Genomic DNA, 72,089 nt, shown 5'->3' on the forward strand with positions numbered 1-72,089 from the left:
AGATGATGCTGTTGCCTGATTGAAAGGAGAAAAAAGAACCTATGATGACTTATGTAGAGGATGGGCATTTCTCACAAGCGTTAAGAATTACTGATCTAACTCAAAATGTCTTGTCTTTAGATTTAGGTTTCTTCACTTTTAAATAACTGTCACTGATGTTAGTTTTCCCTAGCTTTGGCTTTATTACCATGTTTGTAATTTCAAAGCAGAGTGATAAAAAATAAGGAAGGAAGGATTTTTTGTTTGTGAAGCCCCCTAACCAAGTGTTTGTATTGGCATGTAAAAACTAAAAATGTGTTCAGCATCTCTGAAACAGGGCAGTTGCATACCAAAGGTGTAAGCAACGATAATAAGCAGTATAGAAGGAAGATTTCTGGGAGGTAACATGTGCAGTGAAATCAACAGGCAAAATATTAGACTAACCCATGTTGGAACAGTTACACCTTTTCACACCAAATGTAGTTTCAACGCAAGTACATGTATAGTCCAGTTGTCTTTTATTTCTAAATTATCAGGCTTTCAATTACAGTTTATAAAAATGAATGTCTAGATTTCATGACAGGTTTCACTTCAGATGAACAGTAAATTTGAGGGATCTGCCTGTTCAGACTATTCATATTCCAGTAAACATTATGAAAGTGATTTCTGCTGCCACTTATAAATCTTATTCTAACTGACAGATGACAGCAGGAGGTGTTATTAGTTTAATTTTGGTGAATTGTGAAGTAGGCTTGAGGCTTTCTCAGTTGGTATTTCAAAGGTCTGGTGGGAGAAGAAATGTAAAGAAAATGTAGGAGGCGTTCAAAAAAAAAAAGCCAGCAATAGCTCTGAAAATAAATCCAAATTCTTTTTGTCCAGTAAGAGATAACATGTAACATGCTGTTACAAGACAGATAAAGAACATCTGCCTCTCCTTCGGAGGGGATTGGACTGAGGAAGGGGGTATACCCTCCCCTTACGGCTGTTTGCAGCTGCACTATGCAGTTAAGGGAGTGCATGGATGCATTTTGAGGATGACAGAGTTGATAAGTTTTAGTGCTGGCCACTAAGTCTGGCTGGTTTTGCTACTTAAAATGCAACTGGTCTCAGCACTAAGGGTAGTGTTGGCTTATTGCTGGCTATTTTCTGATACCGCTTTAGAGGAAGGAGCTAGGTAAGTTCCTACGTGGCCTCCTTCTTTAGGGTGAACTTCAGTGGTCTACATGTCTCAGTTTTTAATACTGTTTACAAGCTGGATGCTGCCTTAATTCCCAGCGAGCACAGGAAGCACCGTGTTCTTAAAACACACTTCTGTGGAGCCTATCACTTGTAATCTGCTACCCTTTCTTGTGCCCTTATATTCACAGAAAGATAAGGTGGCATCAGGGAATACAACACTATTGGGTTCTGACCACTTGGTATACGGTGTCTGGTCTATGAAGAGGAGGCCTGGGATGTACCGTACTCTGCAGAGTCGATAGCAACAAACCCTATCTCAAGGCAGAAAAGATGATTCAGCCTGTCTTGCTTTAAGCAACTGTCTGACTTCCTGGCACTCAACTCAAGGTTCACAGTGGTGTGCTCTTTTTCTGCTTGTCTTATGTCTTCATTGAAACTCAAACTTTGGTAATTCATTTTAAGATTTTGAATCTGAGATGATCTTAATCACCTTTACAATAAATGCATGCACCGGTGGAAGAAAAATCAAGTGCTCATTTTGCTGGAGTGTTACAGATGTGTCCTTCCATAGAAATCATACAACCTTTTTTTTTTTTTTGCATTTCTTATTTGACAAGTGACTGGCAGCATGTCCACATGGCTCTTTCGGGATTGCTTCTGTGTCTATGCAAATACAAGCATGTGTTGCTTGCAGTGTGTACTTTGGCTTCCTGAACTACTGCATTTCTAATGAAACCAAGATGTCTTGGATCTTGTGTGATAACAGATTTCTTAAAAATATATATATATTGCTGTATGATAGAATAAACTTCATGTGTAAATCAGAATATCTGGATTTAAAAAAAATCTAATACGACTGATAGCTCATATGAGGAAACGAGGAAGAAAAGCTATTAGCTGTGTTTGGGTTTCTTCCACCATAGGAGGAAATGGCAATAGTTTTATGCTCTTCATTGAAATAAGGAGCTTGGCCACTAGCAGTAAAGAAGTCTTCTAGCTACTGGAAACTTTCTTTAGGAATACTTGTAGAATATTATAAAAAGTTAGGAAGATGGCCACTGTCACTTTCTAAAAGCTTGAAAAACATTTGGTTTTGTATGGTAGGTGTTTCAGGAGATGGAAGTCTTAAGTCCTGATCAAAAGACTTGCTAGTCACTTCTGTTAATATAAGATGTTTGATTGCTTTTTTTTAATATTCTGAGGTTGTGGCACACTTTTATCATGGCCTTCTGAAGCTGCTCTGTTTTTCAGCACAATCCAAGGGACTGCAAGGATAGTGAGACAGCTTCATTTGTATTGGCCTATTTGGCTTGTCACTGTGAGTGGAAAGTTTCATGGGGTGGCTGAGGTGGCCTGGTAGCTACTTTCATTTCCAGCCTGTCCTGGGCTGCTCAGTAACTCCCTCCCTGCTCTTTTGTGCCCTCTCTGCTCCTTTACATCTACTTGCTGCACCAGTAGATTTGTGTTACACAATTCTTGTGCACAGCCTGGGCTCTCTAAGGCGAGAGGCAAGGCTCACACAAGGGAAGCAGCACGTCTTTGGATCAGTGGTGTGGGAATGTTCTTCCTTGTGCGGTCATCACGTGAAACCATTCCCGAGAGAGTATTAACCTTTTTGTGTATAAGAACTTGAAGTTATTGTTCTGACAGTAGATCAGAGAGCAGTTGGAGTGCCAGCCTTCAGCTAATGGCTTTCCAGAAAAGATTGTTTGGGTCTATCCATAAAGGCCTTTGCACTGAGTAAAATAGTAAAGAATATTACAACACATTAACTGTATGCCTAGGTGGTCTCTGATACTGCAGTGGACGAAATGGAGAAGTGCTTGTTGTATTGTGTGTCCAGACTTGCTTTCTGAGGCTTTCACATAGTTAAGACGGAGGAGATGGTAACAAGAAATGGGTAGAAAAGATGGCATGTATGGTTAGCCCTTAAATTATCTGAGAAAGCGTGGTGGGTTTGAACCTCTCCTGGCTATTTAGATACTGTACAGAATAAAGCAGGATCTTAATATGCATATTGAGCAGGAGTTTTTTCACTTCCATCTAGGTGCTACTGCTGTCACTGATACTGCACTTTAAATGCTTCACGTTGCTTGGGTTTTCCAATTTTTCTTCACTCTGGAATGAAGCTGGTGCAAAACTTAATGAAGCCTACGGAATACAATGCAAATCAATACTTAATTTAGAGCAGTGTCTAGCAGCCTCACTTCGGTGAGGTTTTATGAAACATGGAATGATTTAAACTGGCTGGCAGGATCTGTGCCAGGTGGCTTTCAAATATACATAGTTGAAACTGATGGCTGGGGAGGGTAGGGAAGGTACTCTGCCACTGCTAGGCACAACTGCCTTCTGCTTTATTAACAAATCATTTCAGCTTGTGTTCACCTACTTATGTCTTCATTGAAACTCAAACTGTGTTCACCTACTTCAGCACTGAAATCCATGTAGTTAGCAGTGACAGTGATTTTTCACATTCTGCAATGAGTTTTCTTTGCACGGTGAAACGTCTTAAAGTCTGATTTCAGGCATGTCTTTTGGTAATGGGTAGATCTGGCTGCAGATCTAGGGGTTTGTTTCTAAACTAAAGCTGTATTTCTAAAGCAAGTTAAAAGAGATTTGGTAATAAAGTTACAAATTATTTAGGATTTGAAAATAGCTTGCTCTCTTGCCTTTGGACTTTTTTTTTACGTGTTGGGCTTTGTTAGTGGAGGCGCTTATATTTGAGCTATCCTTCTGATGGAGGTAACCACTCACAGTGCGTGCTGGGTTACAGAAACCTGTTGAAAGAGCTTTAGTACAAACACGCACTTCCAAAAATGAAGTACCAGCATATAAAGCAGTGGTACATACGAAGGATATTGTCTGCTTGTGAGTGGACAATGCACATGGCTTTTGTTTTTCCTTGTTGATGCTGGCTTTGCTGGGCGCTGGACAGCAACACCTCAAACCGTATTACCAAAACTGTTCAGAAAAGACTCTTGGTTATGCGAAGTCTGACACCCCAAAGCTGTAGTGTGAACTTAAGCTACCTCAAAGCATAGGAAATCAGTTTACCATATGGAAAAATAAAAGGGGTGGATGCTTGAGGAGAGTACTTTATATTTTCTGGGAAGATACTGTAGTAACATTTTTGGTAAGTGGACTACTCCAAAATTGAAGTGCTGAATTTGCACAGGCTCGAGGCTTTATGTTCTCATTCTGTTGTCAAATCTAAAGCTAGAGAAGTGAATATGGAGAGTAAGCTATGTATATAACCATGAGCAAAATGCTTTGAACCGAACAAAGTAAATACATGTTACTTTGAGACAGTGATCATAAAACAGGCCTGTTTCTAGCTCCTGATGGGAGTTGCCAAAGACCCCTCCAGAGCATTCGTGAGCTGGCAAACTAAAAACACTACTGAAGGGCTTTCTTCTTTGCTGTGACAGTTGGGAGTAGCTGGAAATGGCAACGTGTGTCCAGTGCTGGATTGTGGTGGTAGGGCTGCTGGGTGGTCTAGATCTGTGGGGGTGAGGGTGAACAGGAAAGTTGGGGCTGCCTGATGCTTGTCCTCTGTGGTGGGGCTGGAGGAGGAGGTCTGTAGGAAAGGTCTCAGCCACCCTGCTGAGTCAGCAGCAGGGTTGTCCTGTGCTGGCGAGGACTAGCCCACACGGGGCTGCATTAGCAAAAGCATGGTCAGCAAGTTATTGCCCTCCATCATGCTTATGAGGCCGCATCCAGAATGGTGTCCTGTTTTGCGTCTTTCCTGACAGAGAGAGGCTGGCAGAGAGTCACTAAGCTGGTTAGGGGCTATCCTATGGTGTGTGGGGAGGGATTGAGTGAGGTGGCTTTGCTTGACCTGGAAGGGAGGTGGGACCCTGGTGACAGCGTTTAGTGGGGCCTCAGAGGGAAGGTGTAGCCAGGCTCTTTTCCCAGGATAAACATGGGTGTGAGAAGAGCTTCCATAATGGACTTGAGCTGGTGAGGCCTGTGCTGCGCTGGAAGGGGGCAGTCCCCATCACCCGTGTGGCCTTCGGGAGGAACCGTCGGCGTTGCCGCCATCTTCCTTGTCACCATTCCTCATGTAGGGCTGTCCCCTGACCTTGAGGTCAGGTGAGCGTTGGTGCTGGTGCAGGTGAGGATGCAGTATCATAGGCTCGGATATTCCTAAGCTAACTGTGAAACCACATCCTTCCTCTTGCATGTCCCTGCTCTGACATGGCAGTGCAGCTGCATGATATGTGAGTTCAGCCCAGCCAACTGTGCTTAACTTCAGCAGAGCAATCCTGGCCACTTACATAAGCATCTTAAAAAATTGAAACTAGTCACTCTGGGCCTCTTCTGTTGTTGAAGAGATGCAAGCGCATCTAAGATGAGATGCATGTGACTATTTTAAATTTAGCCATCTAGGACACGAGCTGATCTTTCAGCAGAGAAGTTATAATTTATCCATCGCCTATTTAAAAAAAAAAAAATAAATCCTGAAGTGCCTGCCTTTGATAGGTGTCACCATTTGGTCAGGTGAATCTCACATGTGATGGGAGGAATGTAAACTTCCAACCCATGGAATGTAAACAGGCTTCAGAACTTCAGCTTGGACCTCCAGGTGGTGAGAGGAGAAAGGGATGGGGAAGAGCACAACTTCAGCATTGGCTTCTAAAAAAGCCCTTGCATCTGCTGCATGCTGTCTATCGCTGATTATTGATGTACTACATCTTTGGGAGTGATTAATACTGAAATCAGTAATTGTTTAGCTATGTACTAAATGCAAGGTCTTCAGCTTTTCAGGTTAAAAACTGAGATAACAAACCTCTGTAGATCTTGAAAGGCAGCTGTAGTAATTTTAAAGTGTAAAACTTTGTGGAATTTGCTGTAGAAACTTACCCAAGAGGAAGAGTGCTCTGAACATGCTCATGTTTCAAGGGGCTTTTCAGTGCTTCCCCCCACACTACCTATTCCACATAAACAGATCACGTGTTTTAAGTTGCTGATTAGAAGCCTAATGTCAGTCTGTTAAATGTAAAGGGTATTATAAACATAATTATTTGGAAGCTTAATGAGGCTCCGGTTGCAGGATGAATTAGAGCTGTGGTATCTTAGTCAAGCAATAAATTGCTATGTGAATTTTTGGCATTCACCTTGTTTGTACCACCTGTTTACAACTTCATAGTCATAAATTCAGTCCTGTCTGTTGAAAAATGTCTTTCATGCAAGTATGAGTTCATGTTTGCTTGACTTAAGCACGTTCAATGTAGTTTTGAGCCATGTTTTGAGTTGGTACTGGTGTTGGATTATCTGTGTGGTGAGTCTGGTTAGATAACCAGTTTGCTCAAAAATCAGCATTTTTCCTTTCTGGATCAGCTTCTCATGTATCTGCAGAAAGTTCACTGTTGTCACAAGAGACAGCAATAACTTAGGGAAGGACAGGATGATCAGTGTGGTTGGAATGCATGCTAATACTTGGGCATCACCATGTTTGTGAGGCAGGGCTTTTCCTGCTGTGGTTGCCCTACATGAAGCAGATGGAGCAGCCTGGCCAGAGTCCTCAGAACGAACCAGGCACAGCACACAAATAGGGAATGCTGCTGGAGCCCTGAATTTCAACAGAAAAACTGAGGTGGTCTCGTCTCATCCCGTGCTAGGGGAGAAACTTTAGTTAGTTATACAATATTTAACCATAAGCTCTGTGAGATGGGAACCAGTTTGGCCCTCTTTGACTTATTCATTTAGCAAATCTACTATGTGAAAATGAAGGTGAGAAGCGAATGCCGCTTTCCTGTAGGAAGTGGGGAGCAGAAGCAACCATCTAACTTGCCAAAGGGTGGTGGTTCTATTTTTAAAACTTGAAACAAGTGAAGGCTAAATTCCATAGCTACAGGCGCATTCTTCTTTTTGGGTAGGTAGTAATCCAAATCTAATGATTCAAGCTGTCAAAGCTTTTTAAAGTTCATGTGAAGTTTAAGGTGATGGAAATTTATGTTTGGGAGGAAAAGAGTATTTTACTGTTCTTCTAGAGGAAATTTTGAGGCAAAGGAGCTCATCACATGTGTGACCTTTTAATGTACAAACTTTTAAATAGTGAAACTTGGAAATATCCACCCAATAAAATAATTTGATAAATGCTTAAGCTTGGCAAGACTTTTGTATTTGCTTAGTCTCTAACAAGTTGGGAAATACTGACTTTCTTTTTTTTTTTCTTTTTTTTTTTTAAATAAAGGAAAAAAATCTTGTCAAAGTTTTGCAGTCTAAACAAGCAAGGGGTGTCTGTGAAGTTTTTGCCAGGAAGGTATGTTGTCTCATGTTAGCCTAGGGCTTAGCGTTCACCTCTGTGAGATGGCAAAAAGCTATCAATCTGTCTGCTTAAAGCCTGTTCCTCTTTCAAACTGTTTCCACAGCCGCTGCTGTGTCAACACCGTTCAGTCGTAATTGCCAACTCCAAAGCAGGCTGATCAATGGAAATGCTAAATAAAGCAGCAGAGCTCTTGCCTCAGAGGATGTGTAAAACCAGATTTGCCAGTGGGTGCGTGCCTCTGCGAATGCCAGCAGAAAGGTTAGCTGTTTGCTACCTTTTAGTCCACTGCGCCGTATCTTCCTGGCTCCTTTGCTAGTGGGTCATCTTGAACTCTGAGTTTCTCAACTTGTCTTCCAGGTGAAGCTGCTTTTTTAAGAAATGAAAGAGTTTAGGTTTTCTGAAACTGAGAAACGGCAGAATCCATAGGAATAAAAACTGTTGACTAGACCTGCTGGGGCTCAGAAATGAAACACCAACTCTACTGGCCATTGACATACATGTCTGTGAAAGCCTGAGGAAGTTCTTGGCATGCTTTAAACTAACCGCATTAGGTTTGCAGGCACAGCTCTTTTAGTGCTTTCTTACAAGGTATCTTTTCCACAGCTGATAAGTAAAATGATGTCTGTACTCCCTCTGCTGGCTCTGCAAAAATAGCTTTCATGAGCTTAACTAGTCAAGTAGCCCCTTTTACAAATATGCCCGTGTGAAATTCTGAGTTATAAACAGTTTAATGAATGGAAGAGGGATTTTCCTGAAAAAATGGGTCAACAAAATAGTTACTGAAAGCTAATCAGGTGTCTCAGATGCTATCTCCTGCTATAATGGTAAACATCGGTGTTGTATATACCTTTGTAATTGTAGTCTGGTCTTTTTTTTTGTGTATCAATGATTGGATGGGGCTATCCAAATTAAGATAACAAATACTTGTACATCTAGTCATACATGTGAGCCCTATTTTTATAGGTATTGTGTGTTATATGCACATAAAGAGATATCTCCCCATGGGGGAAGAGAACTTATATCCTTCCATAAATTATGCTGCTCTGTACATTTATTTGCTTATTCTGAGACTACTGGTTTCTTCCTGTGTGAAGAGCTATCAGAGAGAAACATTCTCAGCCAGAGTGGAAGAAGTTCAGGCCTCGAACAAGGTCTTGATATAGATAGGTGTTATGTCCATAATAAAAACAATTGCTTTTGGAAGTCAACAGGTATCTTTACGTGCCAATGCAGTTTATTCTGTTTTCTTGTTTGCTGATAGTATTACTCTATTATACCACTATTCTAGTTATTTTTACTTTCTGGAATTTAGGGAGGGTTAACAGTTTTGGATAACTGAGAGAATAACCTACCGTGCTATACTGGTCAGTAACAGGTCTGAAGCTGGGTAAGTGGAATTAACAAGCCAAACTGTCTTTTTTAGCATTTGCTAGTTCAGGATATCTCTGAACAAGAGCCCCTGAGCCTTGTGATGCAGAGAGCCTGGCTTCTGGTTGCAAAATCTGAGGATGTTTTCTGGCTTGTCGTGCCTGCAAGGTGCATTTCCTGGAAAGTGCAGTCTTCTGTCCAGATGTTTGCTCGTTGTTGTGCTTTGTGACTTCAAATATTTTGGAACAGCAAGACTGCTGTGCAAGCCTGATTTAACGATTTGGTGCAGCCAAACATTCTGTGGTTCCTCCTGTTATATTTCTCTTTGGGTATACCTGTGGCTGTCTGCAGATGTCTTCAGGCATTTCTGTACTGAGAAGAAGCTGCTTGGTTTTTGGTTTGGTGTTTGGGTTTTTTTGTTTTTTTTTTTTGTTTTGTTTTTTTTTACAGCCAAACAAAAACAGGCTGTTGCCCAGGCATTCACACAAAGGTTAGAGCAAGTCTTCCTCTCGCAGTGAGTGTGTTTTCCCCCTACCAAATATCCTGTTCTTCCAGTTTTTTCTTTTGGGCATGCTATTCTGGATTAAAGTCTTAAAGGTTAGCCTTCTGATTAGTATATACTCCATTTATGATCAGAATTTAGTTTTACTGCCATGCTCAATAATTTTTCTTTTCATGTCCAAAGTTGTATTTTAATAATGCTCATGTTATTGACAAATAAACCAAGACTTGCAGACCTGTATAATATAGGCCATAAAATTTTAGCTTAGCAGTGTCTGCCCTGAAGCCTAATCTTGTTAAGCAAGAACAGCTGAGGATTCTCAGTGCACAGGGAAATGCTTCCATTTTCTAGGAAAGCCTAGTGTATTTCAGAAAACTCCCAAGTTCATGAGTCGGGGATTCCTAATCTTAAAATAGTTTAATAGCTTAAAATAGCTTGGTTTAGGCTTTCTTTGAGCAATTTTGCTGTGAGGCAATTGTTTAAATACTTGAAAATATTTGCTCAGTGAAGAATACTTTTTGACAGCTAATGGCCTATTTTAGTAATAATTGCTCAACAACAAGGTAATGTTTTAGTAAGTACCTACTTTTTGAATTTTAAGGAAGAAAGCTGTCTCAAAAGCTGTTTAGTCTTAATTATGTGTATAAAGTATCATGCCTCAAACTAGATTGTGTTTTTGACAGACAGCTGTGTAACTGCCTAAAATTGTTTATTCCTTCACACTTAGTTTGATTTTGGATTCTGACTGTATACTGTTTGATCACATTGCCGAGTTCCTTTAATTAGATAACTGCTCTAAACTGTGCTGAAATACCAACAAAATCAGATATTCTGCTCCCCACCCCCCCCAAAAAATACCCAAGTGAACCAACAACAAAAAAAAAACCAACACCAACAAAAAAAAAATACCCACCATCCCAGTCTCATGCTGTTTTGGTTAGAGGGAAAGATTTCAATAGGAATGGATATATGTGCAAAAAATCTGACTCCTTCTATTGAGTTTGTGTGGCAGGGTTTTGGTAGTGGGAGAGGGGCTATAGGGGTGGATCCTGTGAGAAGCTGCTAGAAGCTTCCCTGGCTCCAAGTCGGACCTGCCTCTGGCCAAGGCCAAGCCAATCAGTGGTGGTGGTAGTGCCTCTGCAATAGCATATTTAAAAGGGGAAAAGCCTGCAGTGGAAAGGAGTGGGGTGTGAGAGAAAGAACTCTGCAGATACTGAGATCAGTGAAGAAGGAGGGGGAGGAGGTGCCTCAGGCACTGGAGCAGAGATGCCCCTGCAACCTACAGTGAGACAGCAGGCTGCCCCCCTGCAGCTCAGCGAGGTTAGCGGTGGAGCAGATGCCCACCTGCAGTCCATGGAGGACCCATGCTGGAGCAGGTGGCTGTGCCTGAAGAAGGCTGTCACTCCACGGGAAGCCTGTGCTGGAGCAGTCTGTTGCTGAAGGACTGCAGCCCATAGAAGGGACCCACACTGGAGCCGTTCATGAAGAACTGCAGCCCAGGGGAAGGACTTGCACTGGAGAAGTTTGTGGAGGAGTCTTCTGTGGGTGGGGCCCCATGCTGAGGCAGGAGAAGAGTGTGAGGAGTCCTCCCCGAGGAGGAAGGAGCAGCAGAGACAATTTGTGATGAACTGACCACAACCCCCATTCCCTCCCCCCCCCGTGCCACTGGGGGACATTTCTTTACCTCCTTGAGAAATCAGGAATAAAGTTGAGCCCAGGAAGAAGGGAGCAGGGTGGGGGGAAGGTGTTTTAAGGTTTGTTTTCATTTCTCATTACCCTACTCCTATGTGATTGGTGACAAATGAAATTGATTTTTTTTTTTTTTTCCCAAGTGGAGTCTGTTTTAACTGTGACCATAATTGGTAGCTGATCCCTCCTTGTGGTGACCCATGAGCCTTTTGTTATATTTTCTCCTCCCCATCCTGCCATGGGGGGAGGCAGCGGGGAGAAGTGAGCAGATGTCCATGTGGGGCTTAGTTGCTGGCTGGGCCTGAACCACAACACTCTTGTAGCAGGAGTGTAGCACGCAAAGAATCAACTTGCTAGGAATAGTCTGGAGAAAGCTACTAGGTTCGGCTATTAAATCTACAAGAGCAAAATACAAACCTACACATAAATCTTGAATGTAAATGTATGTTTGTTCTGAAGGTGAACTGGAAGCACTGTTTATAAGCTGTGCTGCTATACCTGTGAATGTTAAACATATAAAGGATAATTAGGATTCTGCTGGTATAAATTTGTGTCTATTTTAAAGCATCCCTTTCCTCTGGAAAAGCAGGAAACAGAAAGTCATGTTACAAAATATTGGAAGTAGAATCAAACTAAGAATTTAACTAAACATAGATTAGAGACCACAGTAGAACTTGTCTGTCAACCTGCTTGACAAAATGTACAGACTTGAATATACACATAACATAAATGAGCCAAATTCATAATGTAACTTTGAAATGAGGTGTATGGTTGTTTTTCAATGTGTAGGACTCCTCAGTATGAAGTTTCAGTTCTTCCTAGCCGGTGTTTGGTACCCTGCATAGAGAGAACTTACAAAGTCTGAAAGTGTGAAAAACAAATCTGCTACTTGCTACTAGCAGACTTCATACTTGCACCATTTTTTTTCTAAGTCTTGTCTATTTCAGGTAGATTTTTTTGGAAATGCTGCTCAAGTCATCTTTAATTATAAAGGTTTTCAGATGGCTTCTTCCTGTACTTTCCCTGAGAAACTAATTGAAATACGTAATTCTTAATGGGACTGAAATAAGAAGTAGGTTTTTGGAGAGCAGTTCTAGCACAGCTGCTTCCTAGCAGTCTACTTTCTCTTTTCCTTTAGAAATGGAGACAGACTGCTATGCGTCCTTCAATCTAAAGAGTCTATTGAAGGTGCTGAGAAACCAGGTGATGGTATCCTGGTAGGAAGATAGGGATACAGGAGATTGCTTAGTAAACTATGGAGCATTGGGAGGCAGAGTGGCAACTTCTATGCATCTTCCAAAGTTACCTATAGAAAGATGGAGTCCCTAACTGTGGGGGTTTTGGTAGTTCATGTTATCTTTTGTTCTGTGGTGCTGTGTCATTCTGTTTCATGATACTCTGATGCTCAGTTACTTCCCTCCAGTGGGGAAACAGTCATTTCCCCATAACCTCAAGCTAGAGGAAGCTCTTCTCTATTCTGCTTTACCTGTTTGCTGCAGTGAGGGAAACTTGTGAGCTGCAGGGTTTTAGATTAAAAGTGTAATTAGCGTCTGACTTACCAGGACTCCTGTTTGGCTGTATGGGGAAAGACACTCATGCTGCGCTGAGGTGTGCTACAGTCAGATGTGTAATTGCTATGGCCTGTTGAGGAAGTTGGTTGGAAAACATGAGCTGGATGTACAAATCTTTATTCTTAAAAAGAGTTTGTGCCTTAAGCACTGGCCAGTTTGAATTAGTCTAACATGCGCAAATTTAACAGTTTAGCAGGTTGCTTGAAGTTTGTCACTTCAGTGGAGGAGCTGGTACTGTCCCTCCCAATTCCCTTTCTTCAGAGATACTGTGTGCTATTGCTAGAAACAACCTGATTGCAGAAGTTGCAGAGCATTATTATGCACTGCTGCAAAATAAACAAACACTTGTGGGAAGTTGCTTTATGTAGAAGGAAGAAAATTGGTCTGACTTTACAGATTGTCATTCTGACTCAGCTGTCTTCTTGGATGGGTAGATACTTGGCCCTGAGGGTCAGCTGCAGCTGAACTAACGGCAGTAGGCTCCTAATTCAGATGCTGCCTTACGGAAGGAGGAGTATTACCCTTATTGAACTAGCCATGAGGAGTTACTGCTGAGGGTTCAGAGACTGATACCTCTCTATGTATGCAAATGATAGTTATGCTCTAGACAGCAGAGTACCTGCTGGTTTACCATGATAGTTCTGATAGCCTTGTGCTTTGATAGGGAAGGGAGTGAGGGAAACAAATATCCAATCCTCAGCACTGCATATGTCCAGCTGATTGCTATGAAGTTTTTCAGCGCATGTCCTTTCCCTGCCTAGGGGAATAAGCATTGTGCCAGAGCTAAACAGACACCTAGTTCACCTCCTAATTTGAATGCTGTCTGTATAGACTGGAAGCACACAATCTACAAATTGCATTAGGATCCACTGATGCTAGTAAAGAGTTAAGACCTTTGGTTTATGGGGAGCTGGGGGAGGGATTTTTTTTACTGGGTGGAATAGGACTTTTAAATATTGGCTCCATTTGCATTCTTTTCCCTGATCACTTTTTTTCTAATGAATTAACCATGCAGCTGATGTCTTTGTTCTCTCAGAAACATAAAGAGCTGTGCACAGTACAGATCTTCACACCTGAAGACTTTAGAAATGAAGCCGCAGTTGTTAATTGTGCATAGCCAGTTTGTACAGCTGTTATTAAATAGCCTGCCAAAACTGAGAAATGAATTGAGTTTACTAAATCTGCTTGAGCTGCAGTTTGACAGTCCGGTGAATTTGCTGTTCAGTTCAAACAGTGTCTGGCCTTGGCAGTAAAGTGATGTATCATGCGATTTGTTTAGTGGCATGTCACTTTACCTGAAAGAACAGAGGGAAGATGAACCTTTCCTTGAATGGAGATTAATGTTATCTTAAAGGTGGCAGCACCCTAGTTCTGTGATGAAGGTGGACCCAGCATTAGCTGAATGTCTGTCCCTTCAGTTAGCATATCCACATTTATGAATTCTACAAATAAATCTGCTATTCTGGCATCTTGTGGAAAAACTCCTGGGGAATCTGTTGTGATAACTTGTTCAGCCTGTAAAAACCCTGATATTTAAATCTTTCAGCTTTGTTTTGAGTGTTGCGGGAAAGCTTTTTGGATGACTGCTTTCTGCACCAGGCTGCTTCAAATAGTCCACTCAGACTGTAGAGAAGTGAAATGCATGGCCGTGATCACAGCTAGTGGGAGGGTGGAGGTTTGGAAAGATGCGTGGTGCTTTCTGTGTCCTTGGATCTACAGGAGCAGATTGCATTCTGTCAAAAAAATTGCCTGTTCTTAAAGATCATGGAAGTCCAGGGAGAAGGCAAGAGCAGTGGAGAAAGGATTAGTAAAGGAAGGGGCGCTAAAACTTGGAGTGCTGTGTCCCATGAGAGACAGACTTAGAGCAGGACCCAAAAACAAAGTTCTGTGTCTCAGTGGCTGAGGTGCTGTGAAAGAAGAGTAAAAAGGCACACAAGAAGGTGCTGTTCTGAGCCCTGGGTTGCCTGTGTGAGTGTTGCAACAGCAGGCTTTCACATCGCCTATTACTTCATTAACGCAGTTGCCAATTTAGGTGGCTTTTACCAGTGCAGAAGGATAAGGGTGGCAGGTGTAAGTTGTGATGTTAGTATCAAATAATGAGAGCTGCTTCAGGACCTCTGTGGGTGGACATCTGCCTCGACACTGCAGCACAGCTGTGCCTTTGGTCACCTGAGGATGTGACAGACTTGCTGCTTGAGGTGTTAGACTACGGAGTGCTATGATGGGAATCTCAGCTTTGTGCATCCTGCTGACTAGCAGTGCTGACACACTCCCTGTCTATGTTAGAGAAACAAACTGCCAAGAGAAGAATTTATTACCTTATATTGAATGGTAGACCAAGGATTGTCATGTTAATCATACTGATCACACAGCATTTAATTCAACACCGTTCTATGGGCAGGTACCAATAGCTATATTGCAGTACTGCTTAAATGTATGCAAAAAAACCCAACCCCAAAACAGCAACCAACCTTGCATAAATGAGAAAGTTCTTTAAAAGGAGTAGTTAAAAGAGCAGGACAGTGCAGGCAGCATGAGAACTTAGCCTTTAAGTGGGCATCAGACTTGAAGATCAAAAAAGTATAATCATGAGGAAGGACCAGTTTTGAAACTGGAGATGTGCCTGAAGGATAAAGCAATATGTAGCCTCACTAAATGGTAAAGCATATCAGATAATACCATGAGACTCAAGTTAGTAAAGATGTTTCTTACACTTTACCAGAAGGAGGAGGCCCACTAGAATGGGTTAGTGAGCTAACGTCTATAAAATTTAGTAAAAAGAGCTAAAGAGATGATCAGTATAATCATAATGAACAACTTTGCAAGAGATTCCACACCTGTGTTTCTTGCAAAGCCATACAGTGGATTCTCAGATTCAAATATTGAGGTTAAAACCCAAAAACAACAGAAAAAACAAACTCTAAACAACAAAAAAAACCTCCCTGAACCTCCTTTTGTCATCACCAGCAGGAGCAGCAAACTTGTGCAATAGTTCCGAAAGAGCTACTCAAGTGTAGACAAGTTATGATATTTGAATTAAAGGAAAAAAAAAGGCAACACTTTGGCTACTTAGGAATAGAAGATGGCAAATATAACTGCTGTTTTTTAAAGGGGTTTTCTCAGAACTCCTTAGCCGGTTTACTTGTGTATTTCTGGCAGAAAGGGATTCATATACCATGCAGAGGAAGCTAGCATAGCTTTCAAATTCTAAATTTTTCAAGAAGTAAGGCTTTTTAAGGATTTGAGGATAAGGATAAAACTGTGTTCCTATATTTCCAAAAGGTTTTTGAAAAATCTGAAGATGAAGGCTCTTAAACTGGCATGTTACAGGACAGGAGGGAAGCTGCTTAAACTTTGGCCCCAAGAGGACAAAAGAGATATTCAACTTAGCATCATAGTGTGTGCTCATTGAGATGGGTGACCAGAGCTGGGTTGTGTGTATTGTTTTGGTTTTGTTTTTGTTTTTTACGTTCCAAAACATAGCTTGGCAGGGATGATAATATTTAGGATCATAAATGGATGATTTACAACATACATATTACTATTTATATATTATATATTTCAATAAGCATATAGAATATTTCTTATTCCTCTTTCTACATAGTGGTAAGCTAGTCCAAGGTAGCAAAAAAACCCAAAAAACCAAACCAACCAAACAAAACCTTGAAACTTACCCTACTAAGTTAATTTTACTGCCATAACAGAAGAGAGTCAGTCATATGCAGAGTGACATTATGGAAGTAATTAGGCTTAATCTCATTAGCCATAAATATTTCCTAGTAGCTTTAAGACTAATTTTAAATTTCTCTTGAGGTTTCCTGAATACAGAAAGAGTTAGGTAGGGATGGACTTTTGCCCTTTGCCTGAAGGCTCATAACTTTAAAGAGCTTTTGGCACCTCTTTGATATCAGGAAGCATGGTTACAGTCAAAAGAATAGTGCTTTGTTTAAATGGATATTAATATGAAAGAATACTTTCTGGAAGAAAAAAGGGGGAGTGTTCAAATTGGGATGAGATGATAAATATCTCTTTCTGGCGGAAGTGTTACGTGCAATGTAACTGGAACATGTTTTAATTTAAATGGGTGCAATGTGTTCTGAAGCAAGGTTTCTGGTGTTAAGAACTCCTCAGGTTGTCTTGGAGCTTCAGAACAAAAAGAAGTTAACTAATGCTACTTATGTCTAATGACATGGGAAGGGAAGAAAATAATTTCTCAAACTGACTAAAGCAATATCAATGGTATGCATGTATGGTATTGTGCGAATTGAAAGATGGGAGTAAAAACAGAGGTAACATCTGAAATGTGTGTTTTGCTCGAAAGGTATTGAAAGCAGGGTTAAGAAGAAACAGCAAAAATTAGAGGCTTTGTGAAAAAAGGTAAAAATATTTCTCAAGACAAGTAATATACCTGTAGGAATAACTTATGAGGATGTCAGCTGCTGTTTTGCTCATGATTAAAACTGACCAGCTGGGTGCATTGCTTACAGGCGTGCGCAAAGCTTTAGATGCAACAAGTCACTGAAATCCAGGAATCCAATTGCAAAATAATGATGCATAATTTTAATAAGTAGGATGCCATGCTACTGTCTCTTTTTTTAAAAAAAAAAAAATCATATTTTTGTGTTGTAATTTTTGTGAGTATGGTTTTGATAACTATAGATGAGAAGTGTGGTAAGTTGTTCCTGAACTTAATGTGAGCATTTGTCAATGGATGATTTTACTGCACAAAAATAAAATCTGCTTTTAGGGTTATATATGAGGTTATTAATATGACAGAGCTGTTAATAGAACTTACTTTATAGCATAATTATCTGAAATAAACATTTTTAGCCTGAGCTGTACAGGATTAAGAGACTTTAAATCCTCAGTCATCGTATTTAGGACTCAATGGATCTGAAGTAAAGCAAAATATTGATGGGCATAGGGCAAAGCATTTTTTCTCACATTTTAAACACCAGTAGGTGGAGCTTTGTGATATCCCAGGTTTGCTTTCAGCCATCAGCTGTCTTAGTCCGAATTAGGCCAAAGGAGCTCCACTCATCCCCAAGTTATCTGAAGAAGCTGACACACAGAGTAAATGCATCTTAGGTAATTGAACATGCTAGAAACAATGCTGAATGGGACAGTCATATCTAGAACTTAAAACTTTTTTCTGTGGGATTGTAGTCTTAACTTGGAATTACCTGGTATTATAAGCAGACCTGTCAAATTTAGCCTTTCTGTTTTAGTTTATGATGTCATCGCAGAGCAAAAAAGTAATGAGCCTAGTAAAAGGAAATACTGAGAAGGGAGCTTCGGAACAGGTGGAGAAGGGAGATGCTGTCTTGACTGTTTGTTGGTCAAACCTGTAGACTGTAGGAGGCCCTTCAAGACATTGCTCTGTTAATGGCTATCTGGAATGGGTAACTCCTGCTTCTAGACAAGTGTTTCAAGTAGTTAAAAACTCAACTTTTCTGCATGGGTTGGTGTCTTGAAGTGTTTGGCTTCTTGTGGACAGCTCAGCATTGTAATATGAAATAGAAGAGTATGAAAGCCTAGTGTTTTAAACATGGGACACTTGATGCTTTCTGTTGTGATGATCACATTGGTTTTATTCTCTAGGGCTTTCCAGTACATCTGAAAGTCTGGTGTTCCTTGAAAGTGTTCATAGGTTTTTCTGAAGCCCGACTTGTTGGATCAGTCTCTTGTATCTGTTTAGTTCTCTCATATTCAAGTTAAAATCCTTTAAATTCAGAAAGCTAATGATTAGTTTAAGCTTTTGATAAAATAGTTTTTTCTATTCAGAGTATTCTATATAGCACTTTCCAATCTTGTTTCTTAATCCAGCTGTCATTTCAATCAGTTGACTGACTTTGTGAGTGTGGAAAGGCCATGGCTTGGAAAAGGCTGGGTAGTACAGGCCTGCACGGTTGACTGATGTCATAACACAATGTCTGCTTGCTTGCTGGACTCCTTGCAGAGGCTGTGGAGCAAGCTGCTTCATAAGAGAAAGTAGTGTTCTTCATGCTGTAATAACTCGCCTTCAAGACTGTTACAGTTTTCCCTGCTGCTACCAAAATAGGAGGGAAATGATGCAGGAACCGTTGGTGTGAACATTGCTAATTTGTACTTACAAATTGACTTCAGATTACTGAAGTCCTAATTTGTTAGCCATAATTTCAATAAGAAATAATTTGGGATCTTAAAGCAAAGACACTACCATTGGATAAAACTGCTACTGCAGAAGTGTCAATCACAGTAGGGAGCAGCAATCCGTTAGAATAAATGTGATAAACTAGCAACAGCAGCCACTTTTCATTTCAGTTAGGTGAGTATGTCTGCCTCCCAAGAGATTAAGCTTCAGAATGAAGCCAGATTTCTTTTTCAAAGCTCAGCAAAACTTGTGACCTTTGATGAATTTACCATTTATAACACAGGAGTTGTAATAAGGGAAACTTGTCATTACAACACTGTTGGGCACATTTAAGGCTGAAGGTGGTGCATTAAAAACTTTGTTGTGGAGTGCCTTCCATGATTGTCTCTTAGCTCTTCAGTCTACTTGTAACTGTTGCCTCTTCATAAGCCAGGCTTTCTGAGATGCTTGCACTAAAACAACAGCATGCCACTGAAATGATTTAACTCCTAGTTGTTCAGTTACGCATACTTTAACATACAGGATAATGACCTGTAAATGCATACTGTTACCTATGAACTTTTTGGTTGAGTAGCATTTATTCGTATTTCTTGTGAAACAGCTGGTGAGGTTCTGTAACCTTTAAAGTAGGTGAGGGTCTGTCTCTTAAAGTAAGAAAACGGATCCTCCAAAGCAGAAGACCTCAGAATTTTTTTTAGTGTGATTTCCAGGTCACTATCTCAGTTAGAATTACGTTCCATTATAAAACTATTACAGACAACTTCCTCCCCCCCCCCCCCCCCCCAAGGAAAAATGTCATGGCTTGCAACATACCTAGTGCTGTGTATTTCAAACTAAAAAGTATGCAAAGGCATATTGTTTTTTTCAGTATCTTAAAATGTGTTTTTTAAAACCAGTTAAAATAGAATGACAACTGAAACATGGGGACAGTTTTTTTCACTGCAACCTCTTGGTATGTAGATCTGTCTGGTCTTCATTGAACTAATTAGATTAAACAAAGGCTTTCCTGAGATAATCACTTTGCAAGCCTTTTCCTATATTACAGCTGCCAGCTTTAGTGTGCTGTTGAAGGTCAAATGCTAGTACCAGCTAATGCTTAATATCTGAACGCATAGTGTTCAAGCAGATGTATAAATCAAATTGAATGACACAGGATATATAATTGATGGATCTTTGACTCTTGAGGTTTGAGTTTGCATAAGTATTTTAAGATTTGATTTTCTTAGTCAATATTAAAATGCATTTCCTGTGGGTTGATGAAGCAAGTATTAAATGCAAATTTGATAATAGGAAAGGTTTGGATAGGGGTCTAAGGTATGCTAGATCCTGTGCATCTGGGCAATAGTAATTATGCCACTCTTAAACTCTGCTGTTCACATTTGATTGTCAGTGCGTGGCCACTGCAAACTCACTTCAACGTAGCCTTAATTTTAATGAATGTAGAACACAGATTATAGCTTTCTTCCAAATAGGGGGAGTTACTAAATTACTAATTACTAAATATTTCCACCTATGAAGGAACATTTCTGGAGTCTTTTTTTTTGAAGCACACCTAATGTTCAGATTTGCCTGAATAGTAGTTGCCATGCAGGGCGGAGGATTAACATGGGTTATATTTAAAGTGTTGTTAGAAGAACGCTTCAAGAAACAAGTTACAGCTGCTTCTAGCATGGTCAACAAAGTATGTTCTGATGGCACTAAACAGAGTTGTAATTCATAGTCTGTTCGTGCTTGGGTAAGCATCTCTACCTGTAGGCTTCTGATTAGAACTTGTCCTTTTTCCAGTCCAACTACAGAGGCTCACAAAGCTGTTGCACTTCTAACGCTGGTAAAATTATTTAACCTTTGTTTCATGGGTTATGATTTTGAATTATTGTCTTTGTGTGGTAAGAAAGCACACTCACTTAATAATAAACATTAGTTTCATTTGGGTAAGGAATTTAAGTTGCAGTACTCATCATAGGCAGCCACGATGACATGATGTGTCAGTGAAGCCATTGCGGTCATAGAGCAGCAGGGTCTTTTCAAAGAGACTTACACAAGTATCTGAATCCTGCCTATGAGAGTATGTGCTGCTACTGTTAAGGTGCCCCTGCAGTACTGGATTGTTAGTCACTCGTGAGTGTGACAGACAATAGCTTTAAAGTTGGTCTGTGTCTCAGTGATATGTAAACAAAGGATTATCCAAAAAGTTGATGTGCCTAATGAAAGACAGACTTCTCTTAATTATCTCATGTGCAGCTTGTTTAACACTAACATAACTTCAAAGGAATTCAATTTTAAATGAGCTGGAACTTCATAAATTGTGTATAAGTAACTTCTGGTTTCATAACTGTTTCTTGAATCTAAAATTGAAGATATTAGCAGATTGGAAGTTTGAGGTGCTTTTAACTATAGTGCTTCAGAGCTTATGCTGTTCAAATAATGTATCTCAAATGATTGTTTTAAGAATTGAGTTGAGAACTGGAACACTGATCGAAACAAAATATTCCACTGGTTGAAGAGATAAATATTATTAGATGATCTATGTAGCTTAAAAATTTGCTTTCTTTTGTAATACTTGAATTTCACTGTTTATAGTTGCATTATGCATCACCACTTCATTACAAAAGTGGACTGTTGGAACTTGCTGTAACAGGAAGCAATTGAATGTTGCAAGGTTTGACATCAAAACTTCATTAAGAATATTTCCTTAAGTGGATTGAGAGCAGCCCTGCAGAGAAGGACTTGGGGGTGCTGATGGATGGAAAACTGAATATGAGCCAGCAATGTGCGCTCGCAGCCCGAAAAGCCAATCGCATCCTGGGCTGCATCATAAGGAGCATGGCCAGCAGGTCAAGGGAGGTGATTCTCCCCCTCTACTGTACTCTGGTGAGATGACCTGGAGTGCTGCATCCAGCTCTCAAGTCCTCAATGCAGGGAAGACATGGACCTGCTTGAGCGGGTCCAAAGGAGGGCCACAAAGATGATCAGGGGCTGGAGCAGCTCTCTTATGAGGACAGGCTGAGAGAGTGGGGGTTGTTCAACCTGGAGAAGAGAAGGTTCTGGGGAGACCTTATAGCGACCTTCCAGTGCATAAAGGGAGCCTACAGGAAAGGTGGGGAGGGACTCCTTATCAGGGAGTGAAGTGATAGGACGAGGAGTAACGGTTTCAAACTGAAAGAGGGGAAATTTAGATTAGATATTAGGAATAAGTTCTTCACTGTGAGGGTGGTGAGGCACTGGACTGGGTTGCCCAGAGCAGCTGTGGCTGCCCTCTCCCTGGCAGTATTCAAAGCCAGGTTGGATGGGGCTTTGAGCAACCTGGTCTAGTGGGAGATGTCCTTGCCCATGGCAGGAGGTTGGAACTAGGTGATCTTTAAGGTCCCTTCCAACCCAATCTGTTCTATGATTGTATGATTTGTAGTAAGATTTTTTTTTTGTAGGAATCTGAAAGGAAACTGTGTTAAGGTAAGTCCATTCTGTACCCATGTCCCAAGCAGCTTTTGTACTGTCAATTGAAATGCCTGGTAAAAACAGGCTACTGGAGATTTTCTGGTCTGATTTGGTGTAACAATTGCTAATGTTTAACCAAGTTTTCATGATTTGGAGCAAAACTGCTCTTGTTCAATATTCAGAATTTGAAGAGTCTTCACACTGTCCCTCTTGGGAACAGTGTTCCACAGCTATTTCATAACATGAATGTACCAAATAGTCTGTAACACCACTAGAGCTGATCCTCACAACCACACTGCTTTTGTAGTGTTAATGTAAGCTTATAGAACTTGTCTGTGAACCCTAAGGGTCTGTTGATACCTTGGGACATCATTGAGGTACTTGAGAACATCTGAGAACCCCTTTCAGTATAAACTGCTGTTAGTAATAGCTAATCACTGAACTACTATGTCCTAACAAAAATGCATCCAGAGTGAAAAGCACAGTATGAGCTATGATTAAGCAATGTTATTGCCCTTAAGATTACTTGCACATGAAAAAGTCTTGCCTTGGCCCAGTATTCAGTCTCAAAGCTTTTCAATGCCAAGTGAGCAGTGACTAGAGCTACAGCTTTTCCTAATGTCATGTCTGTACTTGGATTTGGATATATTTGGGCCTTGAGTGCAGGGGTACTGCTAGAGGCCGGAACGGAGCTTTTTCTTAATTAAAATTGAAACAAGTTTGATGTAATTAGTTGTGGGGCATTCTGGGTTTAGTCTATTTTTGCCTAATTAGCAGCTGCAGCATCTTCTCCATAGCTACACAAATTCATTTGCTTGACCTGCTTCTTGTTAAACTGTCATAGCTTATGATCAGATGCCAATTGATAAATCCTCCTAGGCTTCTATTGGCCAATAGCATCCAGCTTTTGGGCATTAGATAAAGATGCAGTGTGGCTTTAAAAAGCACTCTTCCATACATGATTTGCATGTATTTCTTTGCTGATAGGATACTCTAGCAGACCACATTATAGTCAGCTGAAGAATGTATATTAATCAAAACTGCATCCTAGCATGCAGGTTAACACCATCATCACGGACTCTTCAACTGTCATAATATTTTTTGCAGTAACAGAGAAAACAATGAAGATTTAAAATGTATTTTTGAATTGGGTACCTTGTTATAGGTATGTTGAAGTTCTATTCACATGAATATTGATTGCTTTATGCTTTTTATCCCTCTCCAGAAAACTGCCATAGACAGTGCTTTTCTCAGAATCTCCTAGTGATAGGAAGAGAAGAGCGGTTGTATTTCTGCTGAAGATGAGACTGTCACTTGCGGTCAGGTGACATCACTTCAGGGTCTTTCAGCATCAGTGATTGTTTTCAGTGCAAATGCAGTACTGTGGCACAGTGCTTAAAACGATAGATTAACTATAGATGAAGCTGACTGTTTCTAGAACAGAGAACTGAGACTTTCCTGGAACCAAGACCTCAAATTTCTGGTAATTAGGTTCTTATACCTGGATCTTGGCGTAGAAGCAGTTGTTCAGCTGAACAGTCCTCTAACCTGGCAGAGCAACAGCCAGAAATCTTTTATTTCCCATTTGACTTCGTAAAGCAATGCAGTCAGTGGTAACTGTGTTTGCCTTTGCTAGGCATATGGCACCTGAAGGTCTTGTTGCCCTGCAAGTGTCCATGTTATTGTTCATCTGAGCCTGGCAGTCATAATGTTTCATGGGGGAATATATTGTTATATGTGCTCACCATGCCCCATTATGTTGATAAAGCTGACTTACACGATCAGACTTCTGTCTTCTGCACACAGCAGATCTTTGTATAGGTATGAAGTGTTTGTGGGTTCACTATACTGGTGTGTAGATACATGTGTACATGCGAGATGTGTCAGCCAACGGCAATTAAATGCAGAGTGCCTGTGCAGGTTAAGAATGCTGTGGGCAGATGGTAATTTTTCATCTACAGTGTGCTGATAATTAGATGGAAGAGCTGCTTTTAGTCTCCTTATCCTTTTTGTAAGAAGGTGGTACTGTGCAATTTTCCTCTCTGTTCAAAGAATTAAATGCAGATACTGTGGGAGGCTTGAGTTGTGAGGAAATGGGCTGGAGGGGGCTAAAACTGTTTGGACGTGAAAATGCATTAAGACCTAGGTCTGCCTGAAGATATACTCCTACTTACACTACAAAAGTACTTCATGTGTGGGCTAACTTAGTGTTGAAACTGTTTTCCTTGAGGTTTGCGCAAATGAATTCATGGGAACACACAAAAGCGTGCTCTTTCAAGCTCTGAGGTGGAAGCTTCATTGAGAAGTCAGGATTTCAACTTGAGCATGTTCTTGCCCCATGTGATATCAGTGGGGGAATGCTCTAAACTTCATTTTCCTGGAAACTGATTTGCTTCCAGGTGTTTTTAAAGGTTTCCTCTTAATGATGAACCATATGGATATACCAAGCAAAATGCAAGACTTAAAGGCAACAGCTGTTCTAAGAAGTTAATGACTTAAGAATGTGTAATAATGCAAGGCTATTTTGGGATAGGAAACATCCATTGTATGCCTTACACTCTTGCCAGCTGAATACTAACTAAAAATATTGTAGGAAATATGAAGAAGTTATCCTTAAGCAGAAATTTGTTCTGTAACATCAATATGAAGAGTAGGGTTGTATTAGAATGTGTTTCAGTATAGCTGTTATGTAACTGAATGTATATTTATTCTTTCCCTAGACTGTACATGCCATTTGACTTGGGGAACAGAACGCGCCATGGGACAACCTCAAAGATACCACTCCAGACGGGGTCTCTTACTTGGGTGATGTGTCTGCTCTCCTGACTGTCTTCATACCCAAAGGATTTATTTTCCTGTTGGAAATATTTTAAGTTGAAATCTTGTTCCTTACTGGAAACTGTCTACACTAAAGACTGCACACATCATGGGTGACATGGCAAACAACTCGGTCGCATATAGTGGCGTAAAAAATGCTGTAAAAGAAGCCAATCATGGAGATTTTGGAGTTACTCTTGCAGAGCTCCGTTCTCTTATGGAACTTCGAGCTGCAGATGCACTGCATAAAATACAGGAATGCTATGGAGATGTACACGGCATCTGTACAAAATTGAAAACTTCACCAAATGAAGGTAAGTAAATTTTGACACTATTATTGAGTAAACTCCATTTAGGAAATACCTTAGTCAAGCAAACTCCTATTTTTAATATAACAAAGTTTATTAAAGTATTTCAGTTACCATAATAAAATATTGCTTCTTACTCCTCTAGAGCAGAGGTATTAAATGGTAATGATTAAGCAAGAGTTGGTCTAACTGCATGGAGGTGTTGGCTTAGTGGCGAAGTTGCACTTTCGAATAAAGTTCATTGACATAGGCATCCACATATGAAGTAGCAATGCAACGTAGGAATGTTTTAAGTTCCTGTGAAAGTGTAAATTTTGTGAATATCTTGACCTATAGTTCACAAGTAAGATCATTCTCTTGTAGAACGCAAGGTTTTAATAGTCTAATGCAGGGCTTATTAATGCTACCTAGTTCTTGTATTCACTAATGCAACAATTTTTAACTTGTGACGTATTTTTTCCTATTTGTACTACATTGAATTCTTAATAGAGGATCTAGTTTTTGAATCAGTAGTATTTCTATAGATTTCATTTTATCTATAGAAAATAACTATCAATACAGCTTTAGGCACGACGTACTGTCACTATTAGTAGAAGGTTTGTGAAGTGGTCACACAATCTTATTCTCTAGAAATATGCAGCTTTAAAGAAGTCTTTGCCGTGTTGAAATTGATGGCATTCTGTGAAGTGTGGCTATCTGATGCATTTGCTCTCTAGAGTTATTACTCTGAGATAGACTGTATAAATGTGAAGAAGGAAATAAAAGTATCAAGTCTCCTTCTTGAGAGCTTTCCACAAGTCTCCTTAAGATCTGTCCTTCTTTTACTACTTTCTTTGGTTGTGATTTGGTAGTGATTGAGAGGTAACAAAATCAAGGTTTTGGCAAAAGTTGTGGTATTTGGCAAAAAAGCACTCACGTAGCTTTTCACCAATGTGGCATTGTGTTGGTGGCAGTAAAGTACCTGCTGTCTTAATCCTGGAGAGCTGTTGCTTTCTGTTCTTCAGAAATACTGTGGAAAGGTTTGTCGCCTTGGATCAAGAACACCTTACTAGTGCTGTAAGGTATCTCTGCGTGCATCTGCATTTAGCATGTTTTGGCTTGATCTGCTTTTGAAGCCAAACTTGTGATTTCCAGACTCCTGAAATTATTTCAGTACATGAACTGGGTTCCTGTTACCAAACTGAAAGTAGCCAGCTCTCATGCCTGACCTTGCCAGTGAAGGGGAGCAGAACAGTTTTAGGCTGAAGAAGAAACTTGTAAAATATGAGGAGTGTAAAGTTCTGTTCCTCAGCATCAATGGAGTTGTAAAGTTTAGTGCATGCGTGTGAAGCACTGCTGTGTACAAGCAGCGCAACACCTCTTAGACAGGAAAAGTAGTCTCTCATTACCCTCTTGACCTGTTTCATAGTGTTCGAAAGAAGTTTCCGTTCTCAGTGAAAAGGGCTGTAGCTTTCTACAATCAGGAACTGAACTGAAAATTGAATCCTTTTTTGCAGTAATCTGCAAGTATTAAGGCCCATTATTACTGCAAGCTACGTCGGTGTACGATTGTAGACAGCCATGATGCACTAAGCACAAAATACCTGGTGTGCTGCAGGATCCATTTTATGACCGTTAATGTAATGAGCAGGTTAACATATGGAAATGATGAGTGTCAGCATACTGAAACTAGAAAGGGTTAGATGCCCTTTCCTGCAGATTGATTCTGCTGTACTGAGGACTGCGTGATCAAGGCCTTTCCCTTTCAAAAGGATTTGACATTTAGATGTAATCAGTTAAATACAATCACTAATTTGATAAAAGGGCACCATCTTTCTTTTGAAGTGTAAGAGCAGCTCATAAACACAGCAAGGCCTCAACAGTTGAACATGGTAATTAGCCTAGAAAAGGTTAAGTAAGACGAGTTAGAGCAGTGTCCTCTGTAAAGGTGTCATTTTGGCTGTAAATCACTACATGAAACTTGAGAGAACCAGCCTCTTTGTCAGGTAAGCAGCTGTAAATTTCTTGGAGGTAGTACTGGAGAGCTCTTGTGAAAGTAGAACTAGGTCTCTTTGTCAAATTCAAGTTGTAATTATAGAAGCATTTCTAACAGAGCAAATCTAGGCAAGATCTATGCAAAAAACTGCTTTGTGTTCCACTAGTTCTAACCCTCTAAAGTCTGATGTGTACATCTGCAAGGCCCTCTGACACTTCTTCCTATTCAAAAGCGTTCTTTATGATATGAAATGCTGACTTGTGTATTTACCAGTGGCTTCACAGCTAAAGTACAGGTAGTTCTGAAAAACTACACAATGGATAAGTTCAGCTTCTGTAATTTCTTGCTTTGAAGTTGTTGACAATGTAAGGCAACATCTGTTTTTTCAGGTGAAATGTGGATCAGACCTACCTGATTTGAGATAAGAAATGGGAACTGTCCTTTACCAGTAGAAAAAGACACTGAACAGACTTTACTACTTCATATTTAGTGTTTATTATGTCCTTCATGTGTACAAATGTATACAAATGTGAATAAACCAATGTTTGATATATCTGTAGTGGCAAATCTCCTTCCTATATTCTGGAGAGGTCAACCACCATAGATTTTTCTACAGGTCTACATAACTTCTACATTTCTAATAAAATTTGTATATGAAGCTTAAACTAGTCCCTTGCATAATATTTTTCAAACTTAACCCCAAATAACATAAATTATCCTAGTTAAGATATGGCAGTATTTTGACCTCAGGACTGCGGACTGTGAACTATGAAATTGCCAGCTCTGTGGTAAATGTAGCAAGTTAAGTAATGGTGCATGGTCTGTTATGTCAGATACTAAAAATACAAATGCTTTTTATCTTTGCTAGGCTTATTTACTAATCTTCACTAAGTGGTTCTGATAGTAGCTTGACTTCATATAGCCTCGTTGCTGACATTAGGTAAATAATCTTCCAAACTCTGCCGTGCGAAAAGGAAGACAGAAGTGTTATCTGTTGCAAAGTAGCAATATGGTTCAGCCTTTTGGAATGGCCAAGCTGTCCTGCGTTTCTCTAGATCCTCTCATATAGCTTGATTTTGAAAATAGTCTTGCCGTGCTCTTTTGAGAGTGAAAGCCAGCACCTCAAAGCTCGAACTTCGAGAAGTGTAGTGTTACGGCTAACCAGTGAAATTCCTGCTTTGTATTAAACCTCCAAAGCCATGAATTCAGGGTGAATCTAAGAGTGTTAGAATAAATCTAATTTATTATATACATTAAGAATATGTTTAATTCGTTTACACTTTTGAAAAGATCTGCACGTAATATTTTGCTTTTCAGTTCGGTGATTACACAGCAGTTGTTAGCATTTAAAACTGAGCTTTGCAGTTCAGTAGTCTTAGCGAAGTGTCTTGAAATATCATGTGATGGTTCTAGGAAATGTCTGTTAGAGGTGTTAAATACCCCACTTCTGAAAGCCAGTTGCAGTGGTCGCTGTTCTTATTCATTGCCTAGTGTGTTTGCAATGCCTTTGTCACTAAACAGTTGGGTTAACTACTAAGAAAACTGCTACTAAGAAAATTGTTGTCTTTAAGGAGATGCTGATCATAACTTTGGGGATGATATGGTTGAAGTATCCAGACCTTTGCTCTGATGGTGGCTGGATGTTTGGCCATTTTGCTTTGAAAAATGAGCTAGTGGCTTAAATTCTGAATGGCAAATTAGGCAGCTGGAAATTGTTGAAGGAGTAAACAGGAGGTGTACTTACAGAAGACCTTGAGTGCATGACCTTGCACTGAATATACTTGATTATTCCTTTATTTTTAAGGGCTTCGCTAACCCTTGATGCATGCAGTGCCTTTTACTGAAGGCCTCTCACTTTTGCATGCTAGTGTCTCTTAAGGATGGTACAAGAGTTGAGACAGAGGACTCTGAAATAAATGCACCATATAAGAAAGAAGATGGATACAAAACTGAGGTGACAGACGCTGCACAGTGGGTGCACACTAAATATGGTCTCGATCTATGTGAAAAGACATAGAAAGTAAGTGAAGCTTCATAAGAGCCAACAACTGCTGTCCAGGCAGAAGCAGAATCGTTAAGTGGCTGCCTCTTTCCACATGATGCCTGGAGAGCTTCATCAGCTTTTTATAGTATTTTATATAATAAATAATAAACACATATAGTATTTATAGTATTTTATATTATTAGTTATATTAAATATTTCATTATAAATGTTACATTAATTGTAGGATCCTAGGATGTTATCTCTGAATACAGAATCCCTACAGTGGGAACCAGAGCTGGCTTCACAGGCTGTGGTCTTGCTAAAGCTGCATGGTGCTACTCAGGCTCGATAGTAATAACTCTACTAATGATCTTGTCTTGCAAACTTGTTTGCTTTGTACAAAGGTATGTCTGTTCCTAATACTCTGTTGCTATGTCATATTAAGTGCAAGTAGGTAGACCATCAGCTTACTTTATATTGGCAAAGTGTGAATTATAAAATATGCTTTTCTGTAGTAACTCGATTTATGGATAATACTTACGTAATTATATGAGATACGGCTTTTTAGTATTACTGAAATACGGAGTGGGACTTGGCTCCATGAATGGGAAACCTCAGTCACTTCTAATGTGAGGTTGAAATGCAAGTAAGTGTCACTAACTTTGTCTTATTATTAAATAGGTTTAAGTGGAAATCCAGCAGATATAGAAAGGAGAGAAGCAGTTTTTGGGAAGAACTTTATACCTCCTAAAAAGCCAAAAACATTTCTTCAGTTAGTATGGGAAGCACTACAGGACGTTACACTAATTATATTAGAAATTGCAGCCGTAGTATCCTTGGGCCTTTCTTTTTATCAGCCTCCAGGAGGAAATGAATCATGTAAGTAAACTTTCTAAAAAGTAGTTATCTCCATGTATTGTACTACTGACTTTCCTGGTCCAACATGCCTATATTGTAAATCTGGTGGGAGACAGTAAGTCAGTGGAAAAGCAGCTTATTGTTCCTTATTCAGAGAGCACTACTAAAACTCTAGCTTGTCTTAAAAGGGCAACATGAGATTTCCCTGGTCATGATCTGGTGTCATTTTGACTGAAATAATGCCAAAGCTAAAGTGCAAGCAGCAAGAACAAGGGCTTGTCTTAGATACAGTCATGTTTCTGTGCACGTGGTTTTTTTAGCTTTGCCTCAAATATTTAAGCAATTTATAATTTGCGTTCATGTGCTTTCTGTGGGGAGTCAGCAAGTCTTAAATTTTCTTTGATTTGCAATATGACCCTGGTAACTTTCTAGTTTAAGAAATGAAGCTATATTTATACTTCTAAAAGGAAGCTGAATGAATCTGGCCTTCATTGAACTGTATTTTTGCAAGATATCTGGCTTGTTAAGATAAAGTTTAAGTGGGTAATTTTGAGAAAGCAGAAGGTGGCTAACTGTCTAGTGTGGCATTCTTATGTCATCATTTAACAAGATAATAAAGACAAGTAACTTTCTATATCAGCTTCTCCTGTGTTCAGATAAGCCGGGATGTAAATTCTAGGTGGTTTAACTTCCTTGAGCTGCTCTAGCTTTCAAGTTGTTTAGCTTCTTTGTTACTCTTGCTGAAAATAAATGTAAAATTGCAAAGAAGCTAGCATGAAGAATGTTTAGCAACTATTAGTAATTTCTTCTGTTTGGCAAAACACTTTTGTTGTTGAAATAACTATCTGCGCAAACTTTCTTAAATCTAAAACCTGTTTTCTACAGTATGTGGATCAGTAAATGTTGGTGAAGAAGAGGAGGAATCTGAAGCAGGTTGGATTGAAGGAGCAGCAATCCTCCTATCTGTAGTTTGTGTGGTATTAGTAACAGCTTTCAATGACTGGAGTAAAGAGAAACAATTTCGGGGATTGCAGAGCCGTATTGAACAAGAACAGAAATTCACAGTCATCAGAGGTGGCCAAGTCATCCAAATACCAGTAGCTGACATAATTGTTGGAGATATTGCACAAGTGAAATATGGTAAACATATTTTTAAAGTTGAACTTTCTTTTATTTTTAAAAAAGGAACTGCAGTCAACATACCCAGTGATCTCTCGTAGGTGATCTTTTACCGGCTGATGGTGTACTCATTCAAGGAAATGACCTCAAAATTGATGAAAGCTCGTTGACTGGAGAATCTGATCATGTTAAGAAATCTCTGGACAGAGATCCTATGCTGCTGTCAGGTGTGTAACATTTGACAGTTCTAGAAGAAAGTGGTTTGTTTCTGGGGGTAAACTGGTTATTTAAACTTTTGAAGTTAAAAATCTGGCAAAGCAGGCCTTATCTAGGCTGACTCCTAGAAGTATCCAAGAACAGTGCAACTAGTACAAAACTGTGTCAAAGTGAGCAGACTCTTAAAACTGACAAACATTTTGTTTAGTTAATTATGGTTCTATGTTCCAGGTAGTTTTGGGAATAAAAGCTGCAGGGGAACACAATGGTATATATACACATCTTAAGGTTTTGTCAATGTGAAGTTTGAGACTCATTTCCTTTGTGCTCTGCCATGTAACTGCTCAAGTCTCAGTGGAAAACCTGATTCAATCTTTCAGGTACACATGTGATGGAAGGCTCTGGAAGAATGGTAGTTACTGCTGTAGGTGTGAACTCTCAGACTGGAATCATCTTTACCTTACTTGGAGCTGGAGGAGATGAAGAGGAGAAGGAGAAAGAAAAAGAGAAAAAGGACAAGAAAAGTAGGCATATTAATCTTAAATCTGTGGGGAGGGAGGGGTGAACTCCTGAATGTTACTGGATGTAACGTGTTCTAGTTACCTGGAGCCAGAAATCTTTTTTTTAACCTTCTTTTCAGTAGGTTTCACAGGGAAAAAAAACCTCAGGTCCGGTGTCCTGAGAGTACACCACTACTACTAACTCCTGTCATGTGGATTTTTAAACTTCAGATCTCATTGATCGATTAGAGTTTGCAAAGTTTACAACTCCTAACCAGTCACGTATAAATTCTTAAACTGCCATCTTGTGTAACTTCAAAGTACGTTCATGTCTAACAGCAAATATTTGTTTATGGTAAACAAGTTATTACTGGTAACTCAACCTAATAAGTATCTAGTTCTGCTTCTGACAGGTAACTATATCCTGTATAGGGAGTTCTTCTATGACACCTGAAGGTAAAAAGCTTGTGTCATTGATACTTCTGAGTTTGTGGATATCTTAAGCATATATAAGACTGATTTTGATGAAGATGAGCAGATAGCTGCTTCTGCCACTCCTTTTCTTCCAGTGCGAAAACTTTGAATGCTCAAAGGTATACACTAGGCAAATCCCTAGTGGGGATCCCTTTTCTGTAAACTTTATTTTTGGAGGGATGAGGGGCTTGTAACGCAGAGTATTTTGTAGCCCTTCTGCGAAGTGTGAAATGGGCTGTCTTCCTTACTCTGAAGGACTTGCTTAGTAGCTGGAGTTATAAGGTCACTTAGATAAGCCATAGCCTTTATCCTGAGACTCAAAGCTTAGAAATGTTAACCAGTAATGTTTTAATACTAGCTCTCACAAGGCATGCTCAGGACTGAGCTTCACCAGAGCAAAAGCTTTTCTAGTAACTGTTGTGAGATCTACTGGATGGGACTGAGTCTGAGGATTCTTGGCAGTAAAATATACTTTTTCAGCAGACAAATATGAAACAATAATGCAAAGCCATAAATTGGAAGCCATACAGAAGCGTGCTTAGGAGTCTCAGTGACCTTCAAACTAGAGGCAACTGTTGAAATGTGTGATCTGTGTAGGAATTAGGATTGAACTGTGCTTTTTGTCGTGTCCTAATCCACAAATACTTTAAAATTCTGACCTTCTTGAAACTTAAAGCAGTAAGTTTCTTCAGAAGTAAGTTACAAGAATTCTTACAAGAATTCTTACAAGAAGAATTGAAAGTTCAAAATTAGTTTCAAGCTCAAGCATGGTAGCAAAGAGTAAAAGTTGACCTGCAACGCTTCCAGGTATTAGTGTGGGACAGTTTCCACCCATTGCTCTTTCCCTTACAGAGGAAGGAGAAGGAAAAAAGCAACGCTACTAGCTGCTACAGGAGATATGGAGAAGATTATAGCTTTTATTTATTTTCTACCAGTGTTTATTATTCTACAAGCAGAAGTCTTTTTGACAAGTAGTGTTTTGGTGTATCCTAGGGCCTGAAAACTTGTGGGTTTTTGAGTCTCCCAAGATGGACAGCTTCCTCTTTTCCTCTTACCCTTAAATGCCTGATAAGATTCTTCTTGTTAAAACTCTGGTTAAACTAAATTAGCTTCTCTGTGACCATTAAGGAGATTAAAGTGGCTATTTTTAGTTGGCTGTGTATGGCTTGGTTCACAGTGAAAGCAAACGCATGTACAAGGAGTTAGAAGTAACTCAAATGTAGAACTTTGCTCTTGTAAGAGGTGAAGGGGAACTGGAAAACAACAAATACTAAATTAGGAGACAATGATGAGTTCTTAAGACATCTGAAGTGGCATCTTCTGGAGAAGCTGAACATGGGTTGTTTTTTTTTTTTTTGCTTCAGCTGTTCTGAAGGTGTTTGGGGGAGGAAATCTTAGATAGAGAAATCAGACTATGTCTATAGTATAATGTAGTGGAGGTATTAAAAGTCATGACAGACAGGCTGCTTGATAATTTGATTCTATTCTACCTGAATACTCTTATACATTTCAGTCTACATAGTTAGGAGAAAAGTTTGTAATTTTCCAAGCTAGTATCTAAACCTTTTTACCTGAAAGGACAAACGAAAAAAAGTAGTGCGCCCCCCTTGGCCCAATAAGCTCCACACGATGTGTGGGTCTTCTAGTTACCTATAATATTTCTCTCATTAATTTCTTTCACTATTTCACTATCCTTTATGATCTCTTGTTAAACTTCATTTCTAAACAGAGGTAGGAGTGATACTTTATTATGAACTTGAACTATTCTTTTAGTGGTGTAATATTGGTATGTTGCCAACAGATTATGTTCATGCTTGCGTAAATAGGGTTAGCATAGATCCAGTAATCCAGTGCTGTACCTCCATTAAGCTTTGGTGTGGATTTATAAATGTGTTATACTACAGTAGCTTCTGCAACGTTGTAAAAAAGCATTGGTTCTGGAAGTGAGATTCTACAGTAAATTTACAGTAGTAGTCAGACACAGCTGCCAAAATTTGGAAGAACAGAGAGCAAGACTGAGGCCACCAGAATCACTTTAGTGTCACAAATTTCTTTCCTAGAAAAACATTTATGCAAATCTTTTTTAAAAGCTTTCCTCTCAAATAAGAAATGTCTGCATCAGTAACTTGTGCAAACTTAACTATGGTAGCATAACCCTGCAGCAGTCTTGTATGGGAAAAGTAAAGTGCAAAAAACTGATTTGAACTGTTTCTGTGACTTATACTTTCAAAGCCTCAGTTATGGCAGCCCTCTGTCTACAGTTTATTCTACATTTTCTGTTTAAATGCAGTTACCTGTTTCAGCATATGGTAATATATACATTATATATATAAACAAACACTGAAATGAACTCTGTACAGCCAATTTAAAGCACAACTTGTTCCCCTCTCTGACAGGTAAAAAGCAAGATGGAGCTGTTGAAAACCGTAACAAAGGTAAATGCAGGCTCTCTGATCCTTTCTTGCAAGTCCCTATTTTCTGAGAGTGTGTGTGATGAACAGATACTTTCCTATGAAAATGCATATTGAATACTTAGATTCAAAGTGCTTGTGCTAAAGATGGTATAAGTGAATCTGCCCAAAACAAATGCTTAAATGAACTTTGTAGTTTCAGAAAAGATGGGGAGGGACTCTATCAGGGAGTGTAGTGATTAGGACAAGGGGTAACTGTTTCAAACTGAAAGAGGGGAAATTTAGATTAGATATTAGGAAGAAGTTCTTCACTGAGGGTGATGAGGCACTGAACTGGGTTGCTGAGAGAAGCTGTGGCTGCCCCCTCCCTGGCAGTGTTCAAGGCCAGGCTGGATGGGGCTTTGAGCAACCTGGTCTAGTGGGAGGTGTCCCTGCCCATGGCAGGGGGGTTGGAACTAGGTGATCTTTAAGGTCCCTTCCAACCCAAACCATTATGTGATTCTATGTCTTAACATAGCTAGATGCTACAAAAGTAAGCTTTTTGAATTATTTTCAAGCTATCATGTAGAGGTGAGTTAACCTTATCTGGCTGCCAGATGCCCACCCAGCTGCTCTCTCAGTCCCCCTCCTTGGCAGGACAGGGCAGAAAATAGGATGAAAAGCTTGTGGGTTGAGATAAGGACAGGGAGATCACTTACTGATTATCTTCATGGGCAAACCAGACTCAACCTGGGGAAGATTAATTTATTGCCTATTAAAAATAGAGTAGGATGGTGAAAAACAAAGCCAACTAAAACCATCTTCTGCCCACTCCCCCTTCCTTCCAGGCTCAACTTCACTCTTGACTCCTCTGCCCCCTCCCTCTGAGGAATTCATGGGGATGGGGAATAGGGTTTTTTGTCAACTCGTGATGCTTGTCTGTTCCTTCGTCCTCACATTCTTCCCCTGCTCCATTGTGGGGTCCCTTGCATGGGTTACAGTCCTTCATGAACTTCTTCAGTATGGGCCCTTCCCACAGGATACGGTCCTTCAGGAACAGACTGCACAAGTGTTGGTTTCTCACAGGCCACAGCTCCTGCTAGGAGCCCGCTCTGGCATGGGCACTTCACGGGATGCAGCTTCCTTCAGGGCACATCTGCCTGCTGCAGCCTGGGGTCCTCCATGGGCTGCAGTGCAGATATGTGCTCCGCTGTGATCTTCCATGGGCTGCAGAGGGACAACATGCCCCACCATGGTCTTATCCACAGGCTGCAGCTCCCCTGCTGCCAGCACCTGGGCACCCAGACCCAATACACTTGTTTAAACATTCACGTGTACTGTGGCATCTCTGGATACAAGGTACTACGCAGTACTGGTGTTTAGTCTGCCTGGTGTTAAGCTTTTTAAGTATCACTGATTTTTGGGGACTCTGCAATGGCTAAACTTTATTTGATTGTAACTTCTAGCTAAAGCTCAGGATGGTGCAGCCATGGAAATGCAACCACTGAAGAGTGAGGATGGCGGGGATGGAGATGAGAAAGACAAAAAGAGAGCAAATCTGCCAAAGAAAGAAAAGTCGGTTCTTCAAGGCAAACTTACAAAGCTCGCAGTTCAGATTGGCAAAGCAGGTATGGTGTATCAGTACCCTCCTTATGTTGATGTCATGTTTGAATAAAGTTGGAACATGGGTAGTTCATGAGGGTATAAATTAAGTAGCTAGCCATGACAGATTTGAGTATTTTAAGTGCAAAATTCCAGTGGCTTCAGGTATGCCATTATGCCTGGTTGTGCTGATGGCTTCTCAGACTGTGTCACGTGCATGGCTTTTATTTTTCCTTGATTTAAATAGATCCAGGCTTTAGAGTGTCAGCTTCTGGGAGAGAAAATTCTAACTTCATAACATTTGAACAACTGTCATGAAAGATGGTTTTAGATAAGATACAGCATTTAGTGATGTACCTAGAGAACAATAAATTGAGTGAATTCTGAAAAATGTGGTAGGGTCAACCAGGTTATCTCTGGTACTTCCAAAGGCTTAGGAATTTCCACTTAACATATGCCTTGCTGATATGTGACATTTTTATTGACTTTCTACTACTCTTTAGCTTCTGTTACTCTTCTAACAGCTAATATTCATCTGTCTTGTCAAAACATTTGGTAAACTGTTTCTTCTTGGAAGTAAACTAAAACAACAATGAAGTTCAGTGTAAGTTTTAGGCTGTATTATCTAGTTCATAGAGGTTTAATTCAAATAGTTTAGGATTTATTTTGGTCCATGTAGAATTGTTGAAAGATTTTATGCTAGAAGGAACTTTTAGAAGTCTTGTAGCCCAGGCCACAGCTCAGAAAGCGCTAACTTAATCTATGTCATAAGACAGTTACGGTGTGAGGACATAGCAGTTAAACTTTTAGCTTTAGCACTCCATAGTTAGCAATGTTAATTTTTCAAAGAAGCGTCTACTTACAAATGCTGAATAAAGCTTCCATGGTATGTTTAGTGTAAGATATTGTTCTTAATAAACATTTTTCCACATCTTTCATAGGTAAGAGCTCTTATTTTCCTTTATGGACCTTTTGACCTATTGTAATTCCTCCCACACCCTTAATGTTAATCTACTTCATGCATGTACTTTTCTGTCCTGCTGCTTTAGGATGGTGCACACACTGAAGCATTTTTCTATAAAGAACTGACACTTCAGTGACTTCTGTTCCTTGAATGCAGCCAGGTCCATTTTCCTTCACTGTTTTCAGGCAGTGTCTTAAGCGTGCTGCTCAGCTTGCTAACAGCAGTTCTGATTTGTCTTCCCAGTTCATTGAACACTGTGCTTAGCTGCCATATTTAATCCCACTTTCAGCAGGAAGCAGGGTACAGACCGTAAGCAGCTTTCTCTACTGAATAAGTCAACAGTACAATCGTTGAAGGCCTGCTGAACTATTTCAGTTCTTTTTCTGCTTTGTAAATTGATTTTACATATTGGTCTCTCCTGTTCATAATTAGATCTACACTTTTTAATTAAATGAGAAGAAAAAAAATACTTCAGAAGTTTCTAGGTGAAATGCATGAAGAAATACTTGCACTGGAAGTTGAAACACCTTTGAGAACTACCTCAATGTTTTCTGACTTGCCTGTTTAAAAATCTTAACTATAAACTAACTTCTATAAAAGCAGAAGTATTTGCACTTATCCACAGTCTGTATTGCCAAATATTTGGTATAACTTCTGAAAACTGTTTTATTCTCTTTTTAACAAGGTTTGCTGATGTCTGCAATCACAGTCATTATCCTTGTGTTGTATTTTGTAATTGATACCTTCTGGGTTCAGAAGAGACCTTGGCTTGCTGAATGTACACCAATTTATATTCAGTATTTTGTGAAGTTCTTCATTATTGGAGTTACAGTCTTGGTGGTGGCAGTACCAGAAGGTCTTCCACTTGCAGTCACTATATCTCTGGCTTACTCTGTTAAGGTAAGTGGATAGATGTAGAGCAGATTTTAAAGGTAGGTGGGTGTATTCATCAGCTGTAGAATATCAGTTGAGATATGTTGCATCACATATGTGTAACAGACAGGGGAGAAGCTTTATTTGTTTCCCTGAACTGCATAAGAAATCCACTGCAGTATTTTTCTTAATCTCTGAATACACACTTACATGAACAGTGAGCAGTGACATCCTGTTGTCACCAACTAGAGATGGATGGGTTTAGCTCATAACATTGTTATTTACAAACACAACTATTTATTATAAGCAAATGCTACAAACTCTTCTGTAAACCTGAACTTCTGCCTGACTGATGTGTTAGGCAACTGCTACAAAAGTTTCCAGATTAATTCTCCTTGAGGACTGAATATTGTAGAACATACAGCTGTCTGTTTGTTACACAGCATGTTTTTTAACTCATGCTCTTTGTTCTCTTAATTTTCTTACTACTTCAGCATGCTGGGACTGGTTGTTGATCTGAAAATGTAAAGACGATGGCTATTTAGGCTGTGTTCTAAAACTTAGTAAGTCAAGGCACTGACTAGTAGTGGCCTTAGTATTTTATCATTTGAAGTTACTCTGCCTCTTTGAGGTTAATATACTACCCAAACCCATTAAGTAAAGAATTTAAAATGATGTTTGACCTATGAAACTTGTGTAGTCCTCACTATCATGGCTGAAACGTTAGGCTCAGTTTGATTTTAAATCTGACACTGGCATCTTTGAAATATGTATCATCTGATGTTTGGATAAGTCTGTAGCGTAGCTTACTTGATCTTTCTTGTAAGCAGAAAGACTTTTTTTAATGTTGTATCTGGTAAAGCTCGGTCTGTACCTCTCCTCTACTTCTAAATATTATCATAAACTATTTGCTCATAACAGTCTGAATAGTATCAGTAGTCAGTGTGACATGCAGATACAGGACATTAATATTGTATTTATGAACCTTGTTCAAAATGGAGCTTACTGTTACATAATAAAGGAATCCTTGCAGAATGTGGCACCTACAAAGTCTTCCTTTGTAAGATGTCAGATAACTTAAAGGCCGAGTGTCTTCTGAATCAGCTGTGTAAGACTGGACACCCTAAATGAGAATTTCTGAAATGTGAAGTAATGGTCATAGCTGTTGACTGCTTTTATTTCCTTAGAAAATGATGAAAGATAATAACTTGGTGAGACATCTGGATGCATGTGAAACAATGGGCAATGCAACGGCTATTTGCTCAGATAAAACAGGAACATTGACCATGAACAGAATGACAGTGGTCCAAGCCTACATCAATGAAAAACATTATAAAAAAATTCCAGAACCAGAAGCTATTCCAGAGAAAACTATGGCTTACCTTGTGACAGGAATTTCTGTTAATTGTGCTTATACTTCCAAAATACTGGTAAGTGTATTTCTTCATTCTAGTCAAAGTAACTAAACAACTTCCTCAAAAGATGCAAATCATCTGGTGGCCACATGGTAGGTAGTTAAGTGTGAGTGTGTGGCAAAATGCAGTGTAAGGTATTTTTATTATTTAGTTGCTGTAAATTGCTTGACCGTTCATTTGAGACTAAACTTCAAAAATAACTTATTTCCGCTAGAACTAATAATTTAGGTTTTGAACTGATAATTCAAAGATACAATCTCAAGGAAGATAACTTCCTTAAAGATGACAGTTGTATCTAAATTTGTTTTTGTAAGTGGGATTGTTTACCTTATTTGAAGAGCATCTTGGCTTGATTTGAGTACTACTTCAAAATCAACATGTAAGGGTAGCATAACATTAGCTAGCATGTAATGGGAAAATGCAAGTACAGATGAGGATTTTGATGGATTTTTGTTCCAGATATTGTTGTATGAGTTTGTAGGTTTTAGGATTGTAACATCTTTGCTCGTACGTTTTTTGAGACTTCCGAAATATTTAGGAGTAAAAGGAATAATGGACTGTTACACATTTTAAATACTGGACTATTTAGCACTTTTTGTCTGCATCGTTTTCTGCAACTCCAAACATAGCTTCCTTGCTGTAGTTGTTCTAATGTGTTGCATAAATTTTATGTTCTCTAAGGCAGTAAAAATTAAAACTGGGATTTAGCTTTAAAAAGAAATAAATTAGCACTTCAAGATTTAGTAGAAGCCTCCACTATGAATGCTTTGTACAGGAACAGGAGTAAAACCCGAGTTCAAAAGCTACTTTTCAGCCCGTGAAGATGGTATTTCTGCAAGAATTTCCTCAATAACAGCACATCAAGATCACCAGCAGCGATTTCTCTGAAACAAGACTGAAGCACTACTAATGGCTTATAGCATATGGGGAGTTTCACAGTCTATTTTCTGAAGATCTTTTTATAGAAAGAAAAAAAATAGCTTCATGCAAACTGACCAGGTTCCTTACTACTAGAATTTTAATCAAATTACATCCAGTGCAGTCATAGTTAGTCTGTTTTACAGAATCACAGCAAGCTGAAAGGGACCTCTTGAGATCCAACCTCACTGTTCAAAGCAGGGTCAGCCAGAGCACATTGCTCAGTGCTATGTCCACTCAGGTTTTAAGAATCTCAGAATAATAGAGATCCTGCAACCTCTGGCCAACCTGGTCAAGTATTTGACCGCCCTTAAGAATAAAAGATGTTTCCTTATGTTCAAATGGAATTTCAAGAGTTTCAGTTTGTAGGCATTGCCTGTTGTCCTCTCATTGGGCATGACTAAGGTCTGGCTTGGCAGTCGTTATCCCCACTCACCGGCCCCATTCAGGCATTTAATGCATACTGATAAGTTTCTCCCTCAGAGCCTTTTCTAGGCTGAACAGTCCCAGCTGTCTCAGCCTCATGTCAGGTGCTCCAGGCCCTTTATCATCTTTGTGGCCCACAGCTGGGCTTGCTCCTGGATGTCCATGTCTCTTGTACTGGGAAGCCCAGAACTGGACATCTTAAACTGCACATTAAAATGAATGGTTTGAAAGTGTGAGTACTCAGTACAGCCAAATCCAAGATCTTGCAGTTCTGAGCAATGAAAATGGATCACTGGGTTATTATTAATACAGCCTAGCTCTAGCTGCTTGAGGCATATCAGACTGAATAAGCGCTGCTGCCTTTCTTACAAAAAACTACGCTGCAGGGTTATATAGCTATATAGGCTCCGAAACATCTTGAGAAACACTCCTTTGCTTATACCGCTAGTACATGCATATTTCGCCTTGCTGAGATAAGAAACTTGTTCTGGTATTAAAGGGTTGGAAACTTGTTTCTGAACTCTTTCCAGTTAAATAGGCCATGGCCTGGAAAACAGAACTTGTAGTGAGACTTAAGAAGCTTAAAGACTTAGTTTGTTCAGTAGAAGGCTAACAGGTGATATGATTGTAGTCTAAGTCATTGAGGAAGAGTTATTACAGAAGAGGTTAATTTACCAGAAATAATGCCATTTATTGTGCTTAAATCAGTTTAAGTAAACCTATCCATACTTTTAAAATGCAAAATAATTATTCAGGGACTACGCTCAATAGATCAGATAAATATTTCAAGCAATGGAAAATGCCTTTAGAAAGTTTCTATTGGGTTTTGATAGAAACTTAATGGGTGAATTTTGAGTCTGAGAAAGGGACTGAAAGATCCTAAACAGGTATAAAAAGTTACTTACAAAAGCCAGCAGTATAACTTTGGTTCATGACTCATAGGAATTTATAATCATTGTGAAAGTGCAACTTCCCCATCCTGGAGCTAAGCTTGGCCTTAGCTTCCTTGTTTTCCAAATGCTGTACTTCAGTGGTCCATAAGTTAACCTCCTAATCAACAAAGGTTCTTGTTCTTCTTGCAGCCTCCTGAAAAAGAAGGTGGCCTACCACGTCATGTTGGAAATAAAACTGAATGTGCCTTGCTGGGATTGCTTTTGGATTTAAAACGTGATTATCAGGACGTAAGAAACGAGATACCAGAAGAGGATTTGTACAAAGTGTACACCTTCAACTCCGTTAGAAAATCTATGAGTACTGTGTTAAAAAATTCTGATGGCAGTTTCCGGATATTCAGTAAAGGTGCCTCTGAGATAGTTCTTAAAAAGTAAGAACAACTACTATTGTAATTCAGCACTTAAATTTGGCTAAATGTGATAGGTGAGGAGACTGAAGAGCTAAACAACATTGTGCCATAGTCTACAAAATATTTGTTGCCCTGTTCACAAACAAGTGCAGCGGCCCTATACCCTTGTATAGGGTAGACAAGCTTCCCAGCTCATCTCCCTCAATTGTTTGGCTTTCTACAGTAAGGTGGGCAATTAGCATTTCAGTTACTTTAATTCTCATACCCCAGCCCTGTGCCCCAAAAGAGAGTTAGTCATGATTAATTTAACTTGCGAACTCTTCTCTGCTAGAGGAAAGCATCTATTAATTGATCTGTTCTCTAGTTAAGCTGTTTTAGTTTTAGGTGTGGTTGGTCAAAATGCTCACCCATCTTCCAGTGAAGTCCTAACAGCAGATGTGCCTAAATTCCAAGAAGGACATATGCCTTTGAAAAGTGATTACTTTTAGCTTCAAAAAGACTGTGCAAGTTGGTTGATCATTTTAACAGGAGGTTGAACTTAGCCAATGGAGAAACTTGAGGGTTTTAATGTGACAAAGCAAATTGCTTCCTTATCTGTCTGCCCATCTATAGAGGATTTATTAGAATGAGATTAGACTATTAGTGAGAGATTAGTCACCACTGGGACAAACCTTTAGATGGGAAGGCGCCAGTAGTAACTCCTAACTAGGTGAGGAGAGAAGTCAAGCACGTATGCATCATGTTCTCTAGGAACAGCAGTTGCAGCCAGTCTGGTTTTGGTTCTAATGTTGGACTATTTCTAGTCTGAGTAGCGCATAGCTTATGTTCATCAGTATAATTTGCCTTTTTGCTTGCTACGGCCTCCCCAAATTATCATCTAGGAAAGTACTAATGCACTAAAGAAAAAAAAAAAGGAGATCTTCCTTTTCCTCAATTTAGTGCTGACCACAAAAGATCAGTCTTGAAAAGTCTCTTGTTCCTTTTGATACAGAACTTGGATTTAGGTGTGAATTTTTTTTCATAGCTAGATTTTAAGCCAAGTCTCATAAGTGAAGAAGTATGGCATACTTATTTGTATTTGTGTTTGTGTTACTTCTACCTTCAGAAATATTTTGCACTTTATCTTAATGAACAATTGAACTGTAGAAGTTGCTCAAACTCATTCAGCCCAGACTCATGTGGTCCACTCAGCTTCATAACTGAGATAAGAAAATAAATAAAAAAGGACATTTGGCAAAGAACGAGAACACCTAGACTGATATGTATGTTATTGGAATAGTTGTCATTCCAAAACTATTTCAGAGTATGCACTGACTAGGGAAGTCGTCTTAGCATCATAAGCCACTTTCTTTACCTGCTACCTGCACAGTGCCAGAAATGAATCTCGGGGCTTGTAACCTGGTTTGTCAGTTGTGCTGCTCATTCTTTATTATAACATGTATGACTATTCTTGAGCACTGAAAGCTTATACATGAATATTTGTAGGTAACAAATGAGTCACTAATATCTGTGGAAGAAATGCAGCAAATTTTTTTCAAGCAGAGCAGTTTTATTCTTCTTTCCTTACCATCAAGTCAAGTATTTGAAGTGAGTTTCAATGAAATCTTTACATAAAGCTTATTGGCTTCCATTTGGTCATCTTGGAATGCTTTTGAATTTATTACAAACCCTATGATTGCAGGTAACACAAGATATCCTTCTTGGTGGTTGCTTACATTTGGACAGATAGCCAAAATCAGGAAATTCAAATAGACTTCAAATTTCAGTTATAAGGAATACTATGATGCTTTAAAGGACCACTTCACTTTCATTTCCTGGCTGAGGTGGAAACCTTTTTTATATGTATTGCACCTGAGAATTCCCTAAACCCCTTGGACTGTCCACTTAAATGTAATAGTAGTCATCTTAGCAGATCTGCCAGGTCTGAACTTGATATTTTAAAAAAAGTTGTAAGTTCTTATATTTTTTTTCAGTGCCATGTTAATACTAATTAGCAAAACAAATGCTTATGGCATTTCTTTCTGGCAAAGCTTTGCCAGGGATGTAGATGAACAAGACTAAATTTATTGTTCAGAATATTTGGTAGTGTTATATTCATGGTGTCAATATTGGTAAAGTATCTATGCTGTATGTGAAAGCAGTGGCATCTTTGGCATGAAGAAACATAGCTAGAAGAGCATGTGTTGAAATGCTGGAGTACCTAGTGTTGAATCTAGTCTTTTATACAAATATTTAAATCTGATTGAAGTACTTGTTTTTAATCTAATGTATCACATTAAGAGCTCTGTGTCAGATGCCCTCTGAATTCTCTGCACTTAGATTGGGGAAGGTGAGGTGGGGTAGTAAACCTTACTACTCCTAAGGATAGCAGTACCAGAGTTTGCTTTCAGTGCTGTAAGTTTGGCATTTACAGCTTTTTAAGCACATGCATGTTAACATGACCAACTCAACCAGTGTAGACACCAGTCTGTTTGCATACAATGGGAGGTAACTGATGTTTGTGTCCTAAATTTATTGGGCATTATTTTTATCGTAGGATGGTAGGATGACTGGCTCAGTTAACTTTATACAGCTAGTATGTTTTGCAATTGGGAAAAGATTAGGTGCATATGAAGAAGATTATTTTAGAGATGCTGCTACTGGCTTTTTGTGCGTGTGTGTGTCTAGTGAAAACAAAGCTTGTAGAAACGTACTGGAGTTGACTAATAAGCCATTGAATGGGCTGAACTTCTGGTTAAAATTGGATAACTCCTTAAACTTTTCTTTTTCAGGTGCTTCAAAATACTCAGTGCTAATGGAGAACCAAAGGTATTTAGACCTAGGGACCGTGATGATATTGTGAAAACTGTAATTGAGCCAATGGCTTCTGAAGGGCTCAGAACTATCTGCCTGGCATTCAGAGACTTCCCAGCAGGGGAACCTGAGCCGGAATGGGACAATGAAAATGATATTGTTACTGGTCTGACATGCATTGCTGTTGTTGGGATTGAAGATCCTGTGAGACCTGAGGTAGGGTCACTGACTAAACTGTAGTGATTGTTACAGTGGATCTTGGTTCGTGTTGTTTGTCATGAAGAGAGTACAAGACGCTGAATTGCTATTGTATGCCTTAAGCGTAGTTGATAAATGAAAATCTAATTTCTTGGGGGGGGGGGAAAGTTAATGGAGCTATAAAAGCAGATTAAAACTTCTTAATGTCACTTATGCTGTGTTACTGAAGCTCTATGCAAACTAATGACTTAAGGCGCTTACTGTGCAGGGTCTCAGTAGATGGAACAACTTGTAATTTTTTTTACCACTTACAATATTAGGAGTATTGTTTAGGACAATATTAGCCATTGTGCTTGTTGAGGGAATGAGGGGGAGGAGGGTTTGTCACCTTAGAACTGAGGTAAGGAGTGTGTCTTGTGGTTGAGGTCTTAGGGCAGTATTTTTCAACAGTGAGAGCTTTTATGCCACATGTAAGTGGAACTCCAGTCTGATCTGCACTATTTTCACTTCACACCAGAAGTCATGGGTGAAGGAGTGTGAGCTGTAGTTTATGTCACGTAATCTTAAATGAAAAGCCACTACTCAATACTTTTGAATACTACAGCCTAATATGTCATGAGGATTTTTGTGGTATTTTTGGATACTGCAGTACTTGAAAAATGAAGGAAGGGGGAGGGGACATGACATAACAACAAAGCCCCTTTGCCAGAATTGCCATTTGTGTGTTTTTCAAGAAAAGAATTGTGATGAGATACTTAATTTATTTTTTTTAAATATTCCACAACAAGAGTATTGACTTTAAAGTAAAAGTTATCCTGAATTGAGCCGAAAACATTCCGTTCACTCACACGTCTAGATTTATTCCATTAATGTACAGTCTCTGAGCCTGTGGTTTGTTTGGTTTTTTCTGCTTACAGGTACCTGATGCAATAAAAAAGTGTCAACGTGCAGGCATAACTGTACGTATGGTCACTGGCGATAACATTAACACTGCTCGTGCTATTGCATTAAAATGTGGTATTCTCAATCCTGGTGAAGATTTCCTGTGTTTAGAGGGCAAAGACTTTAACAGGAGAATACGCAATGAAAAAGGAGAGGTAAGCATACTGACTATATAAAGGAGATCAGCAGATATTCTAAGTCTTGTAACTGTAAAGTATAACCAGTGCTGTTTTGCAGATAGAGCAGGAACGAATAGATAAAATTTGGCCAAAGCTTCGTGTTCTTGCAAGATCTTCTCCCACTGACAAACACACTCTGGTAAAAGGTGAGTAAAAACTATCTGAGCATCTAGGACTGAGCAGTAGGAAATGCCTATGAGGGTATCTTTACTGGCCAACTGATTAATTTTTTTTTTTCCTGCTTGAGAAATGGAGCTAATTAGAACTATCTCATGATTCTTTTTTTGATGACTGAGGAAGACAAAAAACTGTGTTTCTCTTTCAGGTTTAATCTGTGCTGTGTTGTCAATTTTGAACTAACACAGAGATGTCATTTTATTTTAGGTATAATTGACAGCACTGTCTTTGAACAGAGGCAAGTTGTAGCAGTAACTGGTGATGGTACCAATGATGGTCCAGCTCTTAAGAAGGCAGATGTTGGATTTGCAATGGTATGTTTTTGGGGTTGTTTTGGTTTTTTTAATCTTCAGTGTTTCGGAGACCTGTTTTGATAAAATAACTTATCAAATCACATGAAAGAAGATGAAACAAACTTGCTTGTTTCATAAGCCTAATAAACAAGTAAGTTAATGGAGTCAACATCACTCACACTTAATACTAATTACTCTTTCCTTCTTACTCAGTCTTCCAGCTTAACCATGTTTTTATTTCATGGAAAATGTCCTTGTGGCATTTGCTGTTGAGTAAAACTTAAATGCAGATCCCCAGTCACTTGCAAATAAAACTTTTTTACACAAAGGCTTGTTGCAAAATGTAGGAACGGAATTACTGGAATTAGGTCTGTTCAACATAAGGCAAAATGACTTTAGGTGGTAAATAGCATATTATGTTGACTGAGTAAAGCTTATATGCAATATGGAATGAGCTTATTCATCTGCTTTTCATGAGATGATGCATAAGAACAGGGAACTATAATGACAGAGACTGCCAGTTGATGTTTACGATGGCTTTGGAGGCTATACTAAGAGAGATCTCTAGTGCAAAGGAAGTAACAGCATGTTATGACAGTCTAGGATCTGCATTTGTCTGGTTGATTTCTTAGATTACTTGGCTTTCTCAAGTTAAATTCTCAACTACCCTTTCAAATGGTAGCCAACCCAAGTCTTGGCTTTAAGTGCTAATACTAGATAAACTTGTGCTTTAAGTATGTAGGCTTCAGCTTTCTTCTGCCTCTTTCTTAAAACACCGTAAGACAGATTCCTCAAGCTTCATCTTGCCTCAAGGTTGCTCCTCAGTCTGAACCTGAAAAGGTACAGTTTGGTGCTAGTAGGTCATTTTAGTCTTTAAAAACCTGATATTAAGCATTTGAAGGAAAAAAATATGAAGACCCCACTTCTACACCACATGCAGATGCACTGACTTGGATGCTAATCTTAAAGGGAAAAACCAGTAAGAGTGAGAGCTTTCATGTCATTCTCAAAGAGCATTTTTCAAAAGCATAACTTACAAATTTGACAGCTACATAGGAAATGTTCTCTAGACTGTAACAGTCTTGTTTTAACCAGTATTTGTTTTCTACTATTGTATAGCTGCTGTAGTTCACACTGTCAGAGGCAGATTTATTTTTATCTTGTAGAACTTTTTCCTGCAGTTGCTGTCTGTGTTCACCTGTGTAAGAAACTAATTTCTCTAACTGCTTATCTAAATAGCACTTAAAATATACCATCTACTATATGATATTTAAAGGTACCTTTTAAGATATACACGTAGCTGTGCAGGTGACTCATTACCTTGGCAAAATAATGTATCAAGAATAAGGATCATTAAATTTGCTATTGAGTTAGTGGTTTTGAAATGCTGAAAGCAAGTAAATATCCTTGAAGTGGGTATTACGCAGAACTCAGCTTAACTGTTTGGAATCTGTAGGAGACTACAGGTGCTTAAAACTTAAGAATGTCACATTGCATTGCAGTGTCATATGCAACGACTTTTGCATATACTACTGCTTAATGCCAGTGCTCTTCTGCAAAAGGTTTTTGTATCATTCTACTGTGTAATGGACACATGCATTGCCCTGCTGCTGGAATCCGTATAGTAAACTCATTAGGACATAGACTAACCTGTAGTACTGCACCATCTGGTGGCCTTTAACGTGAACAGGGTTCAGTGACGTTTCTGTGGGAGAACTTAACTTACACAGTGTCTTTTATCACCAACTTAACGTCTGTAGTTTAAAGACATTACCTTTTCTTTGTTTATATTTTCTGATGCTTGAGTAGAACTTGCAAGCAAAACTTGATTCAGTAGAACTTTAGGTGTTTACATTAAAATAGTCCTTCAGACATGGTACATCAAAGTGAATGCTGACCAAGGATATAGTAATAGCTTCTATTACATAAGTCAGTGCATCCTGTTATATTTCATAGTGTTTTTCTTTTTCTACCAGGGTATTGCCGGAACAGACGTAGCTAAAGAAGCTTCTGATATTATCCTTACAGACGACAACTTCACAAGTATTGTTAAAGCAGTTATGTGGGGACGAAACGTGTATGACAGCATCTCCAAATTCCTTCAGTTCCAGCTTACTGTCAATGTAGTAGCAGTAATTGTTGCTTTTACAGGAGCATGCATAACACAAGTACGTACTGGTGGTGGATTGTTTCAGCTAATAAAGGTTGAAAATGTCGTGACTAACTCTTGAATTCAAACTTTCAGTTAAATACTAGTCCAAAGAACATAATGCTCATCAGAGCATGCCCATGTTGTATAATAAATGCCTTTAATAGCTGCAATTTGCTCACTTATATTGGAGGGTTTATGTATCTATCTTTATAGGATTCTCCACTGAAAGCTGTGCAGATGCTGTGGGTAAATCTCATAATGGACACATTAGCTTCTCTTGCCCTGGCGACAGAACCACCCACGGAAGCTCTTCTGTTGCGAAAGCCTTATGGGAGAAACAAACCTTTGATTTCTCGTACGATGATGAAGAACATCTTGGGTCATGCATTCTACCAACTCGTAGTGGTCTTCACACTCCTGTTTGCTGGTAAGTATACTGAGGCTTTATAAAGTTATTCTAAAAGTTGTACAGAGATGTGATCTTAAAACTAGTTTTTTGGTTTAGTGTCTGTGTGTGTAAAGACGCCAATTAAGCTGCTGATAAATGCCTTTTATATGCAGGTGAGAGAATTTTTGACATCGATAGTGGAAGAAATGCACCTCTGCATGCTCCTCCTTCAGAGCATTATACTATTGTATTTAATACATTTGTGATGATGCAGCTTTTTAATGAAATTAATGCCCGAAAAATTCATGGTGAAAGAAACGTTTTTGAAGGAATCTTTAACAACGCTATCTTCTGTTCTATTGTTCTGGGAACGTTTGTTGTGCAGGTGAGTAAATTCTTGGAGAGTGGGGGGAAAATGCACTTAGTATACTGATGTATTGCTTAACCTTGGAAATGTTGATCAACTAGTGCCAGGCATTTCATATCTGCCATGTGAAAAACCTCCAGTGTCAAACACGCTATAAATCACTTGGAAGTGCTGCTTGATAGTGTTTTCAGGTAAGACCTCTTGGAAATTGGTAAAATTGGAATGTAGATGTACTTGTATTTACCTTTTGAATTTTCTAGTCCTTCAATTCGATCTTAGTGTTCTCGTCTGTTGACAAAATGTGATGTTGTATGTTTCCTTCCCCCTGCCCCCAGTTAGAACTTCCTCATAGTATCTGCCTGTGCATCTGAACAAGAGCCCATTTAAAGAATTATGGAAAAGTTACAACTTCTCCTGTCTTCTTAATGAGATTAGGACGTAAATAAGCTTTAGAAATTTAAGTATCAGTTTTTATCTTCCTGATGCAGAAATCTATTCTCTGTATTGGTATATATTTTACAGCTATCAATATAAATGATGCTGTTTTAGGTGAAAAACACTGATATCTAGGAACCTTCTGTTGGTGCATCTAGGCAGATTTGTAAAAGCTAGTTGGTTAGCTCAGTATATGCTAACAAATGAAATGAAATTATCTGAAATTGATTGGGTGTTAACACACTAGGGTTGAGAAATACCAAGTCGAAATTGAACCTAAAGAGAATAACTTAAAAGAAATAGTTGCACCTTCTAAATGGCCTTTTAATTCATCAGAAGAAATAACCAACAAACCAATATACTCCTTTCTTTAGAACTGTTTTTCATTTTGACTTGAGTTATTTCAGACTTAAAATATAACCTATGCCCTAAGCTTCTCCTTAGACTTGGGATTCCATGAAGTTGACCAAATTCATAGCCATTCAAGCAATGCAAATGTATGCACCTCTGTTTCATGTAAAGTTAGTTTGCTTATTCTCCCAGGTTTAGATTTTTTTAGATGACACTTCTTCAGAAGCTGCTCTTGGGTTTAGGGTTGCATATGCAGCAGACTGACTGTTGTTGTGCAACAAAGCCATATATGTAGAAATTACTCCTGACTGCAACTGCGTTCCCTTTATAACTTGGCAGACTGAATGCCTTCCCAAATAAGTAACTCCTGAGATGTTGTCTCAGTGTTTTATTCTGTGTTAATAAAAGAAGATACTCTTGGCCTTTTCAGCTGTCAGGTGTCCTACTTAATGGTCAATACTGTCTCCTTTTCATGCCTGCCTTGCTACTTGAATTGTTGATTCTCCAAGGCAGACTTTCATGCATATAATTCCTATGCAGAGGGATACCTTGCTCATTAGGGCCTGTACAGCTTGTTGTAATAGGTAGTTAGTAGGAGCTCATTTAATTTAGCTTTTGAGATATCTGTCCCCTCCCCCGAAGACTTACTACATAGATGTCACACCACGATGATTTTAAAGTCTGACAGTTAACACTGAATGGGATACATAGTAATATTCTATTGAATTATTTCTGTAATGTTTCATGTCTTGTGGATCTACGTCTTATTAATAAGAAATTTAATAATCAACTTTGTTCTGAGGTGGGTATTCATATGATAAATAACCACTGTAAATTTGTAGCATCAAATATGTGCTGTAATTGAGATGAAGCGAAAGAAGTGCAAGCAAAATGAAGTAGTCAACAGGTTTTTGAGTGTGACATTGAAGAATAAATGTGTAGTTCCTGAGATACCGAAAAGCATAAGAAGTTGGCTTAGGTTTGGAAACTTGCTGAAACTGCTGAGACAGTGGAAGTTATGCTTAAGATGGGAAATCCTATGTTCTAATACAGAGTTGTCTGTAGTGATCTTGAAGCATTAGGGAATTTTCTAGTAACAGTTCACTGATAAATGGTGTTCAATGGTGTTGCTCTTCACAGATAATTATTGTGCAGTTTGGTGGGAAGCCTTTCAGTTGCTCAGAACTCTCGATTGAACAGTGGCTGTGGTCCATTTTCCTGGGCATGGGAACACTACTCTGGGGCCAGGTAAACTAGAATTTTCAAAATGCCAAATATCTACTTGCATTAGGATACTTCACGTGGGAAATACAAATATGCTATCTTTAGCATTCAGATCTTTCAGGTGGGCTATATGAATACATAGAGATTAACAGTAAATACAGATATAAAATTTACTCATTCAATAGCTAGAAAGTCCTTAGTTGGATATTCCTCACTCTGAATTGGTCAATTAGTTACACTTCATTACTAGATGCTATGACCGGCTTATGTTTAGTAACTTTTAATTAGAAGCAGCTGTAGTTAGCTTTTAAATATTAAATTATATCTTTAGCCAGATAAGTACTAGAAGTTCTGCAAGAATACAGATGCAATGAACATGTTAATATTGAAATAGATTTAACTTAGTGTTGAATTGTTTTATTGAAAAATCAGAATCGTTAAACTTGCTATAAACAACGTCTTGATACAAAAACTTCCTAGAGTAGCAAGAAATGCAGCAAAACTCAAAATGACTTTCTCTTTATTCTTACCTTGCATAATTATGAAATAATTGGAAAATTCTCCCACCTATTAAGCTATTGCATTTTGACTTTTATTTTTCACTCCCCCTTAGGGCTTCATTACTGTTGCATGCACAACAGTGCTTGTAAGCAGCAAGCTTATTTACATGAAACTTTAGAGCTGCGGAGTTTTCCATTATTTAATGACATAGTTGTTTAAACTTTTCATACCAGATGAAGGGTTTTCCATTACAGTTTCTTTCCTTCCATTTTGTAAAGGGCACTTCAGGTTTCATTATAAAATTGGTAGGGTGAATTTTGGTTGTAAACACACATAAATGCATATTCTGAAAGTGGGTATAAGCTTTTTAATAAGGTTCTCCAGACAATTAATTATTTAAAAAAATCAAATAGAGTCACTCTGAGGTTTAAAAGTAGCCTAGAAGAGAATTGAGATGGCTTGAAATACCTTTGACCCAAAGTGACTTGCAAGGGCAAAGCTTCACTGCTGCAGTTCATGCTGCTCTAGCATCTCATTAAAGTCAAAGAGCTTTTGACTTTCTGAGAGTAGTAAAAACTGAAGTGTGATCTGGGAGCATTCATAGTGGCAATTTCAGCATAAAGGACTGTTTATCTTGCTTTTGGAACAGTCTTTTTCCTCTGCAGCTGCTGAAATGGTCTTCTAGGTTTGTGATGATCAAGGAAAGCAGTCTTGGAACTGGTCTGGATCTGCTAGATGGGACGTATCAAAAGATGACTCCCCTTAACTACATAGTTCACCAGAATAGTCCTGAAGGTGGGGATGAAAAGGAAAGCTGGAACAGCCATATGTAGCTCTTGTTTAGATGAGCTAGTGTGCACCAAAGTAAGAGTTTTATCCCAAGAGCTGGATGATTGATACCTGCCAGGTCACAAAAGAATGCATGTCTGTTCTGTATTTCTGAGTTAACTGTGGCCTCTCTTGATTAAATGATGTAATTCTCACTTGAAGTAACACATCATGCTTATCAAACTGATTGAGCTCTAAAAGCTCTAGATACAGGCACAATCTACAGACTTAATGGCTCTTGTAGCTTCAGTACTGCTCCTTCCTGGCATAGTCAAGTAATGTTGTAGTGGAATCCTAGCAAGGATGTTTTGTTTTCTAGGTTTGTAGTCCAAGTTTGATTTCACACCTCAGTTGAGGCGGTAAGGGTATTCACAGCTTTGCAGCTATTCGGCTGGAGTGATCTTCTACATTGATGCACTCACCCCATTTACATAATTTGGTTTTTTGACTTTGCTAATTGTATGTAGGATGTTGTGTTAAGCCTTAAGTCTGGTATTACACTTGTTGGGTTTTTTTTAAGGAAAGAATAATCCTGATTCATATTTTTCATTCACCGCTAGTTGATTTCAACAATTCCAACAAGTCGTCTGAAATTCCTTAAAGAAGCTGGTCATGGAACACAAAAGGAAGAAATTCCTGAAGAAGAATTAGCAGAAGATGTAGAGGAGATCGATCATGCTGAGAGAGAACTACGTCGTGGTCAGATCTTGTGGTTTAGGGGCCTAAACAGGATACAAACTCAGGTATGGTCTTGAAAAAGGTAGGATGCAGTGGGTGTTATGAGGGAAATCTCTTCATCTCTAGTCCTTTGACTAAGGTGGCAGTTCCATCTGGTGTGACTGAGACTGTCAAAAGGGGGTGTGGATGTCTGTAATCCCTCAGGGTCCTCTGTTTTCTTCAGCTCTAAATGCAACTCTTGCCTGTGTATCTGCTCTATAAAAAAAAAGTGCCTTTTTTTCTTTACTTTTTGTGTGTTATAGATGGGATGGTCCTTTCTCTTGTTCTCTCTCTCTCTCTTGCTGAGCAAGCTGTCACAATCTCTGATTCCTTGCAGATGGATGTAGTGAATGCTTTCCAGAGTGGAAGTACCATTCAGGGGGCTCTAAGGCGGCAACCCTCCATCGCCAGCCAGCACCATGATGTAACAAATATTTCTACCCCTACACATGTAGTGTTTTCCTCTACTACTGCTTCTACTACTGTGGGGTGTGAGTGTGTGTTCCTAAAGTGCATGAAATTAACATTTCCTAATTCACGTACCTAACGTTTCTCATTTTCTCCTTAGTACTTAAATCATCGTTCAGGCTTTTATAGAGCTCTTCCACAAAGTGGAGTCCTCAAGACTTTTTTTTCTTAGAGGGCTGAGAACAGGTGGAACAGTTTCAACAAAAGACTTTAATGTGAAAGCTGTGAGCCTGCACATGCTGTGCCTTCATCCATTTGTGTACAGAGGGGTGTTTAAGATAAAACGGGAAAACTGTTGTAAATTTTCGAGTATATGCCTCTTGGGGTGACTTAGGTTGAATAAGTGAATTAACTGTATAATCATGGACCCAGGTCAATGAAAACAGATGTCTTGTACTGCAGCACAAGTGATACTTAAGGTGAACAAGCTGATGGGAAAGCAAATGGTGTGTTAAAAATGTGAATGTAGTTAGAACATGGAGCACTAAATACATTTTCTTTGTAGCCTGTAAGGAACTTCAGAATCTCTGCTTTTGTTGGACCTCTTTTACCAAATAACACAACTTTCTCAACATCAGGATTCAGGTGGCGAAACAAGGCTTCTAAAATGTGTACAAGGTAGAAGAAACATGTAACTAGCTATTATAAAAAGGAAAAAAAAAAGGTTTAAGAATTGAATGGCGAAACTTTCAGTCAAATCTGAAGGGGTTTTTTTTTCTTCTCTAGGTTCTTCTGGCAGCAGTTCATAAGCCATCAGTGAAAGTAAAGTTTGTCTCACCTTGATTCTGCCCTCTTAATATTGTGCTCTAAGTGGCATTTCAGTTTCAGCCTTCCTCTCTGTAGAGGCTAGAGATTTAATTACTCACGTATGTAGACTTAACCTCCGGAGCCGGAAGATGCCTAACAGTTGTAGTTGAATACTGATAGCTAATATCTATTGTTGAAAGAGTTTTCAATCTTAATTATATATTACATGTTTAACTTCCTTCTCTAATTTCCTAGAGACTGGTTAAGTAATTGTTCTTTAAAATAACTCTGAGAGGGCTTTTTCCCCCCACTTTTTAAACTTTCAGATTGCCAGATGGATGAAGACCCTCAATTTCAGGAGCTGTCTTAAATTAAATGTTCTCTTCTGAAATTTTTTTTTGGCTTCGGCAGAATTCCTGTGTGAGTTTGCACAAGTATTTACCTCTGTACTTGTTCTCCATTGGCGAGACAGGTATTTCCCTGCCTTGCAGTAGTATTGGGAAGCTCAGCTCACAAATTCACATGCCTCAAGAACATGAAATGAAAAGTAGATTTAACAGCAAGGATGCACAGGATTGCATCTCCTAGTTAAAATGCTAAGTAGTAACCTGTATCCCTAACTACACTCAAGGACATTAATTAGACATTCAGAATTCTCTAGAGAGCAACTTCATGCCACGGTGCCATTTGAGCAGAATCTAATGGGCACTGCAGCATCTCATTGCATCAGATGATCAATGCAGATACGGAGCTACAACAGCAGAGAACTAGTTTTTGATCCTTACTAAGTAGTACAGCCTTCTGCTACACCCTTCAGGACAACAACTTTTGATAACTAATATGTATTAATGGGAAGCAGATGTGTTAGTTCATTGTGTCTTTCTTTCGGAATGTTTGTTGGAAAACAGTTCAGCTGTTCCTGTGAAGTGAGGTTGCAGCTCTTAAGCAGCCATCTGGCTAGGGGGATTTGGAGTGCTTACTGCATTCCTTGCTATTCTGGTACTAATATAAGGAAGGCCTGATGACAATATAAATTACACATAACAAATTGTCTTGTTTGCTCCTTGCTTACGCAATTTATTTATAGTTACCTCTCTCATCTAATTATCGTGAGTAGTTGAAAATAAAGCCCTCAAAACACTAGATTTTCCCTTTTTAAGTATTAAAATGCTGATAGTCTGATTTCTGCCTTCAGGGCTGGACTCTTTGAGGGTCCTGGGTTCATAGGAGTGTCTAGACCACTTGTTTAGTGTGCATTCTGCATGGGAATCAAACCTTTATTGTGGGTATGCTTATATTCCTATGATAATTGCAGCTGTCGTGTTAAGCCAAAAATTGTTTTCCATTACTGCTTATGTTCTAACTTACCATCTGTAAGCAATGAAAAAACAGTCCCACGAGGCAGTCATATTTCATTTTGCCACATAAATCAATGGCACAGTGGGATGCAACATGCCAAATAAAGGCATTGCAGACTTTCAGTCTGGCATTGTTGCTGCTGATCTTCTTGGTAAGTGCCAAGACAGTTTGTGCAGCTTTCTGGACTTGTCTGAAGCTCATGTAACCTGCCAACTCCTTAACAGCATTCTCACGTTTTTCGTATGATGAACAGTAAAGCACTAGCTGCTGTTGTAATCTTTTACTTCTCAAGAACATTCACACTATTCCCTGTCCTCTTGTAGCTCTTGAGTAAAATTCACTGTGTGAGTGCTCTGAGGGGGTAGGGGTGGGGCAACAATACTATTTCTAGAGAACACAGTCAGGACCAAAGACTTTCATCATGTGCAGTGATTCTGTGGTAAAAAATTTGATAATGCGTTGCTTTTGGGGAGCCCTTCTCCGTTTTTACAGTGAGGCTGTTTGGTGTACCTTAGCTGTTTTGAAGTCTGTGCTCTTGATTTGCTTGACCTTCCAGCGTTGTTCCTTCACCTGAAAGTCACTGTATTTGTGCTATCAAGGAACTCTGTGGAAGCACTAGTCATGACATGTATTTCTCAGCTTGAAACATGTCTTCTTGGATGTGCTAAAACAATTGGGCTTTACATATCTTTAAATTGGACTTACTGTTTGTAACAGTAAGTTCTTGTTTACTACAGTGTTGCTCTGCTCCTTACTATACATCAGAGGAGCTTTAGGATTGAAACTGCTTTGCTGGAGACTTAGTCAGGGTAGAGGTGTTGAGAATGGAATAGGGAGCTAACATAAGGGGGAGACTGTCTTGACAAAAGTGTTGGACGAAGGGCTCACTGACTTCTGCCTAACCTTATTTGTTTTATCAGTTCAAGAATGAATCCTGGATTCCTGTAGTTGGTCAGGGAAACGTGTGGGGCATGGGAGGAGAATGGAGGTGTGGGCAGGTGGTTTCATCATTCAAATTGCAATTTGGAAAGCTGAAATTCAAGTCAACCTGGACATGCACAATTTGCAAAATGAAGCTGTTCTTTATTGTATCTAACTTCACTCTGAAATGTTTATGTATAAACTCTGTAAACTTAGCTTTCTGATTTGGAAAAATATTAAACAATGAAAGGACTTGAAATAATACTCAGCCTGGGGATTTTGTCCATGAATTCAACGTAAATGGAAGACTCAAGCAAAGGCTGATCACCTGCTTTTCTCATACTTTGTGCTATTTGAATGGTCTCTTGAAAGTTACAACCTGTCATGGCTACTTAACTGTACAATACAGTATTCAATTTCCTAGTTCTGGTCTTAAGTTTCCAAAGCACTATTCAGTAAGGAACTTTCTTTAGTGTGGTAAATGGGTATATACTCGAATATTTACAGCTGTTACAGTGGTATCCTTTTTTGCATGACTCTTTGTAAACGTCCGGTCATTGTGACATTGGCTTACACTTGCTTGGCTTTTTCATAGTCAGTTGACATCCTAGTTCCTAGCATGAGAATTAGTAACCCTTTTATCCTCTAACTTATTTTCAGCCTCTCCCCTCCTTTCCCCACTCCCCTCACCTCCCCCAAGTATTCAATAAAACGCTCATTGAGATTTACTTAATTTGTGAATAAGTAAATAATTGTTGGCCTTACTTCTGAAAAATGCTTAGCCCATGTTAAATAATTGACCAATTCTAGTGCCATGTCTGAATTTTTAGGCCCTTCAGCTTTTTGCAGTGCTCTTACAATTTTTATTCCTAGTGTAGACTGGCAGTGCTCTACTGAAATGCTCTTCATTTTTTACAGTTTATTGCAAGTTCCACTGCATCACATACAAATTCGATTCACTCATGTCTAGCTGTTTGTGGATTCAAACTCATAAGAACCATGCCATTAACAGTAAATCTGCAGCATTTTAACAGCCTTTTTTCTTCGTTTACAGATCCGAGTGGTGAATGCATTTCGTAGCTCCTTGTACGAGGGGCTAGAGAAACCTGAGACACGAAGTTCAATTCACAACTTTATGACGCATCCTGAGTTTAGAATAGAAGACTCCGAGCCTCATATTCCCCTTATTGATGATACTGATGCTGAAGATGATGCTCCAACAAAACGCAACTCTACTCCCCCACCCTCTCCCAATAAAAATAACAATGCGGTTGACAGTGGAATTCACCTTACAACAGACATGAACAAGTCTGCTACCTCTTCATCCCCAGGGAGCCCGCTACATAGTTTGGAAACATCACTCTGATTGTAAGCTGAATGTTAACACACTAGCTGCATTGTAAAGAAATTGAAACTGGGTTTCTTCACACATTATGATGGACAAGATGATACTCTTGTCTTGGACTTCAACAGAAGACACACTTGTACGAATGTAGATTTATTTTTTTAAAAAAAGCTTTCTGCCAGACTGGAGGGTGCTTTTCTGGGGGTGGGAGTAATAATGAACTCTGACAGTAACTCAGCATAAGTGACCTGTGGATCATCTGTTGTACTTAAGAATGGTCCCGAACAGTGTGTTAGCAGAGCTTTAGTTTATCGTGATCCTTTTCTGAGGGGAAGGCTGGGAAGGGCAAGGAGGCCCTGGATTGTTGAATTGATACTTTAATTTCTGCTGTTGGCTGTTAATAATTTGGATTATTTATGTTTATAAATGATACAGATCTGTTTACAAGGTTTGTAGATACTTTTTTGTTCCTGTTCATAGATGGGAAGCTTCCTTATAAATGATGCAGAGAAAAAAAAAAAACCTACAAAAAAACAAACAAAAAAAAATAGTCCTTCAAATACTGCTGTATTTTCAGGAAAAGGGTGTTTCTATTGAAACTGTACTAAATTTTGCCTGCAATTTACCTTGTTAAATATTGTAGATAAATTGCTAATACTAATAGCCAAATAGATAACACTAATGCTTTGTAAAAACATGAGCAGTGGTGTTCTAATGAAGTTATGGCCTCTGTCCTAATTAGTTTCTTAAATACATTTACTACTTAATGGTTTTGAAACAACTGTTTAATTTTTAAAAATTTTCAGAAACTTACTGAATAACTTTTGTTCAGAACTTAGTAGGATTGTTTAATGCAGGACATCAATATGTGATGGAACTTGCTTGAAATATTTCTGTTATCTCGGGCAAAATGGATTAAATCAAAATACATCAGAATCTTAGTCCTTTGTTTTTGTCTAAACATGTTTAGTGCTGTCTTGGTGAACTGTGAGTGGAACTGTGATTTTTTTCTAATCTATAGAATCCTTCATGCAGCATGAGGGCTGTTGGCATTTTGAAAGGTTGTTAGTGGGTAGCATACATGTTCTCCTTTTTGTTTTTGGAACTTGTTTGTAAACATGAATAAATCTGCCCTTTTGTTAAAATAAAATTGCAGCAATGGTTTCTTACAGATTTTTTTTCTCAGCTCCTTCACTGGAAACACTGAACAGTACTCTTTTGTATTGCTGGTTAAACTGCAATTTCAAGATGGTAACAGCCCCACTAAAAATAGTACTTTGGGTAAATGGAATCATGGTGGCTGCCTCCAGAATGAATGTAAGCTAAGGTACTCAAAAGTCTTCACTGAGCCAAAAGGAGACTCCTTGGGAATTAATAGGTTTGCGTGAAATTCCGAGACTTACTGTGAGTACTGCGTAATAAATGTATCCCTGGCCGCTTAAGTGAGCGGAAAGCTGAGAGCGGGGGTGAAAATATATTTTTCAGTTGATTTTATGTTGTGTACTAAAACTGACCTGCTAGCGGTTGGCTGAAAAGTTACGGTCTGACTCAACTGTGTTGTTTAAACAGCGAAGGGTGATGGAACAATATTTGATCTGTACGTCCTCATGTTTTCTAGGTCCCGTATGGCTTAGAAGAGCAACCAAAGAGATGAGTTGTCAAGCCTTTCCCCTCCCCCTTTCTTTTTTGAACTCTGTGTTCTTTAAAATAACAAGTGATTTTTTTTTTTTGCCAAATAATCCAGAATTTTGAGATTTGTTTTTTAAAGGGGTCCCTTCAAAGGAGTGCAGGAATTAAGTTGGTAATGAAGGAGGAGATGATGCTAGAGCAAACTGCAGAAATGAGCAGGTTAGGAAGCTCAAGCGTATCTTTCCTCTGTGGTGGGATACATGCATGCTTGGGGTTGTCTTTTAGTGGCTAATGTTCAACCTGTAGCACTGTATCCCACTGTCAACCACTCCTGAATTCAGTCTTTTCTATTGTACTGAAGTAAATACACTGAATTCTAGGCAAGGGGGCTTTACACTTGACACTTTGTACAGTAATTTCTCCCACATGTTTCTAGCACTTCCCTTACGCCATAGTTCTTACCTAGAGTGCTTGGTAGGGGGATTAGTTTTTGTGTAAGCTGTTTTCTCCCTCCTACACAAGTGAGATAAGCTTTGGCTTAAAATGAGGAGAGTTTCTTTACCCATGAAGTACACTGCCATGTGAGAAAGTTAAATATACTTCATTAACGCATCATAATTTGACTTCATTTGAAATAGGCTTTAATTTGTCCCTCTCTTTTAGCTGTGATCATGACTGCGTGTTATCTTTTTTGGAATAAAGTCTACACTTAAGCCTTTTGAGGAGGTGTGGGAGGGTGAATGTAGGCTTTGTACATCAGTGGTCCCTCTTGATTCTGTTAACATCAGTGTGCTGTTCTTACAGGAAATTTCCTTACAGAAATAAGGAAATGTTGTTTAAGAGGGGGGTATGCTTTCTTTGTGATCTCAAAAAATCATAACATGTTGCCTAGATTATGAAATGGTTATCACTAAGCTCATGAGGCCTTCATTGCCTTCTGGTTGTAAGGTTTACTTGTCTTTCTTCTTGTAACTGAAATAAATAAAAGCGCTGTTCATCTCAGTCTGTATGGGGACTGAAGTTCTTGAATGTCAGTATAGTACTGATTTAAACCTGAAATGCATGCCAATTCTATAAAATAGCTCTTGATATTGACTTTGAGCTCATTCCCTTTCAAGAGGTCATGAGTACATGGCATTATAATCAAGCAATATTAACTTCTAACTTAAATGCAGTTCTAGACTCACTGCTGTTTGAAATGGCTTACAATTGTGTCCTGGGTAGGATGTCAACTGTACTTGTGTATAAGACAAATGTTAGGACACATAATTTTGGCTTTGGACAGGGTGGGGTGGGGTGTGAAAACTGTTACATAAGAGGACTCATTTCTTCTGTGTTGGTCTTAACAGGAAGAGGAAAATGCTGCATCACGGAGTAGTCTGGAGAGAATAACGGAAACAAATGCCATAATGCCAAACCAATGGGTAAATGCAGGGGTCCGTAGCAAGTGTAAGCAGCCAAAAAATATGAACTAACCTTCTTGGAGACTTTTCTTAGAATAACAGGAAGTTTTCCAATGTGTTTCAAAGTAAGCAAGCAAATGTAATATTCATGGAAGGATAACTTTATATGTGGCTGACTGTATTGGGAAGTTATTCCAAAGGCCTGATACGTTCAGTTTCTATCTCCAGTAGCACCAGCCTCTACAGAGCCCTAGAAGAATCCAGATCATAGTATGCCTTGCATAAATTAAAGTAGAATGTCTTAATGTCCTTACTGCTTTTCTGATGCAAATACTTGGTTCTAAAGAGATCCTGCTTTTTTCCACCTCCACTCTCTTCCCCAAGCAGTGCATACCTTCTGATCTTACAGATTTCAAGCCCTCACTGAAATACCTTAACTTTGTTGGATAAGCCTGGCCAGCACAGACAGTCCAGCTCCGACTTACCTCCAGACTGAAATGGCCTGCTTATTCAGGGCCATGTCATGAGAAATTCTAGGCCAGAATCAAGAGCCTTAGAACTGTTCCTGCTTATCTTCTCCCCGGGACTGTATACAGAACTACCTAACCACCTTCTTCAAAAGACTGCAGCTTCCATCAAGGATGTGTGGCTTGCACTATGGCGTCTAAACCAAAAGCCTCCTACAGGTACTACTTGTCCTTTTTGTTCAAAGTGAGATCTAGGACGAGAATTTGCTTAGAAAACTATGAGATGGGCTTAAACACCTGAAAGACGACAACATGAAAAAGGTAGCTCAGTAGACAGTGGCAGCACCATTCTATTTGCCAAGCATAAAGCTAGATTCGGTGCTTACACTGCAAATCTGACAAAGCAAGGAGTATTGTTTCTCCTGCCCTGTATGGAGCAGGCAGAGGGCGCTTTTTCCTGTTTCCACATACATCTTTATGACAACTTCAGATCTTGAGTGTTCTAGGTGTATTCCTTTAAAAGGTATGATAAGGATATCTAGCATTGCAGAAGATGGGCAGTATCTGATCTTCAAGATTTAGTGAATTCCTCTGTAACTCTTCACTACGGTTATGCACACCTGATGTCTCCTAGTTTTCTAAAAATCTGTAAAACTGTTAGGCTGAAAAGGGTTCCTTGGCTTGCCTCTGCTGAAAGATGGTGGGAATTCAGGCTTGGATAAATGACTAGCAAGGGGACTTCTGGGAACTAGCAGCTTTTGGTTGATGGAACTGTACATTCTGGAATACTGGAACATCACCTGGCATCTCAAACTGGTGTAGTGACAAATGTCAATCCAACTATGAAGCAGCAGATCCTCGCTGAAATGCAAATATGCATTCTGTATCCCTTTGATTTGTTGCAAACCTAGCTGTATCTAACACTCCTCTGAACATCTTCATCTGCTTTCCTAGTCTGCCTCTCTTACAGGGCGTGAAGCTGAAGTATGCTGGAAGACCGTAAGTACTATCATACAGAAAACTTCCTATGGCTTCCTCCGTGGCAAAGGCACAATCTTGGCGTTGCTCTATGGTAATTGTGAAGGCACAAAGTGAATACCAGCTTTTCCTGTTTAAGAGCTTTCAGAGTCTCCTGTACAGAATCAGACCACACAGTTCAAATGCTTCTAAATTTTGTGTGAATAGCCTACCAAAACTTCTGATTTGATGTGCTACAATAAAAAGAAAACCACAAAACCACTCTACAAATAAACTCTAGAAGATACATGTGTTATCTCTGACAATTTGTTTTACAAATACAGAATTTAACTTGACGTTTTGGCTGTCCACAAGTTGGTTGCTCTGATGGCTGTAGGTACAAAGCATCTTCAGTATGACCTAAGCTAGTCTCAAGATCTCCTGAAGGTAAGCCACTGTTTGGCTGATGTTTGTGGGGAAATACAGTTTATTTTGAATACTGTGCTGGCAGCTGCTGCATAGTGTTTTGTGCTATGTATTTTAGGAGAGAACCTGCAAATCTATCAATTTAGGACATTCAGGTCCTTATCATAGGACGTGTCAAAGGATACATGGGTCAGGAATAGATTACATGAAATAGGGAGCTCTTGGGATTGGTGTTTTGGTAGGAAGTAATAGGATTTGCTTTCTGACAACACTACTTTTAGAGATGGGAAGGTATGTCTTTACTCATTTGCCATGTATTGGTTATTAATATTCTGATCAGTGTAACTGTAATTCATTGAGGACCATAATCCAAAAAGTACTCTTATTAAGCTAGTGTTTTCAAATAAAACAATACTCTGGAAAAGGTACTTTCTCTTGTATTTTAATTTCCAAAAAGATGAGTAATTCGTAGCTTTTTTCCATTTACCAAATCAACTAGGCTCTGTTCTCATAAATCTAGCAGTGGTATGAACATGACCTAAAACTCGGTATCCTCTCCCTTTCTTACTCTTCCCCCTTCCAGTCTGCCAAGAACTATTGTAGGGAATCATTGAAGGACAGGTGGTGTAAGAGGTGCAATTGTGGATTTGAGTCCTTTATCATCCTTCTACCCTGCCTTATGATCTCTTCTGCGTTCTACTTCAATATCTCACTATCAGTAAACATGTTGCTGTGCAATGTGGCTGATGGTGTTTCCAGTGAAAGGTCCTTAATGTGCTCCTTCTACTTTTTGGTTGTGTGAAGGCCTAAGAATTAGGTTTTAGACTAAGAATGAACAGTGAATGAACATAAGAATGGGCAGTAGAGAATGAACATTTAAGACCAAATGTTTCTCCCAGGTAGTTAATAAAAACTACTTACCTAGCTGAGCCCTTGATGTTCGTTTGTACCTCTATGCCTGCTTACATGAAAGCACCTTGGTATCCAGACAAGGTTCCAGCTCTACTCGTAGCAGGACTTTGCTCATGCTAGCAGATGTACAGGTGCTGAGAATTAGGATAACAAGTTTAAATTTAAGCCTTGAGCAGGAAACTTCAAAAGCATTATGCCTTACAGTAGACTTGTCAGGTGTATCTTGAAGAGCCACTTCTAGTAAAAAGTCCTAAGGGCAGGGCTTTTGAAAATATGTATAAAAGACTTATGAGGACTTAACAGGGAAAATACATGCCAAGGCAATGTAAGGTAGCTATGTAATAAAATATCTACCTATTTGAACAAGCGTAGTGATCCTGACCTGCAGACCCCTGTATGTGGAGGAGTGATTGATTCACAACAGAATTAACATGAGCAGGTGCAGGCTGTGCTGGGCTGCACAGATCCCTTGGCTGCAGGTAGAAAACACCCGCTTAACAACCCCTCTTCCTCCTTACCACCCAACCCCAAAAACAAGTGTTAAGCTCTTGAACTGTATAGGGGCTCTAATTTGCCACAACTGTGTGTGTGTGATGGGTGGAATCAAAGGAGGGAGCCAGGCTCTTCTCAGTGGTGCCCACTGACAGGACAAGAGGCAATGGGTACGAGTTACAACATGGGAAGTTCTCCCTGAACACAAGAAAACACTTTTTTTTTTTTTTCTTTTTTAGTGTGCTACTGGTCAAGTGCTAGACCAGGTTGCCTAGAGGGGTTATGGAGTCTCCATCCTTGGAGACACTCGGAACCCAACTAGACACAGCCATGAGCAATCTGTTGTAGCTGCCGCTGCTATGAACGTCTGCAGGGGTACCTGCCAACCTCAGCCATTCTGTTCTGCAGATGGCTGTCTAGAAAGATACGCTGAGCTGTGAAGAAGGATACTGGGTTAAATCAGTATTCAAATGCTCAAAATAACAGCTTATTCAGTTATTCTTTTGTGGAGATGGAAGCCTATTCAGCAGAAAGCAACACTTTAGTGAGGAAAATTCACAACCTTTTTGTCTTTGCAGGCATTAAAGAAATGATACATCATGAAATAATTCAAATGAAACTTCATGAAGTTCTGCTTTGAGCAGTAGTTTGCATTAGATGACTTCCCAAGGCCCCTTCCAACCTGAGTTATCCTGTGATCCTATTTTTAAACTGTCTTCAATGGGTATCTGTTAAACTTTTCTTATGCCTTCTAATATTTGTGGTTTATGCTAAAAGCTAGATGTGCTCGGCCACTTCAAAGGAGCAATCTGTAATTCACAGGAAGGCCCACAGATTTTAATGTGATCTCCAGAAAGCTGTGCTGCAGACCTGTGGAAAGCAGCTGCTCCTCAAGGAAGAAGAGGATTTCTCAATCTGTTTTTTGGCTCTTTCAAATCTTTCAGGTGTATCAAGAATAGAAATTGTAGCTATTTCTAAGGAAGATGAAAAGCTGACTTATTTGCAGATTTCTGCGGTTTCACTACCCTGCTCTCTACTTAGGACTCTTGCAAGAACCTGCTCCTTTTTTCTCAAAGCTACTGTGTTGGGGTTTTTTCTGATTTTATGTGTTTAAGATGAGTTTCTGAAAAAGAAAGTATTCTTGCAGGCATATAAAGTTAATGAAATCTGTATTATTGTTCTAACTGATCAAGAATAAAGAGCACTGAAAGATATATTTTTCAGTCACAGAAGCCTATATGGGATAGAGAAGCTGACTTTTCTCCTTACCTTAGTTCATAGAGTGGTGGTGTTACAGGCTTTTATCTAATTGAGCAAGGTATCAGTGAAATTAAATTAAATGCAATATCAGTTCTGCTGTTACATACAAATGGTCTCTCTTTTGCCTTGAGTTACAGAAATACTTGGTTACACTTGGAGAAAGCATTGTATCAGATTTGGAGTCTCTTTTTACTGGTTCTCAGATAATTGCATATAAAACTTTAAAAGCTCATGTAGGAAGCCTGACATTAAAGCTGCCATTCTGGTCTTAAAAAGGATGCAATAGGAAGAAGATTCTGTCAAATATTCCACATATAAGCTGTATAGTAAAACTAGCTGGCTGCCTGACCAAATGTTAGAGTAATGTGAGATGATTCAAATAGAAATTTGACATTCTAACTGTTGAAAAAATAGCTAGGTTTCTGCAAATCGTTTGTCATAGCCTTTTTTTTTTTTTTTTTGTTATATATAACACGTTGCTTTTGAAACTAAAATAGGTTTAAAATAAGTATGTTTAGAAGATGTGGGGGAGTGCCTACACCACTAAATCTTAATATGCTGTGTTCTGGCTCTATACCTTAAAGGTGCAGAAATTTGGATTTTCTTCTGTAGGGCCAGTAGGTTGGAGTATGTTTCATTTCAAAGGTATTAATGTTACAATAAAAGATGAACTAAACTCTACAGCAGGAACTTAAAAGAATTCCGAACAGCCATTTTTAAAGAGGGGGAATAGCAGGGGTCCCCAGCCATTCTGCAGGCATGTCAATACTTGAAAACAGTTATTACAGCTTTAAATCTTACTGACTTTGTTCTTTTTGAACAAGGGTCACAAACAGCCCAAGTCTGAATATCAGCTAAATGATCATGTGTCAGCTTGATACCAGTCAACACAATCAGCATTTTATATGTTTGAATGAAGAAGTGCTCCAGGCTTTTTGATCACTGGATGAGGAGTGTGAGCTGATAAAGCATCACTTGAGAACACTATTTTACATCAGCTGTCTTCATTACTGTCCCCAAAGGCAATCAGACCCCTCAGTGTTTGTTTTTCCGAAGTCCTGCTTGATCTCTGACAATCATGGTCAAAAAGACTGAAAAGCTGAAACACACTCCTGCATGCTGACATAAGCCCTGTTTGCAATGTTGCACTTAGAATCAATTCAAGTTCAACATTTTAAGCCCTGGATAGTTATTTCCCAACTGACTATGTTTGGGATATTGCCAAATACAAGACAAGTGCTCCTGTGGCTTTCTTGCCTTGTTTCAGTCTTGCAAAGCTTGATGGTTGTACTGTAACTTAGAAATCAGGCCTTTGAGGAAACTTCATGGAGAAATACATTTAACCACCCTAATAAAATTATACGGCTCAAAAGGTTTGCTTGGGGGTGGGGGGGGGTGGGGGGAAGAGTAATGTTATGAAATAAGGCTTAGTCATTTCAAAGGATAGAATTTGAGGGGGAAGTGGTGGGTTTATGTTAATGCTTGTTGCTGCTGCTACTCCCCCGTCTCCAAGCTTTTGAACAAGATTTGACGCTTGTCAAGGAGGATCTCCTGGTGCTGGAGATCTGATTTGCTGTACCAGTGGAAAGCATGGACAAGTTGCAAGCTGTTAAATATCTACATAGTCTGACTTGTCCGTTTTTCAGCAAAATTGTATGAAAATTGTGCCTGTTCTGAGCAAACTGCTCTGCCTGGTTGCAGGGGAGTACGACTGGGTTGCAACTGAGCCTTTCACAGAGCAGGACTGTAGTCAGTGACGCTGACTCAGGTGACCTCCTCTGCTCTGCTCTTCTTCCTCCAGTGTCCCCTCCATTGTGCCATTTCAACCGCTTCTGTGACAGTGTGGTGAACCACACAGAAGGCGCTTCTGGGTAAACTGTTGCTGCAAGCTGACGCTTGTTGGAGGCTTCATGGGCTGTTCTCTGGACAGCAAAACTCAATCAGAAAGGTGCTCCCTTCTGTGGCTCCTAGTGCCCTGGTAACTAGGGGTGGAGGAAGCAACAGCTAAAATACTGTGGATGAAAGAAGTTAAGTGGGAGTTGAAAGGGGAGAGTGGAAAGAAAAGCATGAGCAGCAAGGAGGTTGCTGAAGGCTTCAAGGGAAGCAAAGCAGGATAGGAGTGAGAGGAGCAAAAACAATTAATAAATAAGTTGGAAAATGCGTATCTTAAAGCAGGCTCCTCCAGCCTGAGGCACTAATGTCAGGAGGGCTACAAACTATGCCCTGTGTCAGTTCATGCTTTTGCTTGAGCATTTCAGTCATCTTTATTTCTTGTTTTGGTTTGAAGGAGAACCTACTATGATCTGTGCTGTGAATCTGAATACTGAAATTTGACAACCACTAGGGATCATTGTATTTTTTCACATAACTGATGGTATGTTGGAAGGAGTGTAAGAAGACTAGAATACCAAGTGTTCTAAGTAAACTGATGTAAGAAACTTAATCTAGTGCTTTTTGTTTAAAATATAAAAATTAAATGTGGCTAACATAATTAAATGTTGTGTCACAGTAAAATATGCCTATCTGCAAGTGTTCGTATGCTTTTGGTGAAGACATAAGTTTCACAATCATATTCAACACTATGGCAGGAAAACTTCCTTGCAGTAGGAGTGATCTTGAAGGCAGCTCTTGTAGCAAATACATAGGGCCCTTTTCTTACAAGAACTGGGAAATTCAAAGCACATCCTGTCTGTTCTATGGGTGAAAGAACAAGCTGTTTATACTAACAGCAGGCTGTGTTCTTCAAAAGTCTAGTTAAAGGTGAATTCTCTTAACCTAGAGTGAAAGTAACCAGGAAACAATTTCTAAGTAAGAATTAGTGCAAAAAAATACAAGCAGTGCACAAATTTAGTTGCTGTCATCTCCAGCAGGCTGCCTAGTGATCATTTTAGCATTAATATTTTGTCTCCATCAGAGAGATTGTGTGGTGTGAAAATACTCGTTAGGCTGCAGCCTCACAGCGCGCTGAAGGAAAATTGCCGGGGTTAGTTCTGAAGGGGCAGGAGCCCTCAGAGCACGCTTCCCCTGCGATTCCTGCTACTGCATCTGCAAAAGCTGCGGCGTCCAGGTATCCCTTCTCACTTTGAAAGGGGAGGCACTTTGACTTCTGTTTTCTTTTCTGCAGTGCTCATGGATTGCAGTGATACGGCTGTGCTGCATAGCTTGCCTGCTATGAGGCCCGACTGACCTTCCCCACAGCTGGGAACAGTCTCCATAGTACCTGTATGCCAACTGCCACTGTAAAACACCCTGCGGAATCCCAGCTGGATTGTGATGGAGATTCTGGGTATTGTGTCCATATGCTGCAGCCTTGTGACTGGAAGTGTGCAAAATGATAAAAACAAGGAATGTTTTGTGATACAACAGAATGCTACAGGGAGCCTGAGCAATGTTCTCTCAAACTTATTTTAACTTAAGGGCTTTCTTCACTGATTCATTTTGTGATATTAAGCAGATGCCACCTTCTGCTTCTCTCCACTGTACAGTATGTGGGTTGTTCAGCTATTCAGAAGTCGTCCCTCTGAAACAAAACCAGTCATTAAGCTGAGATCAGCATAAAATTTCATAATATTAGAGCCCCTGCAGGATGCCTTAAAGGAAGCTGACACACATCCAGCTAGGCATACATACAGCCTTCCTGCAGGAGAGAAAAGGGAGTTTAAAAAAAAAGGTGTAGAGTGGCGAAGATACTTTCAGTTTGGACTTTCTACTCACAAAATGCTCCACTATACTTGCATGCCTCGCCAGTGGAATAGGGCACATATTGGTTAGATTTCTATCCTTTCATAAGCAGCTTTTGACAAGGGGTAACTACATCACCTACTCTTTGAATCAGACCAGTGTCTAGCTGTCTCATGTGTGGTGGCAGCTTTTATACTTGATGCAGGCATGTAAATAGAGCAGTGTATGTAGCAATAAAGCTTCTGAGAGTCTGAAACTACTAGTACCCCCTTCATCTTTCTGGGCGCATCAGTCACACCAGTAATATTCAAGAGGAAATCCGAATGGTAGCTGCAGGAAGCATCTGTGGTACTCCGTTATGTTGTGGCTTTGCCAACTGTCACCCTGGAAAGCTCTTCCTGCCCAAGCAGCCAGTACTGCACTAGCAGCAAAAAAAAAAAAAAGTACAGATGCAGGCTTTCCTTCTCCAAAGTCCCTACCCTGCTTCGGTATATCAATGATGAATGCAGATCAATCAGCATTTAGGATTGCCTGTGAAGTGGCGAACACTTAATCTCTTAAGGTTTTCTGTCTCTCGTGTGACCCAGTTTTCTCTGTAACAATCCTGAATCTGAAGCAGCTGCCACTGCTGGTCAGAAACACCTTGCCTTACTCCTGTCCTTCTGGAAACTAACCTAAGGGAAGAGTGGAATCAAGTTCTCCTGGTTATTTTAAGCATACTAACAGAAGTCTAGTTCAGCCCTGGTAAAATAAAGTGGTGGTTCAGTCCTTAGACACGTGCCACAAAGGGGCAGCAGAGGAGAGCAATGACATTTCTAATTCAGTACCCAAGTGTTCTCTGGACCAGTCATAAGATACAGAGTCAAGGATCCTTTTGAGAAGATGCACGAGTGGTGTGGAGCTGGGAGACTAGTGTTAGGACATTGTTAAATAAATGCATATAGCACAGCCCTGTGCTAAGTACCTGGTGTCTCTGAGGGGTCAGACCCCGGCCTTCAGCAAGCCTTCAGCAGAAGAAACTAACGCCACAAATAAAACGTGGTATGTGCACCAGGCTGGGCAGTTGAAGACCATCCCTGCTCCACTGAGTATGCTCTTCTGCTTTGTTCTCCATCTCTCTGGACACCACGTCCCACCTCCTTTGCCACTATAAACACACTTGTTAAACTGGAAGCCACAGCAGAGGACCCAGAAGATCAATTGTCCCACTGACCTCCCCTTGTGATTTTTTTAACAACTGCATACTCCCCTCCTCCACTTGCAGGTGCAGGTGTTCAGGCACCATAAAGTTCCTTGCTTTCCAATAATACTGGCATATTGTTTTTCCTCACTTGTTTCTGTAATAACATTTGTTATCATTTCTTATACTTTGTACCTGGCAGTTCTGGTCATTGGTTTCAAGCACCTGCTTTAGTATTTCTGTTGTACCTTCACTGTTCACTCATATCTGAGATGTTCACGTGTGTTTTCTCCTAGCCCTCCTTGGCTAAGTGCAGACAAGCAAGCTTATGAAAGACGGAAAGTAAGGTAACTTCCATTTTCCCTTCCCATCAGCAGCAGAAAAAATAAATTAACATAGGAATCATGACGGTTGAGCATGGGTAGCAGCCATATGCTGATGAAACTAGGAACACTAATTGTCTAAGGGTGTAGTTTGACAAGTACTCTAAGACAACGTATTGGCTAAATATTGCCAAAAGGAGCAGTCCTGCACTCAGCAGCAAGCTCCAACCGCTTGATGTGTGCCAGTTGCCATTGATCTGATCCTGAGAAGAACCAATTCAATGCACTAAACTGGCAGAACACTAAACCAACAATAAATAGGCAACCACCACACTACTATTCACGTTGGTTTAGCTTTCTAAACCAATTCACCTCCAGGTCAGATGACCACTAGTGCCAAAATCAGAAAAAAAGAGTGATGATGCTCCTTTTGGCAGCAGCTAACCACTAGATGTATTTATGTCTGTTTTGGTACTACAACTGAGTATAAATACGGTACAGGGATGAAAGTAAATCCAAAATTAACATGGTAACTTGATTTTAAAAGACTTGGAATGAGCTAGTCTTAAACTAGCATATTTAGACATACTGTCAATGCACAAACCTTGACATACCTTGCTGACACTGGACTGCCCATTAAGCTTCAGCCTGAGCGAGCTAGGAGACGCTTAAACTAGATTTAGAATTTACCAACATAACCAAGAG

At 39.4% G+C, this 72,089-nt stretch overlaps 1 protein-coding gene across 16 annotated transcripts; it reads left to right on the forward strand.

The window, feature by feature from the left end:
* Window positions 1-25,053: 25,053 nt before the first annotated feature.
* ATP2B1 (ATPase plasma membrane Ca2+ transporting 1) lies at window positions 25,054-58,809 on the forward strand. Of its 16 annotated transcripts, none has more exons than XM_086471115.1 (21): window positions 25,054-25,258; window positions 29,893-30,090; window positions 30,955-31,209; window positions 31,290-31,415; window positions 31,785-31,928; window positions 34,775-34,813; window positions 36,235-36,396; window positions 38,020-38,234; window positions 39,395-39,637; window positions 42,049-42,290; window positions 45,041-45,278; window positions 46,178-46,357; window positions 46,440-46,527; window positions 46,766-46,872; window positions 48,828-49,019; window positions 49,217-49,430; window positions 49,565-49,776; window positions 51,685-51,792; window positions 53,658-53,840; window positions 54,152-54,265; window positions 58,364-58,809. In XM_086471115.1, the coding sequence occupies exons 1-21, from the start codon at window positions 25,054-25,056 to the stop codon at window positions 58,673-58,675; spliced, it is 3,777 nt and encodes a 1,258-aa protein (XP_086327241.1). In that variant the 3' UTR covers window positions 58,676-58,809. The 16 variants fall into 16 exon arrangements, with proteins under 16 accessions (XP_086327241.1, XP_086327252.1, XP_009955530.1 ...); XM_086471126.1 differs by having other exon boundaries at window positions 54,152-54,238; XM_009957228.2 differs by having other exon boundaries at window positions 54,152-54,305; window positions 58,364-58,389.
* The last annotated feature ends 13,280 nt before the right edge of the window (window positions 58,810-72,089 follow it).

Source organism: Leptosomus discolor, chromosome 1 (assembly GCF_034619465.1).
Source record: "Leptosomus discolor isolate bLepDis1 chromosome 1, bLepDis1.hap2, whole genome shotgun sequence".
Classification (NCBI taxonomy): Eukaryota; Metazoa; Chordata; class Aves; order Leptosomiformes; family Leptosomidae; genus Leptosomus; species Leptosomus discolor.

Excerpts from the sequence above, each read along its gene's own strand:
- ATP2B1 (XM_086471115.1), top strand. The coding sequence starts at position 25,054 with ATGGGTGACATGGCAAACAACTCGGTCGCATATAGTGGCGTAAAAAAT. Across the intron at positions 30,091-30,954 it reads TCCAGGAGGAAATGAATCAT|TATGTGGATCAGTAAATGTT; the intron begins GTAAGTAAACTT and ends TGTTTTCTACAG. Across the intron at positions 31,929-34,774 it reads AGAGAAAAAGGACAAGAAAA|GTAAAAAGCAAGATGGAGCT; the intron begins GTAGGCATATTA and ends CCTCTCTGACAG.